Below are 72,089 nucleotides of genomic sequence, written 5' to 3' on the forward strand. Positions count from 1 at the left end.
GGGAAAGTGCTATAGCTATCTACATATCTATACCAAGCACAACTAAATTGTCAGAACTTACTGTTATATGTGTGATGGGGATTCATCAGTGGACAGAGCTGAACTAAATGTGCCTCTAAAATATTTTCATCACTACAGGCGGCAGCAAAAATCAATGAAAACACTAACATCTTGTACCCTCCAGCATTTCTCCCATGAAAATAGGGATGTCCCATTCCATAATAATTTTAGTATTTATACCTGACACATCTTACTGGGTCGCCCCAGCCACTCTGGGCAGCTTCTGACATATATATACAAACAAAATAAAACATTTAAAAACCCCCAAAAAACTTCCCTATACAGGATTGCCTTCAGACAGCTCAGGGATCAAATAATGCAATACCGGGGGTTGGACTCGATGGCCCTTGTGGTCTCTTCCAACTCTATGATTCTATGATTCTATTATTTCTCCAATGAAAATAGGGACGTCCTGGGATCAAATCAGAAACCGGGACGGCTTCTCAAAATCAGGGATGTCCCTGAAAAATAGTGACACTTAGAAGAGGTGTCATCTTAGAAATAGAGTAAGGTAAAGGCCCCCCTGACCGTTAGGTCCAGTTGCGGACAACTCTGGGGTTGCGGCGCTCAACTCGCTTTATTGGCCGAGGGAGCCGGCATACAGCTTCCAGGTCATGTGGCCAGCATGACTAAGCCGCTTCTGGGAAACCAGAGCAGTGCACAGAAACGCCGTTTACCTTCCCGCCGGAGCGGTACCTATTTATCTACTTGCACTTTGACATGATTTCGAACTGCTAGGTTGGCAGGAGCAGGGACCGAGCAATGGGAGCTCACCCTGTCATGGGGATTCGAGCCGCCGACCTTCTGATCTGCAAGTCCTAGGCTCTGTGGTTTAACCCACAGCGCCACCCACGTCCCCTAGAAATAGAGTAGCTGCTTCCTAAAATCGGACCAATTGGTGGCAGCTGGCTGGCTAGAAAAGAAGTAAGAAAGGCAGATGGTGGGGAAAGGGGCAATTGGGGCATTCAGTATTTTTTGTTTTATATTGTGATTATATGTTGTAACCGCCCTGAGTCCTGCAGTTATAGAGTAGTATACAAATTTAATAAATAAGCATAATACATAATAGCCAACTAATTTTTACTCAAAGTAGACCCACTGAAATTAATAGACCTAAGTTAGTCATGCCTATAATTTTGTATGGATCTAATCTGAATAGTTCCAACACTGGAATGCGACTCTTCCCCTTTTCAATGCCATAAAAGGCACATTGATAGCACTAGGCACAAGAAAGCATCATAACTGTTCGCAGTCCAATTAGCTGCTATGCATATTGGTTCCCACACCTCAAACAAGTGGTGAAAACATAACATTTGGGCAGTTGGGAACAATTTGTTATAGAACTTACAAAGGAATTTCTGTTCAAAGTCCTTGAAATGCACACCTCTTACGGGCCTCTGCAAATACCACCTCCGCCTTATCGCTTAGTTTTTGGTACACTGACACAGATACACTCGGGGAAAACCTTGCAGCGGCCAGCTATAGATTGAACTGGTTTTTTTTTTTTTTTGGTTTTTTAAATCATGCATACCCAACACACACGACACATTCCAACCAGTGCAGCTGGGCAACTTTGCTATTTCAAGTGATACTTTACAGCACTATTTTATACGGAGCAAATGAACTTGGGGCAAGTTTAACAAGTTTTGTGCAGCAAAATCCTATGCAAGTTTACACAGATGGCTCCCGCATGTAAAAATTGTGGGCAACTCTGCTTCCCCCCACCCATACCCCATACAATTCCATCTGAGGCCACCAGAACATCTTGAAGTCCCATAGTTCCAATGTGGATTCGCTTTGTTCTGTGAGCAAATGTGCGGAAGCAAAAATCATCTCTGTTAGCAGCTCAAGGCTTTGGGTGCAGAGTTTTTAAAGGAGTTTAAAAAGCAACAAAAACGAACAACTTTTTTTTAAAAAAATAATCATGTGGATTTTAAAGGATTTCCCTTTTTAAAATCCCCTCAGAAATACGCCAGGATACACTTAGCCCGCTTGCCATATAGTACACTGGAACAGAATGGACGCGGGTGGCGCTGTGGTCTAAACCACAGAGCCTAGGGCTTGCCGATCAGAAGGTCGGCGGTTCGAACCTCCGCGTTGGGGTGAGCTCCGGTTGCTCTGTCCCAGCTCCTACCAACCTAGCAGTTTGAAAGCACTCCATTGTAAGTAGATAAATAGGTACCCCTGCGGCGGGAAGGTAAACGGCGTTTCTGTGCACTCTGGCTTCCATCAAGGTGCCCCTTTGCACCAGAAGCGGTTTGTAATGCTGGCCACATGACCCAGAAAGCTGTCTGTGGACAAACGCCGGCTCCTTCGGCCTGAAAACGAGATGAGCGCCACAACCCCATAATCACCTTTGATTGGACTTAACTGACCAGGGGTTCTTTACCTTACATTACCTTTACAGAATGGACCTTAAGGGCTCTATCTATCCCTACCTTGAAAGTTAGTTAAGTGCAACAAAGACATCCCCGCATTTCACTAAAATATTCCCTTTCCCTTTATAACGTTCAAAAGCAATTTCTTTTCTCATTACTTGATGAGGAATGGTCAGGGGGGAAATGTGGAAGAAATCCCTAGCACAGTGCAAATTTAAATCCAGTGGCTAGTGAAATAAAAAATGTAAGGTCTTATATATATATAATAAATGTTCATAAATGTACCAACCAAGCATGTACATAGATATGTGGACCACATGTCTGGAGCAGCACAGGAAGACTGCCCTGAAACCATTTTGACTCCCAAACTGACCAAATGTTTTCTCTGCAAGGAGAGAGGAGGTGAGGGAACCTTCCCATTGTCTCAGGAATTGGGTAATCGCCATCTCAAAGCAAAGGCCAGACTACCAGGAAAGGCAATCAGATAAGGCATTATCAGATAACCTGGCAGACAGGAAAAACAACAACATTCGAATTTCTGTTGTAGACCACCTTTTCTGTGATGTAGATATGATGTTTGTGGGGGGAGGTCTTGGGTTACACACCTTCTGTGATGTATGTGTGATGTATGGAGGGGTGGTCTTGAGCTCCAGGGCAGGGAATTTAAAATGTCTATATAAGGGCAGGCACATCTGGGTTTGGGGTTCTCCTCCTTTCCTGCGTGTTGCAACAGATAAATAAAGATCAGGCTTACTGGCTGCTTTGCTTCTCAATATTCTCTGGTTGGCCTCTGTTATTTTCTCCTACCAATGGAGAACCTACAATGGACTGTATAAGGGCTCTTGTCTCCCCCATAAGGGAATAAGGGCAGATTTTGTTTATTACACTAGGCTCCACAGAAAAGAAATAGCCAGAACGTTGCTTGCTTTCCTCGCTGCAACAACTTCTGGCTACCTCAGATTCAAGCTGCTTTTTCGGTTTCATAGCGTCTGGTAGGGATGGGGGAGAAATTTGATTCCATTTGCATTGAAAGGCAATGCAATCGGCACTTACCAAAGCAATATGAGAACTAAAGCACAGTCACCCTCTGAAATGTGAATTTCTCCAGATTTTGCAGTGTGGTTCTCCAGCCAAGCCATGTGTACCAAAATGCGCACACTGGGTTAAAGTGTGCATGCAAATGCATATGTGTGTGGAAATGATAGAAAGTGCATGTATCTTGGGAAATTGCTCTGCAAAAATGTGTCAATTCATGGAAATAGCCTACACAAATGCATTATATTAGGCAAGTTTGGATAGAAATGCACATATTAAAATTCCACTAGAAGGCTGGCAAGGATTTAAAATAAACCAAACCAAACCAAACCAAACCAAACCAAACCACAACCTGATGTGGAAAAGTGGAGAATGGAACAGAAGATAGAACTTAAGAATGTCCTTACTGTAATATTTCTGTGGTGCATAGACTGTAGGATATAGATAAGATAACCAGAAATTTCCCCATTGTGAAATTGCTATTCCTGTAAGCTAGAGCGCTACTTGGAGTTCTTTGGAGAAAAGGTGGGAAAGGGACAGAAACACAACAAACAAATAAACAATGGTCTATTGAATCCCGCTATGTAATCATCCTCAGAGTGATTCATCTTATGATTCATCCTCAAAAGTACTATATTCCTGCAAAGCATTAATCTCGGCTAATTAATGTCACTCACGTCTATTTGGCATGTACATTTTGTACCTCTTCATTGGAGGCAAATTAGCATGCTTTAGCTGCAATGCTCCCTAGTGGGACTGACATGACAGGTAAGTTTGCATAGATGCATCCTTAAGACACGACACCATCCGAGGTCCTACAGTGGTAGGACTAGCACTTTCTGCTTCCCCATCTTCCCTACTGCCATCTGAGAAAGGGGGTCTTTCTTCAGAGCAAAGGATTCTGGATGAGGTAGCCCAGGATAATGCCTACACTGCCATCACTTTTCCACAACTGCTAGCAATTATTTAAATTTAGTTAACAAAGTAAGTTTTGGAATGGGACAGGCGTGCTTGTACGAGATGGGCAAGCAACAGATGGGTAGCCAGGCTAGGAAATGGTACCCAAGAGAGCACAATTTTTCTACTCCCTACTCCCTGAGGCAATTACCTCAATTTACCTAATGGAAGGGTTGGCCCTGGGGTTGAGCCAAAAGCTCCATTCAAGAAGTTCTTTGCTTTAAAGGATAGAGCGAAAATGTGACTAAAATATGGTACAAAAGTCCCTCAGACTTTCAGATGCTCTCTTACTCATGGAAGCAATTTGTTTTATTTATAAGCTCATTGTATGGGCAATCTATCCAGAAGATAAATTGTATTTCAAAGAGTTAGTGATCTGACATGGTTACCCTTCCTGCATCTATTCCTTAAGTTCTTTGATGGCATGAAGAACAGCCTTCAATGCCTTCAATCAGTTGGAAGGAAGTGATAGCGCTGGATACATTCTTTGATGTTGGACAATGTTTTGAGAAAGTGAGGCATTGGGAGGGGGTGGCTAATGAATAATCTGCACGTAGCCAGTAATGAATGATCTGCACATAGCCAGTCGGGCAAGCCACACAGACTAGCTAACTATAAATTGGATGGTTTTGAGCAGAGTTTTTTGGAGAAGCTCACGCAGGGACTGATCGGTTGTGGGGCCACACAAACTGAGGCTACCTGGGGAAGTTGCTTCGCCGCTTCTTGAGGGCTTCCAAGTGGCAGATTGAAGTGCTTGCTTGGTATGGATATATTGCTTGTTGTTTAGAATGAAATCTCTAATCTTCTCACTCACTTGTGTTTTGCATTACTTCTGAATCTCATTTTAAAAGAACCACCTTGCATTTGGCAAGACACTCATTCTCACCACTGCCATCATAGAGACCTTCCCAGTGGCATCTTCCATCCCTCAGAGTGGTCCAGCAACAATGCTAAGGCATGATGTAGCATCATTCCAAATGGCTTCTGGAGCAAGGAGAAGTTGGCAGCCACCCAGCTAGAAGCCACCATCTCCCTCCAGAAGCCAGTTTAGAATGTGGCACAATGTTTTGGTTGATGCTGGTGAGGAAATTGTGTCCAGGAACCTCTGAGCTCCATGATGGGCAGGAAGGAAGGAAGGAAGGCAGGAAGGAAGGAAGGGAAGGAGGGAGGGAGGGAGGAAGGAGAAAGCCCTGCCATCACCACTGCATTGGGAAGAGAGGGTCTGAAAACTGGAGGGAGGGGGGATTTTTGCAGACTCTCAGAGCTGACAGTCACCCATTTCCACCAAATATGAATGAAACAGCAAAAATGGAGGGTAGCATTTTGGCTCAGTGGTAATGGCCCGCATTATGTTTCTCCCAGCTATGCTGAAAAGCCGCAAAGAGAAATTGGAGACAACAAACTGGCTATACTTGGTGCCTTTCTGATTTTTTTTTGCAGGGGCATGGATGTGTGTGTATCAATACATTTCCAAAAAGCATGATACCGATGGTGTCTGTATACTTGCCAACATCTGCGAAGATAAGACACTGTAACAAATGCAATTATTTCATTACTTCAGCAAGAAAAACTCATTAGGGATAGATTTGGGAGTGCTGAAAATTGATGGCTTTGCCCATTAAGAGGGCCTCACGTCTTGTTGCGAAGCACAATGGTGACATGCCTAGCAGCTTTGAACCTGTTGCAGTCAAACAGGTGCAGAACCAGGTGAAGAGAGAAGGGAATACTTTGGAATTAAGCAGAAAAGGAGCAGCGATTCCCGTTCCAAATGTTTGAGCCCAAGTCCTAGGGGTGTATTAAAGCACACAACACACCCTCTGTTTCTTTACCATTGTCGTGCAACATGACCTTTAACAAACCTGTCCGCCTCACTCAGAGGCTTTGCCAAAGCTAATAGTCGTATAACATTTACTTCCTTTACCACCTTGCAGCATCACTTTCCCTGAGGCCCATGTAAACTCAAACAGAGCTTATATTTGAATGGAAGGGGAACTGGAGGCAGAGAAATGGGCTTCCCATGGAACTGCAGGCTGTGACAAGCTGCCTTGTTTTCTCATGATGAAATGTTCACATTCACACTTAAACACCCACCCGCCCCCCTACTAGGGAAGCTTCTGGGATTCGTTCTTTGCAAATTCTGACGCAAACCCCTTAACTAATGTGCAGATTGGATTGTACTCATTGTTTGGATTTCCCACTTCTCCAGATTATGCTCAGTACTCAGCTCAAAAAGGTACCAAAATGTGTATAAAATATGTGATTTAGGATACAATGTATTTATACATGCAAACCTGGAAAGAATTTTTAGAAATGCATATTTTGTGATAAAATAAAATACCAATTTATAGGTGTAACGTCAGTTTAAATATGCAATATTGCCCACCACTGGCCCACCCCACTGAGTCCTGGAAATCTGAAGTCTATTATGGGCAGAAAGGGCAGGTTTTCCAATACAGTGGTACCTTGGTTCTCAAACTCAATCCGTTCCGGGAGTCCATTCGACTCCCAAAACCGTTCGAAAACCAAGGCGCGGCCTCCAATTGGCTGCAGGAGCTTCCTGCACTCAATTGAAAGCTGCATCGGATGTTCGGCTGCTGAAAAACGTTTGCAAACCGGAACACTCACTTCCGGGTTTGCTGTGTTTGGGAGCCAATTTGTTTGGGAGCCAAGCTGTTTGAGTAACAAGGAAGTCACTTTTTCTTTTTTATAACTGTAAGTCACATTCAGCCCTACCACCAGCCCACCCAGGAGCACCTTACCGATGGAAGCAAGGGATATGCTGTCAGATCACACACACACACACACACACACACACATGTGGGGTAGAAGTGGGGAAGTGCCCAAACAATGCAGATATGTAATGTGAGATTTTATGCTGGATTCCCCCCTCCTATGGCTTTATCCGCAGATCAGGAATACTCAAATTAAATGGGGGGTGGGGGGGAGTATTTGCTACCACTTGGATGAGGATAACATCATCTGAATGATGTGGGTGGTGCTGTGGTCTAAACCAGAGCCTCTTGGGCTTGCCAATCAGAAGGTTGGCAGTTCAAATCCCCGCACATGACCTGGAAAGCTGTCTGTGGACAAATGCTGGCTCCCTCAGCCTGAAAGCGAGATGAGTGCCACAACCCCATAGTCACCTTTGACTGGACTTAACCGTCCAGGGATCCTTTACCTTTACCTTTACCTTTATGTCATGTGGACAATGTAAGAAACATGCAAACATGGGATGCATTAAACTGCTGCGTACACAGAGCCCATGCCCATACTTTCTTGAGAATGCATTCGGCTTTGTTAACTGGGTGTTTATACGACAATAATCATCCATCCTGATTTCCTTGTGGCATGTTTATCCATCCTGCTGTTAACCATTCAGCCGTCCCACACTGGCCAGTGCGTTCCCCCATCTCTTTCCTAACTTGCAGAAGGTCTAACTGCTTTTTTAAAAAGCAGTTTAAAAATTTGCAGTGCTAGGCAGTGGCTCACTTTCATCCTGCACAATCATGACAGCCTGGGAGCACCCTGAAGCACATGTGATGAATGCTCTTCCGGGCAGTGTGCCCATTTCATTTGCAGAAACACTGATCCCTAGAGAGTGACTGTTCCTGTGGGCAGCTTCCTCAAATCATGCAGGTGAAACCTTTGCCTGTTAGCTTCCCATGCAAAGGAGTAAGGAATATGGGCAATGCCAAAGGTGACCAAGCCCCCTCCCCCCCCCAAAACCGCAAGGAGCTCACCCCCTACTTGCCCCCAACATTGCTAGATTCCAGTTATTAACATATGCCAATTTTTCTTTCAGAGAACCTAACGTGTGGGGTACAACTCACCTCCCTAGAAATATACTTTGCCCCTTCTGTGCAACCACTGCAACCACTGGCTAAAAACCTGGGCTTCCCTTTCTTCCCACACCCGACCCTTTCCCAAGCTCCGTCTGACATCTGGATGATCTATTATTTCCTGGCTCCCTGGACCAAGTAAGCGAGTCAGCCGTCTGTGCCAGGTCAGCTAGCTAGCCAGCCTTTTTCTTGCTGATGATGGCGTTTATTCCTGCCACTTCCTGCCTTATATAGATAGACGTCACATTTCCACCCCGCGAGCTCGGGGTGGGGGTGGGGGTGGGAATGTCCCTTTGCTTTCCAGAGACCCGACGGCGCGCTCCTGCAACGCGCGCGCGGGGAAGCTTCGCCTCCGTCATTTCGAGCTCCGCTGCCTCGAGGTGCTTCATGGAAAGAAAGAGAGGGCGAGGAGGAGGGGAAGCCTGGGCTCTGCGGAGAAGCCAGCCGCCGGATTCCTGTCCTCCGGCTCCGCCCCGTCGTGTTTCCCCCGCCGCTAAGAGGCTTTCCAGGAAAGGCAGCAGCAGCAGCGAGCGGAGGAAGCGCGCGTCTCTCCACCCACCGCGGCCCCGCGCGATGCTTCCCGTAAGCGGACTCTTGCTGCTCCTCGCTCCGCTCACGTCAACGCTGCTCGTGACCTCGGGGAAACGAAGCCGCTGCTGTCTTGCGAAAGTGGGGGAATCCGTCTAGGATGGAGAGGGGTCAGGAGCCGAGCGTTTCGACGGCGCCCTCCAAGGACCACGCAGGGGAGGAGGCGTCATGAAAGCGGGTGGTGGGGCAATTTGCAGAGATAACATAACTTGGGGGTTGCCCACCCTCGAGGTTTTTATTCCCATCAAAGGTGCCAACATGAATAAAAAAAATGCGGACAGGGGAGGTCAGGCATGTGCACAGCCAGCATTTATGTTGTGGGGCGGGACAGAACCCCAGTTAATTAAGTGTATATATATTATATTATATATATATTGTTTTACAATTTTGAATATTCATTTAAACAACGTTAAAATATCAAAGACTTCCCCTCTTCTCTTTCCATGGTTCATTTCACATATCATAAACCCCTGCTTATTTTACATGAACTAAACCATTCAGCAATCCATTATTACATCCATCAAAACTTATTTACCCGGTTGAATTTGTCTTAATGCTGACAACGTTTTCAATTAAGTATTTTTTACTGATTTACTTTACTACGCCCATTGGATCAGATAATAATAATAATACCCCACCCATCTTGCTGTGTTTCCCCAGCCACTCTGGGTGGCTTACAGAACATATATAACAGTGAAACATCAAACATTAAAAAACCTCCCGATACAGGGCTGCTTTCAGTTGTTTTCAGATAGTTATTCATTTCTTTAACATCTGATGGGAGGGTGTTCTGCAGAGCAGGTGCCACCACCGAGAAGGCCCTCTGCCTGGTTCCCTGTAACTTCACTTCTTTCAGTGAGGGAACTGTCAGAAGGCCCTTGAAGCTGGACCTCAGTGTCCAGGCTGAACGGTGGGGGTGGAAATGCTTTTTCAGCTAAGCCCCGCCCCGCATAATCGCTCAAAAGACATGGTGCATGCACACCATTTGAATGGCAATGCCCTAGGGCGAAACTAGGCTTGCTTTCACCTGGGTCAAAGGTCACCCCCCCACGCATAGTTGCGCACACACACAGGTTGGGAGCCTTAATGGTTATCCCCCCTCCCTCTCGAGGCTTCACCCAGGACAAAAAACCTGGGTAGGCCACCCGTAGCTACAGCACTGGCAGCACCCATCAACTTGGGGGGGGGAAGGGGGCTGGCCTCAAATATTTCATTGGGGGAGTTCCTAAAGGGGCATAATGTGGATATGTCAGTTATGTGTCTACTGTGATTCCTCTTTTGGATTAAATACAGGGGACGCTCAGGTTGCGAATGTGATCCTTGCGGGAAGCACGTTCGCAACCCACAGCGTTCACAACCCACAGTGGCGCGTCTGCGCACGTGAGGGTCTGGATCCGGAGCTTCTGCGCATGCACAAAGCGCGATTTAGCACTTCTGTGCAAGTGCCCAAACCCGGAAGTAACCCGTGCCGGTACTTCCAGGTTTGGCGTGGTGCGCAACCCGAAATTGTGCATTCCGACGCATCTGTAACCCGAGGTATGACTGTATATAGATTAAATCTGAGGTGGGATTAGAAGGGATTGGTCAAGGGCAAGCACCACATCATGCAGTGTTTTTCACATATTTTAAACTCAGAATGGATGCTGTACTTTTGAGTAGATAACCCTTGCCCCCCCCCAATGAGTCAAGGCTGATTTCTAAAGAATGATACAAACATTAACAAATAGAACTTTTGTATAGCTTCCCATTTCGTTTAGTGGATTCTAGTGATTTGGCGCGGCTGTCAGTCAATGAACTGCTTGAAAAGATAACCTCCAGACACTCGTCTCATAGAATCACTTGGGTTTGTGGATGAAGTCCTTGGACAGTTTAGCGTCTATTACAGTGTTGATCTCATTGTCTTTGTATAGGTTAAATCCCCTTTCCTGAACTACTACTCCCTCTGTCAATATTGAAAGGGCAGTTAATATGAGCATTAAAAACAAAAGCTGGCTTGGCACATCGAGCTTGACCTCAAGTTACACCATGGTTGGTCAGGCTTGGCCTACAATAATAAGACATCCTGGAACAGATTTTGCAAAACAATGTGGAAGAGAGAACAAGGCACGTCAGCCAGGCCTCTGTTTGTTTGCACTGCGTGTATATCACTGACCTTGAGGCAAATGGCACAGAAAACACTCACTTAACTTTCCTGTCTCCATAGTAACAGAACGGCACTGCAGGTCAGCCCTATAGCTGGGCAAACCTTAGCTTCCTGGGGGCTGCTAAGAAATCAGAGAGTGCTTTCCTTTTTTAGCATGTGCATGCACCGGCTTGCCGGGGGCACGTGGGACAGAGAAAGGAGAATATCTGCTCCTTCTGGATTTCCCTACAGTAGTTGATCTCAGTTGGGAGAACAGCGGCAGAATCGTGAGAACATGACCTTCTGGTTCATACAAAAGGTCCATTCAAACAGTGGTCAAGAAGGTGGCCCTGGAAAACTCACACACAAGTTGTGATGGAGGACTGTAGTCCCGGTGGTCTCTGCTATTTGGTAATCAAATATTGTGGTTCCATTTTTAGCTGTATGGGCCCTCTAGAGCTTGTGGATGGCCTGTAGTGCGGTATAAAAATAAAAGTACTCGCCCTCCCCATTTTGTGGCATCAGATTGCCCTTAGCATCTGGACAGCAGCTAGAGCAGGCACGGAGGCTACCAGGTCGCTATAGTGAAATGTAATGGACTTCTATTTTAATAATAATAATAATAATAATAATAATAATAATAATAATAATAATAATTTATTTATACCCCACCCATCTGGCTGGGTTTCCCCAGCCACTCTGGGCGGCTTCCAACAGAATATTAAAATACAATAATCTCTTAAACATTAAAAGCTTCCCTAAACAGGGCTGCCTTCAGATGTCTTCTAAAAGTCTGGTAGTTGTTTTTCTCTTTCACATCTGGTGGGAGGGCGTTCCACAGGGCGGGTGCCACTACCGAGAAGGCCCTCTGCCTGGTTCCCTGTAACTTGGCTTCTCGCAGTGAGGGAACAGCCAGAAGGCCCTCAGCACTGGATCTCAGTGTCTGGGCAGAACAATGGGGGTGGAGACGCTCCTTCAACATTTCTTTCTAAATTGACACCTAGACATACAAATCACCATGTGCAAAACTTTATCCTATTTTGTCCTCTCTCTTTTTTGAGATGCATTTTCTCTGTTTTGGGGAGATGCTAAGAAGCCACCTGAGAAGTGGTCCTTGATATGGGATGTATCTCAGCAGGTTTCGGAGCCACTGTGGGCCCTACCTCCTAGTTTCTAGGAAACACTCTCCTCCCAAAGGAGGCCTCAGCTGAGGGGCAAGTGCCTACCCTGTGATGTCTCATGAGAGTGGACGGTGAGGTCCAAGTAGCTGTCCTGCATATAATAATAATAATAATTTATTATTTGTACCCCACCCATCTGGCTGGGTTTCCCCAGCCACTCTGGGCGGCTTCCATATGTCAGCAGACCCTCCAAGTGTCCTTATCTTCCCGGGATGTCCCTTAGAGAAGCTGTCCCAATTTCTGATTTGATCCTGGAATGTCCCACTTTTCCTTAGGACGTCCCTATTTTCACTGGAGAAATGTTGGAGGGTACGGTAGGATGTGTCAGTTTGCATTTCTTAGTGCAGAAAGTATTGATCTGATGTGTAGAGATCTTTCCTATTCTAATTAATTCAAGAGGGTTCGGGAAGCTTCTCTGTGTGAAAGAAACAAGCAGATGGTTCATGATGTTTGGGTTATACCTTCAGAGAATCTGAGTACAGCTGGCTTAAACTGGTCCTGTTATCTTTTTCTGTCAAAGTCATGCTGACTATAATAATAAGGCCAGAAGGAGCCTGGTTTCACTTTCTCTTTCTATCTCTTTTCCTTCTGGAGTGGTGTTCTGTACATAGTATGCTTAGTGTTAAAGTTTTAGACTTATTATAAGTTATTGTAAGTTTAAGTTAAGTCTGCTGCAACTGGATTTCTTATGGACAGTGCCAGTCTTGAATGAATTGGATCTGTGACCATTATGCTCATTTGCCTTCAGTAGCAATAAGGCTCTGCTGGATGAAATAAAATTGCTTCTGCCCTATTTTTTGGGAATCCTGTAACATGTTTAAGTTTTTACTCTGCTAATGATACATTGGATTTCTGCTCTGGATCAGTATTGAGTAGAATTCCATGTCAGGGTATCCCTGTTTTCATTGGAGAAATGTTGGAGGGTGTGGAGTTATCTGACCCCTGAGCTGTCTGGAGGGAAGTTTTTTAATGTTTAATATTTTCTTATTTTATATATATATATATATTTAAGTTGGAAATTGCGTCAAGGATTATCTCTTTATTCTCCATGGTAGCCTGTAGCAGTGTGCTCTGGATGAAGCCAAGTCCTGGTACACCTGTGGGAAAATCCAAAAACATACAAGTGCCATTTGAATACAGTGGTACCTCGGGTTAAGAACTTAATTCGTTCTGGAGGTCCATTCTTAACCTGAAACCTGAGGTACCTGAGGTAACCTGAGGTACCACTTTAGCTAATGGGGCCTCTTGCTGCCGCCACGCCACTACCGCATGATTTCTGTTCTCATCCTGAAGCAAAGTTCTTAACCTGAGGTACTCTTTCTGGGTTAGCGGAGTCTGTAACCTGAAGCATCTGTAACCTAAGGTACCACTGTATGTTTTTAATGTGATTGGAATTCAACTCTTGACGGAGTATATAAATGCTGAAGATATGTACTGTTTATACTGTTAGAGAAGTGCAGCTGGGATTGTGCCAATATTGATCTATATTTCAAAATCGATATAAAAATAATTATTTGCTGCAGGTATAGCATAGAGCCAAGGCAATTTTGAATATCCCAGTTGGTGAGTCAACCCCCCCCCCCAATACTTTAGAATAATGATGTGCATCTAAACACCTGAAGTGCTTTTAAAAAGAAAGAGAGTTTATTGGTGTAACCAGCACTCCAGTACATACCACACAGGGTTAAACAGCAATTTTGTTCTGGCAAGAGGTATTTTATTTTTCAGTAACTTCTGCCTTAAGAATTAACAGCCTTGGCTCCAGAAGAATTGACCCTAACAAATGGAGGTACATTAATCCAGCTGCAAACACCAAACCTTATGCATTGTGTTTCCCCTTTTTTATGAAATGAAAGTCAGAGAACATGCAATACTTTAATTATTATTAACTGTGACCAGATGTAAGACATTAGTTCTGTTTTTTTATTCAAACTTTCCAATATTAAACTGGCAGTTATGCAGGGTAGTAGGCACTCAAGCAAGACTACCAACTCAGAGAGGGCAAAAAATAGCCACTGGGCACTTGATAATTCACTCCAGTGCATGCAAAGATCTCGCATAGCAAAAAATAGAATCTGAGCATCCATTGGGAACTTGGCCAGTCCCAGCTTGCAATGTCTAAGGAATCTGAGAAACAAAGAAAATAAATAGGAATTCAGGAAGCTGTAAGGAAAAAAAAACAGGAAATGTAAGACAAGATGGAGATTTTTGAATGAATGAAAAATCAAATTGAATAGGGTCCATTCAGTGCACATGGCATGAATGTGATGCCATTCATGCCCACTGGTACCATTTAGGTATTGGGGGGAGTGTATCTGGTGAATGCCAAAACAGAAGTGGAAGGTGACACAGGGCACAGCCAAAAGCATTGCCATCCAAGGAGTCTGTAGGACCAGCATCCCCCAGCCAGAGGATATGGCACTGCCATCCTGTTAAGTATAATTGATTTAATTCGCACAGAAATGAAAAAAATCTATGTGTATTAATGAAGGTTTAAAATGGAAAATAGATAAATGTGGTGGTGATGGAGAACAGGATGTAAATGAATCCCTCCTGAAGGAGGAGTAAATGGCCTAAGGCTAATGGAGGTTGGACTGCAGGCATTGGGGGGAGAGAGAGACCTTTGCTTATAGGTCTGTTTGGATTATTTCATATTTTGTAAGATGCTGAGCTTGTGCTGGACAGTGCAATACATTGTATGGATATTTTGGTTGTATCTTTGTTCGCCCAGTAAAAGTTTGAATAATATTTTTATGGGCTTGGACAATGATTTCTTCCAAAAGGAGTCAATTCTCATGCTTCCAGTCACTTCAAACTGTGGAATATTAATATCTGCAACACATTCTCTGTCTTAGAAGTATCCATGGAGAACACATGGAATGTAACCAGAGACTGTCACAGCAAGAGACAAACACATAGCTTTCCTAACTTTTCATGTCGGTGATGCACTTTCTTAGACATGCATCATTTTGTGACACAGTAACTCAATTTTACTAACAAACCGGAAGTTAATCAAACCCCTTTCCAGCCCCAAGAGGAGAGTGGGGAGCATTCACACGATACACCAACACACTGCTGCTGACACGCTAATGTGCCGTGACATGCAGTTTGGAAAGCTCTGGAGTAATGGGACACTTTAAGCAAATCAACACAGCATATTCCACTACAGGCAGGGGTGCCAACTTGAATAAAAAATTGGGGAGACCTAGGTACGCTCCGCCCTGCATAATTGATCACATGATGTGGTATGCGCACACCATTTGAATGGCAGTGCCCATTAGCTTTGAGGGGCAGCCCCCTCAAATATTTTATGGGGGGGGGGCAAAGACTCCTTGGTCCCTAGTAGTTGGCTCTTATGACTACAGGTGGGAATCAGCGATGTTGCTACTATACAGGGTTGAGGCGGAAGCAATATTGCGAACTGTGTTTGAACAATGCAGCAATAGACCAAAATAAATGTTTTTAATGCTGATTTTCATGCCATAATGATCCCGAATTATGTACCAGGGTTCTGTGCCCCAAACAAAAACACCTTGTCTATCGGCTGTTCTTTCTCCTCCAGTCAGTTTTAGGCAAAGTTTGATGGAGTCACTTTACAGGATATAACTGTCTCTGCACTTCCTCTGGTCTTGCTATGCCATCAAGTTTGCTCCCAAAATACATCTGTTTAGTCAGCTAGGAAAAATAAAACTTGAACGTCTGGTTCGAGAGACTTATGAAAAAGCAATTCAATATTGCATTACACAACCCATCCCGTGGAGTTATATGAATTTTAATCAGCTTTTAAGAGAAAGTAGCACTAGATTTCCAAATGGTTGCTTATTTGGAGACATTTTTCACTGCAGCAATTTAGAAGAACTGTCATGAAGATGCTATTATGAAAATGCTTTTAAATAAGCCTCTAGGATTCCATGATGCACACAGAGACCTGAACCCTCTAAGCTGTATTGGTCTAAGTGGAAGCAAAACATTTTGGAAATTACTCTGTTTTGTGATGAGGAAGGGTCTCTTCCCTTCTTTGCACTTGATGACACACTGTGATTAGTTGAGACGATACCTGAACCCTCTGCTCCATCCTAAGTGACTGTGGGAATGTTGGTGGTAATTGGAACAAATCCGTTTGAACTCAAGACCTCAAAAGAGCAAAGTAAAGAATAATGAAAACCTTTAACTGTGTAAGTAAAGCTTAGAAAAAGCTATCTAACAGACAGTCGGCTCACTGGTGGATTCCCCATGGAATTTATATTGTTTCACCTAAAAGTCAGTTGGGGAGTGTAAATTAGAGGCCTACATGGGGTGTGTGTCTGTCACTTTTGGGTGATTTGAGAGAAATCATTTCCACAATGAATCCATGATGCTGTATAAAATTAGACAGATTACATGGACTTTGTACTTAGCAGTTAAAAATGTACTTTTTTATTGCTCTGTAATAAAACTGAAAGTGTCATGCTTTCTGTGTGCTGCTACATTCCACCAATAAAGGGACATCTAATTCATCAAATCCCCAGCCCATTTGCTGCTGTGGCTCTGTGAAGATAGGCAGGTCTGTGTCCCATGCCTTTTGTGGAGAGCAAGCATTTCCCAGGTAACATTGACTTGGAAGCTGGCCAGCCATGCCATTCCAGCGGCGGAAAAGATCCATAAATAATATCATTGCTATGCCATGATTGTGAGTCATTCTGCCGACAGGGAATCTGCCCTCAGTGTCTAGCTACACTCCTAACGCCACAAAAAGTAGGCTAAAGGCCAAACGTCTTGCCAAATCAAAGCCACACTCACCAAAACTATGAAGGTTGTGGAGCTTTGCAGCCTATAAATGAGGCTTGCTAGGCCCAACTAAAAAGAGCACCATTAGAATGAGAAAATGCTGCTCTTTTATGTAAGCTTCCCAGTAGCTGGTGTGTAAGCTCCATGGGAACAACCGGTAACCATTTCACCGAACGTTCTGTGGTACATATTACCACACTTTGCACCTGATGTGCTGCCAAAGCTTATCTTCCACCTGATCCATCCAGGCAAGCCACTCCCTCGGACAGTTTGGTCCTCTAGAGGACCGCTTTGTCCTCTGAGGCGAAGACGTTCTGATTTGAGAACTCTTATCTCAGCTGATACCGACCGACAGAACTGATTTTAAATATTGGCATGGTGATGCTTCTGTTTCCACTGATTGTATATGTTAATGTACTTGAGTTCTCAACTGTATCTTCTTTCCAGTGAGACACATGCAGAGTATATTTTATTAAAAGCATCTAGCCCTCAGCTGCAGCTGCCTTTATGGCATCTGTGTACCCAAGAGGATTTGCCTTTCTAGTGACAGCCCCTTCTGCTGTATTAGGTATCATGGAAGTTGGCTTGTTGTTTTTCTGAGTGGGAGAACAGAGCCTGTGGTGGGAAGGATGGCCTCAGAAGACCCAGAGAATGCTCTGAAGACCCTTGTTCTAGGTAACATGCGTGTAAATTGGGATGTTCTTTGCAATTCAATAAGGGTCTTTTAAATCCACAAAAGGCTAAGTCCAAAACATTTATTATTTATTCGATATTTCTGTGCCCCCTTTCAGTTTTCAAATTCCAACACGCTATACATATAGTCTAAGATAATTGAATGCCTCACCTCTTAGTATTGAATTCATTTGGGCTTACTTTCAAGTGAGTGGGGTTAGGATTGCAGCCTCAGTTATTAATATTAACAGTATTCATTTTTGACAGAACTTACTTTTCACAGTACTTCACAGGTAAGCTTAGGGGAAAGGCTAAGGGGTAAACCCTAAACAAATCCACAGTGGAATCCCTAAGATGGTTGGATAGCGTCTTATACTTCTCCTTCCAGCAAGTCCTGCAGCCAAGCTGGTGCCAAACATATTGCTCTGCTTTCGTTTGGACCACATCAGTGAGGCCGAGGGTGTGTGTGTGTTATGTCATCTAGGCAGCACAGGACCTCCATACAAGCTGCCCAGACTTGCATGTCAGAGAGGTCACTTTGGTGCTGCTTAGGCAGCAAAAGTGACATGGGATGCAGCAGTTATGAGTTACCAGTCTCTGCAGCCACAGCAGGCGCTGCGATTCTCCATTGTTTGACTTGACCACCAGAGGCAGACACCATTCTCTCTCGAGACAGAAGCCAGCAACAAGGTTCTTCCATGTCTTTAAGAGCTGTGTGACAAGCAGGACTTGTCAGTAACACATATTCCAGCATACAAGGGAAGGGAAAGCTTCACCTGTCGAATTTGTGCCTGATGTGCAGTTGTTAAAAGCACAATTAAAGACCTTGGCAAGTGTAAGTTCATGAAGCTGCTACCGTTTATGCAACCAGACATTAGGTATTTGCAAACAATTAACCAACACCATACTCTATTAGTGTCTCTAGCAAAAAAAGAAAAAAGAAAAAGAAAAAGTGGGGTCTATATATATATGAAATGAGTGAAACATTTGAAAACATGCCCCAGCATCTTCTCCTTAATAGCACTGTGTCCTGCTAAAATGAACTGGGCATGCTGAAGATGTCATTGTTGTATATCCCCCCCCTTCCTCTCAAACTTCAGGAATGTGGGAAGAGAAATGACATCCGCAGCTCAGAATGCAGAAATGTGCTGCTCTGGAGTACAGCTGTGTCATCAGAAGGCTGGAATGTACAGTATTGCTCAGCCCGTGAACATAGCTTTGGGCAGAGACATGTGTATAAGATCAACAGCACCTGCCTCCCAGTGGAATAGCTCAGCTGTTGTGATAGCTGATGATCTAAATTTAAGGTTCACACATGCTTGATTCTATTTAATACCCTGCAAATAACATTCAAAAGGGGAGGGGGGCAGAGACCATGACCACAGTTCCGAATTGACAAATGTTAGCCTGCCTTTTCTCTGGATATTTGTGCCTGAGCACATATGTCTAGAGCAGTGCTGTTAACCAGTGAAGCTGTTCGTTTCAGCCTCTCTTGGGTGTGGTGTGCAATGTACCTTCACCCCAGAAGGAAGACAAGATAAATTGGTCACAACTTTATTGAAATAACAAAAGGATCTGCAACAGGGAACTAAGCACCTGTGGGCTAAATTTGAGGAGGGAGCAAGAGAACGTCAAAAGCCTTGCCTTCAATGTTTGGGCAACACCAACCTGGCTTGAACCCAGGCCCTTTCTTGAGAGCAGGTGGAGGTTCTCCTTGGCACCCAAGCACAAAGGTGAACTGAGCGGGGACATGTCCCCATTGTCCAGCCTTCAGCAGGATTAGCCTGCAGGTCCCAAGTCCACCAAACCAAGCAAACACCTCACAAAACAAGGTGGCTGGTCATCCGGTCTTCCCCAAAGATGGCTCAGCTGTAAAGTGTGATTTCGTTGCAGGCGGCCCCTAATAATGATGATGATGATGATGATGATTTATTATACCCCGCCCATCTGGCTGGGCTTCCCCAGCCACTCTGGGCGGCTTCCAACAAAATATTAAAATACCGTAATGCATCAAACATTAAAAGCTTCCCTAAACAGGGCTGCCTTCAGATGTCTTCTCAAAGTCTGGTAGTTGTTGTTCTCTTTGACATCTGGTGGGAGGGCGTTCCACAGGGCGGGCGCCACTACCAAGAAGGCCCTCTGCCTGGTTTCCTGTAACTTGACTTCTTGCAGTGAGGGAACTGCCAGAAGGCCCTCAGCGTTGGACCTCAGTGTCTGGGTAGAACGATGGGGGTGGAGATGCTCCTTCAGATGCCAAGGTGTGACAAAGTTGCAGCCAATGAAGCCAAATTAACCATGCACACCTGATCAGAATAGCACAGAGCTGGCCCAAAAAAGACACCCCAAGGAGCCAGTCAGGGATGCCCCCCAAATTCAGTCGCTGATGGTGATTGGCTAATCATGCACTGAACAGAGAGGGGTTGGACAGGTTGCTGCCTGATGCTAACATGGAGGAGGCAAAGTTCCTTGTTCTGGGGGACAGTTGCTCGCCTCCCATTGGCCACCTAAGGTGGTGCATTGAGCAGCCAAGCCCCAACCCTACCATGCAGGGAAAGCCCCTCCACCTAAGTCTTCATCCTTGCAGAGGGCCTGGGGGGCAAACTCTCTCCCCTTGCAATAAGCTGCAGAAGAGCCTATTGTAATAAGTTATATAGGAATTGTACCTTTTCAAGGCAAGCCCAGGGAAACCACACAAACCACATGAGATGATTGCATGTTCCTTAGAATAACTGAGCCTTCTATTCTTCTCCTCCATTTCTCACTCCACCTCCATTCTAATGTCTACCATAGTTGGTTGTCTTTTCCATAGAATGCCATGCCCATGCTAAGTGCAGAGAGGGCATAAAAATACTGCATTTGTTCCTTTGGAGATATCCAAGTATGAGAGACATATGCTAAATGTGGTTTATTAATCATGATGGGAATTGAGATACTGTGGCATACTTTTGACATGAACACAAGCCAAAAAGCCTTCTTCAAATTCCTTTCCTGCTCTGGCAGGGAACAGCAAACCAGCCACAGCAGATATTCAAGTGTATTAGTGTAGCAGAGGAGTTTAAAATGCTTTAAAGGGGCAGGGAGGTAAATAGTTTAAGAAATTAGCAGCAAAATCTGATGCAGGTTTCTTCAGTCCCCATGGGTTGTAGGCGTGGTACTTAGAGTAGACCCATTTAAATTAATGCACATGACTAACTTATGTTTAGTAATTTTGATAGGTCTACTCTGAGTAGGACCAGCATTGGGTTCAACCCACTGTGTTTAATGGGGCTTACTCTGAGGTAAGTGTGTGTAGGAGAGTACTTCTGTGCATTCCCATGCAAACAGTGGTGCCTACTTCTGAGTAAACCTGCACAGGCTTGCATTGCCTAAGCTACTATCTGATGGTAGTAAACGTGCATAGGATTGCATTGTAAGTAGAATAAACCAATAAATGCTGACACCCACCCACCACCACTGGAAATGTAATTCCACACAAAGTGCCTCCAGTCTTAGTTTTAATCTCCAGTATGTTCATCTAAATTAGTCTTCATTTACAGCATGATAAGCTTTTCAAACAGTGTATTTCCCCATCTATTCTGACTGCCACTGTTCACTATATTTCTAAGGTAAACAAGGGGCACATGGGTGGCGCTGTGGTCTAAACCACTGAATTTTTGATGTTCTATAGGAAGCCGTCTAGAATGGCTAGATGATGATGATGATGATGATGATGATGATGATGATTAACTGCCATGTTTGAATTGGACTACCTCGAACTCCGCATGGTGAATAATCACTACTGAAGCATGTCACACTCCCTAGCACTCAAAGCATTGTTCCTCAAAATTGCCCTCTCTTTTTATTTTGCAGATCCATGTATTTGTGTACTCACAATTTCATTGGTGAATCCTTAAAAAAAGAGATGTAAACTAAGGCCTCAGCTAATTTATGCTCATCTCTAAAACATCCTAAGAACTCTGGGATGGTTTCACCCTGCTGGAGAGTGCACAAATAGCATTCACAGAAATACTGGAGTCTTTGCCAGCTATGCCCTAGTGCCCACAGGTGAGTATAAATGTGTGGCATTTCATATTTATGTATAACAGGACTATGTAGTTAGCTGAGATATTCTAGTCTCTGACCTTTCAATGCACATTCTATCCCCACCCCTCTCTGTCAGTCAGTCTGTCTGTCTGTCTAATGATAAGTAAATAAATGCATAAAATGGAATAGAATAAACTTTAAGAATCCATGGGCTGAGCAAAGCAGGATCCTGGTCCGACTGCACTGGCTACCAATTAGTTTCCAGGCCCAATTCAAAGTGCTGCTTTTGACCTATAAAGCCTTAAATGGCTCAGGACCGCAATACCTCAAGGACCGCCTCTTTCCATATGAACCTACTCAGACCCTGAGATCATCTTCTGAGGTCCTCCTTTGTGTGTCTCTTCATGAGAGGTCCGGAGGGTGACAACACAAGAACGGGGCCTTCTGTGCAGTGGCTCCCCATCTGTTGAATGCTCTCCCCAAGAAAGTTCGCCTGGAGCCTTCATTATACACTTTTAGTTACCAGGCAAAAACATCCCTTTTCAACCAGGCCTTTGGCTGATCTGATTTACATCCTGTGCCCTTTTAAAATGTGGGGGGTTTTTTGGAGGGGGGGGGATATTGGTCTGTTGTTTTATTGTCATTGGGGATCTTGTGGTTTGATATCTTGATTTTATTCTGTGAACCGCCCTGAGACCCTTGGGTATAGGGCAGTATATAAAGAAGAAGAAGAAGAAGAAGAAGAAGAAGAAGAAGAAGAAGAAGAAGAAGAAGAACAACAACAACAACAACAACAACAACAACAACAACAACTCTGGAATGCTGCTGTAATTGCATAACACATACTGTTATTTATTGTTTACTGAAAGGTTTTTGAAATTTTTATAACCAAATAACCCTCCTTCTAATTAAACAGCTTTACTGTATTTATATGTAATAGTAATAATTTATTATTACGGTCAAAGACCACTTCAAGAAGTACGATTGAGACTGCTATCACAAGAGTGAAATGGACATTTAAAACAATATACAATAACAGCTTATAGATTAAATTTGAAATAGTCGTGTGTACACAAAAAGACCTTAGGTTAAGCTAACATGCATAGATATATGTCCATATAGGGCCAACCCACATGTAAATGAACCACACATGTGATAACACTGAACGACAAGCCACCTCCTGAACTGCAGTTCCATGAGACAAGCTGTCTGGTGATACACAGCATTTATGTTCAAGCACCAGACATGCTTCTGGGAGTCACTCCATGTCTAAAAATGGCAACACAACACAGAGATGATAGAGCACCAGGACTAGGAAGGATGTCCATGTGAAATGTATATTTTGCCCTTTTCCAGCATACCTGGGCCTTCAGTAGCTAAAGGCGTCCGTGGAATTCTAACAACTTGCAAAGAAAGTTTGGCTATGTTTAAAGATACAGCTTCAGTTCAGAAAGCATTCATTTCAGAATCCTGTGCAAGAGTATGTGTTCATATAAGGAGAATCCGGTGCTTATGAGTCTCGGTGTCTGGCCAACCAATCACAGAATTATGGAATATTTTTGGCATAGTTCTCTGGATAATTACACTGGTGTTGGGAATCAAACCCTGAAGAAAGAGAAAGGAACATGTACCTGTTTTGCAACAGGCTGAATCTTGCTATTTCTCAGCACTTTGGTATTAAAAATAAACAAATACTGTGAAGAATGGCGCCAGGTTGCTTAGCTGAGGCACCAGAAAGCTATCTACCATATATCTACAGCATTGTAATGTCAGAGCCAGATTACATGATGTCTAATGTATTGGCTGAGATGCTTGTGGTGCTGAGCAAACGATTCTGGAAGCCAAACCTTTCTCTTGTCTACATTAATAATTCCCAAAGATCAAGTGCCAATTTGTGACTTGGTTGGGCTTGCTTCCAACATTTGAGTCTGGACAGGAAACAGGTAGTATTTATTTTAGGTGTTGAGCAATACATCATGATATTGCCACATCGACAACAGCTTGAAATCGTGACAGAGCCGAGGGAATCGTACACTTAGGTCCCATCTGCACTGTATGTTTAAAGTAGTGTTATATCACTTCAAACAGTCATGGCTTCAAACAAGGAATCCTGGAAACTGGTTTGTAAAGGGTGCAGAAAGATGTTACTGTTCTCCCAAAGCTTCAGTTCCCAGAGTGGTTTACAAATCAATCCTTTTCCCCATGGAACTCTGGAAATGGTAGTTCTGTGAAGGAAATAAGTAACTACATGGCCTTTAGAAGATATCTGAAGGCAGCCCTGTATAGAGAAGTTTTTCAATGTTTCATTATGTTTTTATGCATGTTGGAAGCTGCCCAGAATGGCTGAGGCAACCTAATCAGAATGGCGGGATATAAAACAACAACAACAACAACAACAACAACAACAACAACAACAACAACAACAGAATAGGATGCCCCCATTTTCACTGGAGAAATGTTGGAGGGTGTGCAAGTCTTAAAAAGTCTCAGCACCCTTACAAGCTACAGTTCCCAGGGTTCTTTGAGGAAAAACAAAAACTGTTCAAAGTGGTATAATACTGCTTTATAGTGCAGATGGGGCCATAATCTACCAAATCCATAAAGTCACACCACCCTCTTTCTTTGCCAGTATCAACCTATTTATAAGTATAAATTTCCATGCCAATGTATTCACAAATATAATCGTCATGCATTTTACATCATTCAGCTTTAACATAAAGTCTGCCTCCCCACCATAATATAAGCTTTTTCATCTGTGTTCAAGGCTCTACAGGTCTTAAGCCCCTCCTGTTATTATCGCATTTCCTGAGGGAGAAGGCTGGGTCATCTCCTACTGCTGTATAAAACAGAGAGACTCTGTGGAATGTCTGTCCTTTGTTTTATCCATAGATTAGACTTGCTTCTCTACTTCAGTGTAGAAGAGTTCTGTGTACATTGTTGGTGGGCAGAAATACCATGTTGTGCTGGTCCTGGGGGCTAACTGAGAGGTGAGGTCCGAATCCAGTCTGAGGTCGATGGTGCAGTCGGTATATAGGCTGTCCGTCAAAGCTGTAGCAGGGTCCAAGGCAGGGAGTCAGGTGGGGTCAGGAACTCTGGCAGGAGAGCAGGACAGGGTGCAGGCAGGAACAGGCTAGCAACAACATTGCTCCCGCAACCTGGGACTGGGTCTGGCTGGCTTTTATCTGCCCCGAGGCATAGGACGGCTCCGGTCCACAGGTGACTCGCCTCTTCTGGCCTGGAGGCGAGCACTCCTCCTGCAGGAACTTAGTTCCCTCCACCTCTCTGCCCTGAGCTTCTGCAGCTCAGGAGAGGCTGGAGGGTTACCGAACCCAGAGGCAACCTCACCTTCCCCTGACGGGGCTGAGAGTGGATCACCTGCAGGCAATGGGTCCTCCATCACCTCAGGGGCCAGAGCAAACTCAGCTGGTGCCTGCACCTGAGGATCCAGCACAGGTGAGGACCCTTCAGGCTCAGGCCCCAGCCCTGGCTCAGCTGGTTCTGGAGGCGGAGAATCCTGTGCAGGCTGGGATTCCTCAGGTTCAGCCTCTGAGTCTGAATCCCAGGCCATCACACATGGACTGAACAAAGGTGGAGGGTGGTCCATGTCCAAGCACATTCGCATATCCTCCAACATTTCTCCAATGAAAACAGGGATGTCCTAAGGAAAAGCTGGACATTCTGGGATCAAATAAAAAACAGGGACCATTTCTGTAAATGTGAGACTGGAAAATAGGGACTCGCAGAGGGTCTGTATCTGGTGTTGTGTCACTCCACAACCACTGGTATGAAGGTGGTTTCACGCCATATGGCATGATATCGACCCAAAAGTCACAGCTCTGTAACGCAAAAGATAATGCAGTGTAAAAGGAACAGCAGAAACTAGGACAGATGTGCTAGCATTAAAACCAGGAAAAGTAAAGAAATAATATCAATGTGTGGATGCACCCCTTGTCTGCTAAGTGCATCCTTAAACTATGCAATTTGCTCCAACAAGATGTTGTGATGGCAACTAACTTGAATGGATTTAAAATGAGTTTAGACATATTCATTGAGGCTCTCAGTGCCTACCAGAGGTAAGGTAAAGGATCCCAGGATGATTAAGTCCAGTCAAAGGCAATTATGGGGTTGCGGCGCTCATCTTGTTTTCAGGCCAAGATAGCTAGCCTTTGTCCAAGACAGCTTTCCAGGTCTCGTCGCCAGCATGATTAAACTGCTTCTGGCACAATGGAATACTGTGACGGAAACCAGAGCGCACAGAAACGCCATTTACCTTCCCACCGCAGCTGTACCTATTTATCTACTTGCACTGGTGTGCTTTCAAACTGCTAGGTTGGCAGGAGCTGGGACAGAGTAAGGGGAGCTCACCCCGTTGCGGGGATTCGAACTGCCGACCTTCGGGTTGGCAAGCCCAAGAGGCTCAGCAGTTTAGACCACAGCACCACCCATGTCCCCTACCAGAGTACAAACTCTCCAATGTTAGAGGCAGCATGCCCCTAGATATCAGCTGTAGGGCATCCCAAGTGAGGAAAATGCTATTCCATAGATGTCCTTTGCAGGCTTCCCACTGGCATCTCCTTGGCAACTGTAAGAATGGGATGCTGGACTACTTTGAAGATTGAAATAAATCCATCTTTGAAGGCTGTGATAGACAAGCAAACTGTGTGCTCCTCAAGGGACAACTCACACAACCAAATATATGTGGGCCATTTAATGCCCCCAATGAACATTAGAAAAGATAGCAGGGAGGAGAAGAAGAAGAAGAAGAAGAAGAAGAAGAAGAAGAAGAAGAAGAAGAAGAAGAGGAATGATAATAATTTATTATTGTACCCCGCCCATCTGGCTGGGCTTCCCCAGCCACTATGGGCGGCTTCCAACAAATATTAAGAATACATTAAAATGTCACACATTAAAAACTTCCCAGAACAGGGTTGCCTTCAGATGTCTTCTAAATGTCAGGTAGTTGTTTATCTCTTTGACATCTGATGGGAGGGTGTTCCGCAGGGCAGGCGCCACTACCGAGAAGGCCCTCTGCCTAGTTCCCTGTAGATGGATGGTCACATAAAAACATGGCTGAAGCAATGAGAATTGGTGAATGTATTGGGTTGCAAATGAGACTTGTGGCCTAGACATGCCTTAATGATGTATACTATTGTAATACAAAGGTATATATCAGATTGGGGATTTGGAGAAGAAGGTGAAAGGCAGAAAAGATTTATATATAATACTGTAACCAGACAATTATTCTGTGCACATTTAAGGTTTAAGGCTGTCAGTTTCCAAAAGTTATTTCAGTTTGTCTGCTGTTAAAAAAAGATGAAACCAGATTTAAGGCTACTGTTTTCTCCATTAAAGATTGAGATACTGTAAGCTTGCAGTAAAAACAGTGGTCAGTAACCGGAGCAGAGTGCTAATGAGACTTTTTCAGCGTAAGGTTATGAAACTATTTCAGGCAGTAAAAAAGGGACTATTGCTGTGATGTATATAATGAGCTGTCCACATTTAAACCTCAAGCATATTCAGACAAGCTAAATTATACTGCAAAAGGAGGGGAATATAATGCCATAGGATTAACTTCCCACTCAGGAGACAGATGCAACAATATGGAGAAAGCTGAGAAATTATTTTCTTGTAATAGCAGAGCTATGAAAGACTCCAAGCATTCTCTTTTGGAGTGAAATTTACAACACCTGTTTATTAGCTTGTTAGCTCAGAGGCCATGAGTGACAATAGACTAAAATAAGAAATGGCTATTATGAGAAGTGTTGTGGAATCTGCTCACAAAGAGGGGCTTCCCAACGCCCACATTACACTGGGCTGTAGATGATTCCTCAGAGTTTCCCCTCCATTGGTCTCCACGAGGAATAACTATTTCTCCAAGCGAGAGAGTTGCAAGGATTGCTGAGGAGGGGGTGTTCTCAAGGGCCACTGACCCTCAGTCTCCTGAGACGTGAGGTTTTCCTCCCCAGTTTTCCCTATTCACATATCAGTTGTAGAGTGTTTAGGTGCATGGAGGAGCAGACCTGAGCTCGCAATATCACCACAGTCTAGATTACTTAACCCAATAAAGCTATTTTACTGATAAAATACAGAGAAATTAAAACAATGAGGAAATAGCAGGCAGTTTAGGGGCAGGGGCAGGAAATGAAACTACATTTAAAGCTCTGGCTTTTGGTGGTGCCTCCAGGCTGTCAGCAAAACATACATAAGGATGCTTAGTTTGGTCAGAATCGAGCGTACACTTCCAGAGTTAACACTAAATACATTTGTTGTTGTTGTTTAGTCGTTCAGTCATGTCCGACTCTTCGTGACCCCATGGACTAGAGCACACCAGGCACTCCTGTCTTTCACTGCCTCCCGTAGTTTGGTCAAACTCATGCTGGTAGCTTCGAGAACACTGTCCATCCATCTCGTCCTCTGTTGTCCCCTTCTCCTTGTGCCCTCAATCTTTCCCAGCATCAGGGTCTTTTCCAGGAAGTCTTCTCTTCTCATGAGGTGGCCAAAGTAAGGAGGAAGTATTGGAGCCTCAGCTTCAGGATCTGTCCTTCCAGTGAGCACTCAGAGCTGATTGCCTTCAGAATGGATAGGTTTGGTCTTCTTGCAGTTCATGGGACTCTCAAGAGTCTCCTCCAGCACCAGAATTCAAAAGCATCAATTCTTTGGTGATCAGCCTTCTTTATGGCCCAGCTCTCACTTTCATACATCACTACTGGGAAAACCATAGCTTTAACTGTACAGACCTTTGTCAACAAGGTGATGTCTCTGCTTTTTAAGATGCTGTCTAGGTTTGTCATCACTTTTCTCCCAAGAAGCAGGCGTCTTTTAATTTCGTGACTGCTGTCACCATTTGCAGTGATCATGGAGCCCAAGAAATACATTACTTCTCGTAAATAAGCCACCATAGCCACTAGAGGGCCATTTATATTTGTGCCCCAGGCTGTTTAGACTCACAGGACTGCCATACATTTGAAATTTCCCAGACATAGCCTGGATGCGGTCCTCGCAAACTGCGTCTGGACAGAAGTCACTGAAATGTATGGACGTATGGCAGCCCATGTCGGAAGTGAAGATTTTGGCTCAAAGCTTCTTCTTTTTTTAGATTTGGCATTATTTTCAGCTGTCCTGGCTCACTAGTCAGGTAAAACTGTAGATGGTCACAGGATTGTGACAGAGAACCCCACCCTTACTTTGAAAAAGTAGGAGGTCAGGGGTGCTGCAGCCAGAATCTTGTATTATGCAAGTACAGCAGTACCTTGGTCCTCATACGGAATCTGTTTGACTTCCGAAAATGTTTGAAAACCAAGGCACGGCTTCCAATTGGCTGCAGGAGCTTGCTGCACTCAGTTGGAAGCCACATCGGACATTCAGCTTCCCCCCCAAAAGTTCACAAACCGGAACACTTACTTCTGGGTTTGCACCGTTTGGGAGCCAAAATGTTTGAGTCAAAAGGCGTTCGAGACCCAAGGTACAACTGTATATCCTTGCTGAGTGAATAGTTGATCCTGAGCACACCAGGTGCCCACACACAGCCATTATCCTCTCAGCAACGACATACTTGCATGGTGCTACCTGCAGCAGCTTTGTTGCTACCTCATAGGGGTGAAAGGCGAGGCAGGAATTCCCCTCCCCACTTTCATTGTCATACTGTAACTGGTGACAGTTTCACATACTACATTTCATACTATCATTTCACCAGCCACCACTGTTGTCTTAGCTTCAGAAATGTATGGATATTCTTCGGGCAGCTCACTGGACCTGAATGGTAGGAATATTGAGCTTGGTGAAACTATAGCTGCCTTAGGCCTTCACTAAAAATGGGTGTAGCGTCCTTTTAGTAGTCATGTCTCTGACATCAGTGGCTAGCGATGAGCTCTAGTTCTTCCTATTCTTTAGCCTTAGTAGAGGGGCCCATTCTGTTTCGCCACCTGAGGCAAAATGGGAATTGCCACCTCTGGCCCCCGGCCCCCAATACCTGAGGTACTTCCGCTGCCTGAGGTGAGGGCCTCATCCCACCTTGGGACTCTGGCCTTTAGGCGACATTTTCCAGCTGGAGAACCATATTCCCTCATGGGGTAGCTTCCAGCGTCCGCACAGCAGCAGTGGGTGGGGACAGAGACAACCGTGGGTGGAGGAACTAATGCCACTCCTTTGTGAAGTAGGATTTTTAAATTGGACTGGTCATGTTGTTCAGATGCCTGATTGTCATCTTCCAAAGCAACTACTCTATTCCCAACTTAAAAATGGAAAGCATAATGCTGGTGGTCAACAAGACAGGTTTAAAGACTCTAAGGCAAATCTTAAAAAATGTAGTAAAAACACTGACAACTGGCCTGCGAGTGCTCCAATTTAAGAACAGCCTTTACCAAAGGTGTCATGGACTTTGCAGATGCTCAAACTCAGGACAAAAGGGAGAAACGTGCCAAGAGGAAGGCACGCTTGGCAAACCCTCACCATGATCAACTCCCACCCAGAAACCTATGTCCCCACTGTGGAAGGACGTGTGGATTCAGAATTGGCCTCCACAGTCATTTACGGACTCACTGTTAAGACCATGTACATAGAAGACAATCTTACTTGGCTATGAGTGATCACCAAAGAAGAAGATTAAGTCAAACACACCTGTCCACACCGAGGCAAGAAAGAGGCACTATTACATTTCAAGGACACATTCCAATCTGGCAGAGGAGGAGGAGCAGAGGAATACTCAAGGGAGAATCACTAGGAGGCTACAGAGGCTACGCTACAGAGGCTTAGAGGACCTTATTTGACTCCTCAGCCTGAGGTTCTCCACTCCTGTTTTATTTTAATAATAATAATAAAATTCTCCACTTTGTGGCACGGTGATTTTAGAGTGGGCTACAACTACAGGTAATTCACAACTAGCCATATAAAACACCCACAATGACATGCTTCGATGACTCTTAGGCTGGAAAACATTGGCCACTTAGGACCATTCTACACAGTTGCTCTGACCACCTGGTGGTGATTTGGCTATTATTACCAGACTCGAGTCATTTACGAAGACTAAAGTCTTGTACTCGCTTGGAAAGAAGTTGCAAGCACATATGCTTAGGCATGAGATTGTAATACTCATAACCCCTGCTTCCTTTGATAAACTTCCATTAGCTCTCCTGTCCCTGTTTTCCGTCTCTCCTTACAGACCTCTTGAGGATTATGAAGGAAGATTGTGGAAGAAAACAAAGGAGATTGTAGCATGTAGGCTGTGCAGCATTTAAACAGAGAATGCCCTTTTTCACCCAGAAGAAAATCTTTCTTATCTTCATGTGCAGTCAAGGGTTCATTACAGGTTAAGGAAGGTTAAGACTGTATAAATATCAATTGCTGCAATGAGGAAGATTATGTTTATGTGGTACTGCTGCATTCACCAGGCATTTATGTTATGTTTCTACCTTGTTGGGTTATTCAGGACACATTGTTTAACTTCAGTGACGCTGAACATAACCTGATGTGCCCTCTTAAACTGCACTTGGAAGAAGGAAGCTCCATTGTGACCTCTTCAAAGAGCAACAGACTTTGAAATTCATTCATATCCTGTGTTTATATGTTCTGGTTCTGCCACAAGTAGCTTCTGTATTATTTACTATAGCATTCCTCTGGAAAAGTGATGGGAAGTGTATGGATCTCCAAATGTTTTCTGATTGCTACTCATATCTCTCCTGACCACTGGCCATGTTGTTGGGGCTGATGGGAGTCACAGTTAAACAAAATATGGAGGGGCACAGGTTAGCTGAGGTGAAGTCTCCTCTGCTGAGCTTTAGGTATAAACATGTATTTTTTTTTTTTTAATTTTGTATCCTGAACTTTCCATGAACGAATTGCTGCAGACTCTTTACCTTCACCTCCTGTGAACTAGTGATCATTTTCATTTGATGGAGTGGTGACAAAGGCCAAAGGAAAGTGTTTTCCTGACAGATGCGTCATGAGTTCTCAACTGACCTTGGATTGGGATTCCTGCCTCAGGCAACGTCTGTCATTCGGTCCACCCAATAAGCACACAATGTTATTATTTGTCGTCTAGGGGCTGTGTCCCTGCTTGCATCAGTCACCAACCCTGTCTAGCTTATGCTCCTCAGCCCTTCATAGTTCCCACATCCCCCTTCCCATCCTAAAACTCCTTTCTATACCCTCAATAGCTCAGCTGGTTTGAGTATGGTGCTGATGATGTCAAGGCTGCAGGTTCGATCCCTGTATGCGACAGCTGCATCTTCCTGCATTGCAGGGGGGTTGGACTAGATGATCCTTGGGGTCCCTTCCAACTCTACAATTCTATGAATTTTTGCACCTAGCCAAGCTCTCTGCCTCCCTTTGAATCTTGCCAATAAACCACCCCTCTCCCTTTGCACCTCACAAACCCCACCTCCCCCAACCCTCATGCTTCTACTAGTGGGGACCAGCAAACCTCTTTATTCCCCTCCACCTCACTCACAGCAGCAAGAGCTATTATCTATGACAGCTAAATGGAAATTCCATTTTCAGAGGCACTATTGCTCTCTGCTACACACTTGAGATAAAGAACAGACCAGACTGACAAGGTCTTCCAGCCTTTCTTGTCAGATTTTGGTTTGCTAATGCTGGAAGCAACGATAATATTCTCCATGCAATTTTGGCATGATCCGAAAGAGCTCTTTTGTTTGTAAGAATCCTGTTCCCATTCATCCTGACAAAAGCAAGGAGGAACACGCCATTTCCATCTTAAAGAAACTGAACTGTACTGAAAGATGGCCGCTTGCCCAAGGCAGCTTAATGAGCGTGTGCCGTAATGGCCGTCTCAAACAGAGGGTTTCCTGTGTCCACATCACCAGCCAATAGATCACATGACTCTGACAGATGAATGCTCGCTTCTTATTCTCAGGTTCAACATAACATTTCTGACGGACTTCCCTCTCCTATGTTCAAAGTGGGACATCATAATCTCACCACTTAAGCTCTCCTTTTTGTTGGGGATAATTCAGACGGAAATTCCCAGGTGTCAAAAAAGGTTATTTATGTATGCCACTACTGTGGTCCATGTTTTGTTAGCCCCAAAATGGAAAACAAGAGAGGTTCCCAACTAAAGAAGAATGGCAACTTAAGCTGACGGACTTGTGGACTTCACATATAGAATAAGAGAAGAAGAACATACATTTAGAGAAGATTGGGAAATGTTTATTGAATATATGGGGGGAGGAATTGTGTACACCTGAAAATGTTGGCAACACTGAGATAAATTCAACAGTGTAAATAAGTTCTGATGGATGTAATAATGGAATACTGAATGGTTTAGTTTGTGTAAAATATGAAGGGATTTGTGACTTGCAAAATGAACCATGGAAAGAGAAGGGAAGTCACTGATATTTTAAGGATGTTTAAATGAGTATTCTAAATTGTAAAAGAGAAAATTTAATAAAAATTATATATAAAAAAGGAAGAAAGTGTGACATCATAATCTCACCACTTTTCTTCATGTGTGTTGTATTCCTGTTGTCATGATCAGCTGGTACATGCATGAAACAGAAGAGACGATGGTCCAAAAGACCATGGGAAAGAGAATGCTGGTGGATCAATCATGGGAAAAGAAGATCAACCACAATTTTGGGAGTTCTGGATGCATATGCCAGAAATAATATCCAAGGGAAAGTAATGATATCACACACTGTTTCTGCTTTCGATCTCTCTGGGGATTAAATCTGCAGAAGGTAACAACCAGTGGTTCATTGCATTCCAGTAAGACCATACATGCACAGACCATATGCTATCTAATGCATTTTGCTGAAAGATTAGAACCTAAATGCTTATACGTCAATGCATATTGATTGATGTAAAGTAGAATAATGGGTGCAACCTTGATTTGCTTTGCAGTTAAGCAGTAAAATTCATCAAAGCGTGAATTCTGCTGCAATACAGCTTCTTCTGTTTGCATAAGGAAAATGGCTCAAGCAGCAGAGAAGCATCTAAAAATACATACAAGGCTCCAGAAATAATCAGGAAACAGAGAAAGCAGAAGCAGGTCTGATATGACCAGCCAAGACACGGCAAACCTAAGATATTTACAAGATTGAGTGAAATATACTGTTGTTTCCATTATTTTATGCCTGTTGTCTTTGTCCATGGAGTTTTCTTGGCAGGGATACTGGAGTGGCTTGCCGGTTCCAAGGACAGCCTATGTATATGTTGCAATAGTACTGGATGGAACTTTATATAGCCGATAGTTGTTATACTACCTTGATTCTTCATGCATCTCTAGTGGGTTGTAGGCTGATTCCAAGTGAGTCCTTGAACAAACATGCTGCAGTGGATTGCTCCCGTTCAGGGTGGCAGCCAGCCAGCTGTGCCCACTTCCTGATGATACTTTCCTTATGTACACAAGAATGCACACTCAGATCACATGGTCACTGTTGCTGTACAGGATACATGTACTGCAAGCCAAATAGATGGTGAAAAGAGCATGACAACAGAAGAATCATAGATCTGTCATTCCATGGGCTCTGCCGACATGTGAACTGCTCGGGTTCCATGCTGCTGCACTTCATTGTGTTGCTCAACTGAATGCACAGAAGTGACTCAGACAAAAGCAGATGAGGTCTGCCTAACTTTGCTTGAGCTGAGCTGCAAACAGCGGCAGCCGTGTGGCAGAGAATCAGTACAATCCCAAGTGCTCAGGACATATTTGAAGCACAAATATATTTTTTAAAAAACTGAATTTGGTGGGATGTGATTTATTGTTGTACATATTGTCCCTCCATGAGAATGAATTCTTGAAATGTTAGCCCCAGGAACTGCAAGGAATCTTTGGGAAGTCAGGCCACACAGTCTTCATCTGAGAGAAGGATGACTGAATTAATGCTGTAACTTCACCAAAAGTTATTTCCAACCTGTGGATAATCCAGCAGAAGGGAGAGCTTTAAGACCGTTCTGAATTTCCCAAATGGCAAACTATGACTAAACTGCCAGGCCATTGTTCTTTTTCCTCCGGAGATGTAAAACAAACCATAGCAACCACTCATGCTATATAAACAGTTATGATAAACCTGCATTTTCCTCACTGAACGCGGCACAAGGATTATGACAGCCGAACGCCTTCTTGATGCAGAGCTACTAAAAAAGCAAGGTTCTTTACATCACAGGAGAACGTAAGTGAAAGAAGAAGCTTCATCTTCTCGTCCCCTCCCCTTCCCCTGCTTCTGTTTGTCTTTTCCGATTCAGCAGTGAATGCTGAAAAGTCTCTGGGAAGGGAACTTCAGAAGAGACGCCAAGATGAAACTACCAAATTAGAACTTATCAAGAAGTTTGATTCTATTCCTCTGGGTCTGGATCACCGCAATATTTTCCTGTCCCACTTAGAGATGCAAAGGCTTGGAGGGGAAAGCAGGAAAAATTGTGGGGAAATCCCCAATTTTTCTGCTCCCCCATATACAGAATGAGTCCTTTAAAAGAGGCCCCATGGATACAGAGTACACATGTTCCATGGGGCCGCTTTTAAAAGACTCATGTTTAATAAAACATTAAACATTTTTTAAAAAAAAAATTCCCCAAGCACAACTGCCTTCCAATGTCTTCTAAAGGTTGTAATAAGGTAAAGGACCCCTGGAGAGTTAAGTCCAGTCAACGGCAACAATGGGGTTGTGGTGTTCATCTCACTTTTCAGGCAGAGGGAGCCGGCGTTTGTCTGCAGACAGCTTTCTGGGTCATGTGGCCAGCATGACTTAACCGCTCCTGGCACAACAGAACACTGTGACAGAAACCAGAGGGCGCGGAAATGGCATTTACCTTCCTGCCACTGTGGTATCTATATATCTACTTGCACTGGTGTGCTTTCAAACTGCTAGGTTGGCAGAAGCTGGGACAGAGCAACTGGAGCTCACCCTGTTGCGGGGATTCAAGCTGCTGACCTTCTGATTGGCAAGCCCAAGAGGCTCAGTGGTTTAGACTACAGCACCACCCGTGGCCCGAACAAACAAGCACACAATCACTGATAGGTCCACTTGCCATTGTGAGGCTCAAAGTGATGAAGATGATCCTCCCCAGCTATTGCCATTGGCTGTGACTTTCTTGTGATGTCACAAAAGCACTTGGTAACTGAGTGGATATAAAGGCAGGCCAAGGGGAAAGCCCTTTTTTATTTCCAGCAGGACACACCTGGCAATGGATGTGACAGTCAGCACTGCCCAGGTTTCTTCCACTTGGAGGAGGCAAACTGGTGAATGGAAGGAAGGAGGCAATCCTCTGGCAGTGGGATGCTAGGGAGCAATAATAAGGCAAATTTGTTTGCTTGAAGGCCGCTGGTATCCGTAGTTAGAAGCTGGCGGACGTGCCACCCGTGCCCCTTTTAAAAGCTCTTGTTAAGTTGTGGGGAACATATCAGACGACACAGCGATTCTTCCAAAGCAGCTCTTTATTTGTAAGCTGGAACAGAACTGAACTGAGGAGCTCAGTCAGCCTGCTTATATAGAGCTCCAGAACAAAGTAAATGTTGCAACTTTCTAAAGCTATCCAATCACTAAATGTCACTTTCGATCCTTCATTTGCATAACTATCTACAGTATCCCCCTGCTGGCCCAGGGTGATAACGTCAGTACATAACAGTTCTACTGTTACTTAGCTTCTTGGCGCTGGGGGGGGGGGCGGTCACATAACTCCATACCCTCCAACATTTCTCCAATGAAAATAGGGATTCTCTACCATACCCTCCAACATTTCCCTGATGAAATTAGTGATGTCCTGAGGGAAAAACAGGACATTCCAGGATCAAATCAGAAACAGGAATGGCTTCTGTAAATCTGGGACTATCCCTGGAAAATGGGGACACTTGGCAGGTCTGTTGTTGGAGTGTGGCATGTGAGAGCAAACAATTTGTAGGAGCAAAAGATTAGTCATAGGCTGAGGGGGGAATAAAAAATAACTACAGACTTATTGGTTATACTTCACAGGCCTTTCATATGTCAAGGAACCTGCCATCGGGCAGCCTGATTGATGCCTGGTGAGAACAATCATCTCAGTCTGAGTGAACAAGTAAGGTTGTAGATGATTTATAAACAAACAAAAACAAACAAACAAGGGGACAATAAAATACAACTCATATTTTAGCCAAACATATGTACATACACATATTCACATGCCAGCAGCCAGCACAGTAGACCAGCTTTCGCCAATGTGGTGCTTTCCAGATGTTTTGGACTACATTTCCCATCAGCCCTTAGCCAATTGTAAGGGATGATGGGGGTTGTAGTTCAAACTTGTTGGGGAAGCTGTGTCCAGTGACTTGAATCAAGGCACCAACAGCACAACATCACCTCCAATGTAATGTTGTCAATTTCTGGTCAGGCCAGTCACTTGGTAGAGTCACTGGAAGCCTCCTGACAGGAAGTAGACAAAGCCTGAATGTAGTCTCCTTGGGTTTGTTGAAGTAAAAGCTAGCAAATATGACAATTGTTACAGGATTGAACTCAAAAGCAGCCTCCTCTGCTCTCCAGTCAAATTCATGTAGACTTTCTCATTACATAATTTCCCAGACTTTCTTTCCCGCCCACTAGAGTTGCTTTTGGGTCTTTGAACTCCCTTGCCTCCTTATTTAACAGACACAAGAAGTGATATTATTCACATGAAGTGCCTCAGCTCTCATCATAATTTGGATAATTATGATAATCTGTTTCCCCCGCTTTCCCCTTGAAAAACAAAACATTGTCTTTTAGCCCCAAATGTCCCCAATCTCATGTACCTCTTCAATGAATGTGCAGCAAATATTCACAATCTTTGACATACACGCTTTAATGCTGCCAGATAACAAATTTTTTTCCTCCTTCCTCTCACTCAGTATCCTGTAATAATGTTTTGGTAGGTGGAACCTGCTGAACCAGCCATGAACAAGTCAGGAACCAAAAAGAGGCATCCAGAGTGGACCAGTTTCGTTAACTGGAGAAGAAATGGTTTTGCAGATGTCACCGAAGCTGGATATGGGTGAAAGGTAAGGAAAACTATTACTGTCTTCTTCTAATTAGCAGGTGAGGAACTTATTATTCTTTTATTTGTAGCTAACCATTTCCTTGAAGGACATATTGCATTAGTGTGAAATCTAAATAAAGAACCAAAGTACTGTTTATTTAAAATAGATAATCCTACCTTCCATCCTGCAAAAGCATATTGTGACTTGAGTGTGATTCATTACTTTGGGTTAGAGAAGGCATAGGCTTGGATTTGGGTTAGAGAAGGCATAGGCTTGGATTTGGCAGTGGCCTGGCATGGGGGGGGGTGCCACACGGGCAAGGTGCAAAAATGTTAGGGGGTGCAAAATTTCAACACCCGGTGCTGCCTCAATACAACTGTCCGCTTTTGTTGCTGGGCTCTGTTGAAAATGGCTTCTCTACGCAAACCAGGAAGTGACCTTTCCAGACAACAGAATGATTCTTCTTTTCTTATCTTTGTGGCTGCAATATCCTGGGCCACACAGATGCCATTAGGCAGCTGAATGTGCATGCATACTCCGTCCATTTTCCTCCTTCCCACCCAGCAGCCCTGGGCACTGGCAACCCACGCTACGCCACTGGGACAAGGGAAACGGTAGTCCTCCAGATGTTGATGGACTCTAGCTCCCAGAAACCCCAGTCAATATAGCTAATGGTTGGGGATGATGGGGGTTGTAGTTCAACATCTGGAGGGCCACAGATTATGCACGCAGAGTCTATGTTGTTGGTTGTGATCTATCTGTTTCACTTCACATATTATACATGTTATTATACATCTATCCCTGCCTTAGGGTCTATGCTGTTGGTTGTGAGCTGTCTGACCTATATTGTGAAGCACTGCACTACACCTAAAATATTATGTGAGCATCAACAGGAGCATTTTCAGTCACATACAACAAACATGCCAGGGAACTGAGAATGGTTGTGGGAATGCCACCACAAGCATCAGAGATACAGTTGGGGGGGGGGACACAGACCTGAGAGTGGGGCCCTTTTTCTTCTTGCATGTGTAAAGCCTTTGAAGGAAGAAACAGTATGAGTGGCAGCCACCTAGACAAAAATGCCAGCAGGCAGGTGGGGAATTCATAGAGATTTCTGCTGGGGAGGGAAAACTTAATCTCTCCCCCCCACCAAGCACTTTGTTGTTAATAACAATCCCCTTCACTTGCACCTGATATTTAATTTCTTTTTCCAAAAAGAAATAATGTGGTTATGAACCACAACATTAAAAATCATATGTTGTTGTGATCTGAGATGCTAAGTTATGTATTCCCCTTTGTGTAATCAGCACCAGATTTTGGGTGGTGTAGGCAGTTCCCATGCACAAGGTGCTGAGCTGAGAGGGTGCAAATCTATGACATAGCACACTTTTGAGCATGTGCAGAATGGAAGACCAGAGGCCTTGCGTCACCAAAGTCTGCCCCTGTGTGCAATTAACAATCCCATCAGATGATTAATTCTATGAAGAAGGAAGTGGGAGAGGGCCATGGGTTCTGTCCCTCCTTGCCTGCCCTCTTCATGCTGAGGGACACATCTTTGCTTTACAGTCATACCTTGGGATAAATGTGCTTCAAGTTAAGTATTTTCAGGTTGCGCTCCACAGTGACCTGGAAGTAACGGAGTGCATTAGTTCTGGGTTTCGCTGCGTGCATGCGCAGATGGTCAAAATGATGTTATGCACATGAGCGGAAGTGGCGAAACACGACCCGCGCACACGCAGACGCGCGGATGCGAGTTGCGTTCGCTTCAGGAGGTGAACGGGGCTCCGGAACAGATCCCATTTGCATCCCGAGGTACCACTGTATTTGCATAGGCTCCACCTTTGGTTCAGAACCAGAGGTGTAGTAGTCTGGGGTCACAAGGGGGTAAACAACCCAAGGTCCCAACAGCATCCCTGTCTCCCTAGTCTTAGCCACTGAGAAGAAGACCACTTACACTTTGGGCTGACTAGATTGAAAGGACATGGGACAGCCACTGAAGATTGGCTCCTCAAGTCACTCTGGAGAAGCCGCATTGGAAGAAAGTTGAGGAGGTGTTGTATATGCTCCAAAGCGAAGCATTTGGGAAAATGCCCGGACCCCTGTTCCCCTCAAAGAGCTACAGTTCTGAGAGTTCCTGGGAAGAGGAAACCACACTGGAAATGGAAGCCTTGTGATGGGATCTCTCAGCCCTCTTAACAAACTACAGTTTCCAAGACTATTTGGGAGAAGCCGTGACTGTTTGAAGTGTATAATACTGTTTTAAATGCATAGCGCAGATGGGGATTGAGGAACGGAGAACCCTGAATTTCCAGATGTTGTTGTACTCCAATTCCCATTGGCCAATGGTCAGGGATGATGGGAATCAATGTCTAACAACATCTAGAACAGGGGTCAGCAATGTGCAACCCATGGGCTGGATGCGGCCCACGAAGACCATTTCACCGGCCCACAAGCTGCCCCCAAACTGAGCCACCCACTTGGTGAGTCCCCCGCGTGTTGTGCTAAACCAGCGTGGCGCAGTGCAGCACAGGGACTCCCTGAGCGGCGCCGGAAACCGCATCTGCACTTGTCCAGAAACCGAAAATCACTTCTGCTCAGGTGTGATTTCCGGCTCTGGGCATGTGCAGGAGCCATTTCTGGCATCACGCTGCGCCAGTCTGGCCCACGGACGATCTCCATGGGAGTGATCTGGCCCATGGCCGCTAAACCTTGCCGACCCTTGATCTAGAAGGCCACATAAACCTGATTGCAGCCAGTTGCATGGCGAGTTCCCACCTCCCACCAGTAGAAATAAAGACACAAGACACCATTCTTTAGGTTAATGGGCTAAAATTGGCCACAACTTTATTGGTTACAGGTGATGAGCGGTATTGACTTAGGCATTGGTCCTAATTGACTATCCGGCTTCAGTCTGTCTGCCTGAAGCCCAGGAAGGGTTAACACCAGCAGGGGGAGCCCTGCTGATGCACAGCAACTAGGCACTCCCCCGGGGTCACCGCTTGTGGGCGTGCCTTGGGCCCTGGCCTCCATAATAATAATAATAATAATAATAATAATAATAATAATAATAATAATTTATTATTTGTACCCCGCCCATCTGGCTGGGTTTCCCCAACAAAGATGAAAAATACACTAAAATGTCACATATTAAAAACTTCCCTGAACAGGGCTGCCTTCAGATGTCTTCTGAATGTCAGGTAGTTGTTTATCGCTTTGACATCTGATGGGAGGGCATTCCACAGGGCAGGCGCCACTACCGAGAAGGCCCTCTGCCTGGTTCCCTGTAACTTGGCCTCTCGCAGTGAGGGAACCACCAGAAGGCCCTCGGTGCTGGACCTCAGTGTCCGGGCAGAACGATGGGGGAGGAGACGCTCCTTCAGACGCTTCGGACGGCGCCACGCACCCCGGAATCTTTTACTGGACTACCCTTCAGTAACAGGGGGAGGTGATGGCGCTCCTCCCCCCATCATCTACATAACAATACCCCAGCCAATGCCTAACCGCCACACGAGCAAAGCTCGCCGCCAGTACCCTCAGACCTGCAACCAATCCCTAATCCCTGCAGTTATGTCAACCAGCCAAACATCATTCCCCTCATTGGAAAGATGCACGCCATCCCTGCGGGAGAGGGTCGCCTTGCTGAATTGAATGTTGGGGTGGTCAATGACCCGTCCCCCCAGCGCTGCCACTCTACAAGCCACCGAGCGTTCTGGGATCATTCTGGACTTAATTATAGCAATAGGGCACCTTCAATCCCTCCATGTGCACCTCTCTAACAGTGACAACCAAATTATATGCACGGGGACTCGCCGAGCGGTGCCGGAAATCGCATCTGCGCATGTCCAGACACCGAAAACCACTTCTGCACAGGCGTGATTTCCGGCGTCTGAGCATGTGCAGAAGCCATTTCCGGCATCACACGGTGCCAGTCTGGCCCACAGACGATCTCCGTAGGAGTGACCCGGCCCATGGCCACTAAACCTTGCCGACCCCTGATCCAGAAGGCCACATGAACCTGATTGCAGCCAGTTCCAGCAAGCAAACCAAGGAAAAGACTTGGCTGTGTTGCATCAGACAGTTAAAGTGGAATAAATCCACAGTTAATTAGAAAGACTGCCCCCTTGCTTAATCAATCTGAGCAAAGCAGAAATCATAAACAAACACCCTGTTCTTAGCACATTTATTTTGAAGTTAACTCCCATTGATTTCAGTGCATCAAACTTCCAGGTTTGTCTGCTTAAGACTGCAGCTTAAGTACGAACTGTTCAAGGGTAATGACTTCCTTTTGGTTAAAAACTTTTTGCTGTTAATCTTTGGGTATTATTGTTGCTGTCAGAACTGATAGTTCTCTTTTTCCAGCTGTAACTTTACAATTTGATTAGGAACAAGGGGCAGTGTTGTCATATTGATTTGCTTATAGCAATAACAGCTTCTCCTCACAAGTTTTCTCTCTCTCTTCATCACAGGGTGTTCTGTGTCTTCCCAAGGTCACTGCACAGAAGCATCTCCACAGTTAAGCTGCAATTGCCAACATAAACAGCAGAACTGCCGGATTCAGATAGAATATTCTAGAATCATAATCAGTATTTTGTACTCCAGAATATGAACATCCACATTACGTTACAGAAACTTCAGGCTCTTTTGAGCAACAAAAGATAAGCTTGCATTTTGTAAGTGATATTCATACATTGCATTACATGTTTGGTTGAGTGTAGACTTTATTGAAAGAAAGGCAATGACGAATGGAAATCTTTCTTTTTTGTTTTAGCTACTTATTCTTGGTACAGTACTCTCACTCTTTAGCAAAGTTCTCAGTTCCTGACGGTATGTCTGTATTCTCGGTGTATGTCTCATTCATGCTGGAGTCTCGGTTCCTGAGAGTCTGGTTTTCATTATTTACAAAAGAAAGCTTTAGGTTTCATGGCTGTGTCTACCAGTTTTACAACATGCATGCATTCCAGAGGAGTAGCTGAGTCAGGCTGCCGTTGCAAAGCTAACAAACACCAACTGAATTAAGCTTTGGTTGCATGGATTCTCATGTATGGTACCAGCAACTGGGAGGAGTAGGTAAGACAAGAAACTGGCACAATGTATGCCACCAAAAGCATAAGGTTTTTTAAAAAAGGTAAAGGACCCGTGGACGGTTAAGTCCAGTCAAAGGCAACTATAGGCCTGCGGCGCTCATCTCGCTTTCAGGCCAAGGGAGCCGGCGTTTATCCACAGACAGCTTTTCAGATCATGTGGCCAGCATGACTAAACCGGTTCTGGCACAACGGAACACCGTGACAGAAACCAGAGTGCACAGAAACTCCATTTACCTTCCCATTGCAGCGGTACCTCTGTATCTACTTGCACTGGTGTGCTTTCAAACTGCTAGGTTGGCAGGAGCTGGGACAGAGCAACGGGAGCTCACACCATCACGAGGATTTGAACTGCCGACCTTCTGATTGGCAAGCCCAAGAGGTTCAGTGGTTTAGAACACAGTGCCACCCACGTTGTGGTCTAAAGCAGTGGTGTCCAAACTTTTTTCAAAGATAGCCAGATTTGATGAAGTGAAGGGCTGACCAAAATTTTTGACCTTTTTTTAGGACTGAAGTTGTTGAGGTTTATTGGGAATTTTACCCCAGGAAATAAACTGCCACAGGGGCTGGATTAAACCAACTGGCGGGCTGGATTACGCCCCCGAAACAGACTTTGGACATGCCTGGTCTAAAGCATTCCCTATTTTCCAGGGATAGTCCCGGAATTATGAAAGCTATCCCAGTTTCTCTATGGCCTCCTCCCTTGGTCAGCTTGTAGCCCGTAGTGGTGTGGTTTGGTTCATTTCCCTTACAGACTGGATTTGCTTTTTCTATTTCTTATGGGTTCAGCCCTTCTCCGTTTACAAGGGCTGACCTATTCATGGCAACAGAAGCAGCATATTGATGTTCACATTCTTTGCATGTGTAGATCTGCTCCTTCCATCTAAATGAATGAAGCCACTGCAATGGAGGGGGGAATTTCATGTGTGCATTGGAGCACACAGAGAGCTGTACAGTAGTAGATCAGGATGCATTTATAGTGTTCTTACAAGCCAATGTGATTTAACCTGATTTAACCCCCAGAATTGCAGCGTTTCCTTGGTTCTGAATATCTGTATCTGTTTATCTGCTTCCTTTGTGCACAGTACAACTTGATCCTGCAAGTTCATGCTAATTGCTAGTGCATTTATCAAAAATCCAAAATATAGTATAACCTAGTTATCAGGAAGGCAGGTGTCGCCATAAAAGTTCTCCAGAACAGATATATATATAAAAGTAGCTCTGCATCAAGGCTTGCAATATCTTCATTCTTCCCAGGTTGTAAGGAAGAGGAAGTAGTGGAGAATGGAAGCAATAATGAAAATAAGTTTTAACAACATGGGCTAAATTGAAGCCTAGCGTTTATTCAATTACAATGAGAGAGGGAAGGCAGGAGAAATGATTGCCAGAAAGTGTAATGTACTTTGCCAGCCCTTGCACAGTAGTGACTAAGTTTGTCATGATTGAGCATTCTGGCTCATGTATGAATGGCAAATTGAATTCACGCTGCTGTCATAATCATTCCTTTAGAGCTTCACAGGAAGGCAGGAGAGGGGAGTGATTCATTCAGAGACAGTACTGTATTCTGGGGGCTGTACAGGTAATTACACTGAACACAGAGACAGAATTTCTGAACTGCATTAAAAACCAATAATACAAAGACAACCCATAAAGAAAAAGAATAAAAGAGCCGGGCTTTGTACTGATCTGTTTGCAATAAGGGACTGAACACAGTGTTCTCAGGAACAATGGAACTTAATAGGTTTAGGGCACAGCAATGAAGCATCTTTGTGCATCTGTGCATATATTAGACATGAAGTTCAATGCTTTCTGGACAGGCTGGTAAAACCAACTGAGCCTTTGATCAGATTCAGTTAAATCCTTGGATTGTTTAAGGTATTCCTATGTGAATTTTGTTTGGGGGAAAGGAAGAGGAGGAACTGAATGTCATCATTCACAATTTAGCTCACATTTGCTTTCAGGGTTACAGATGGTTTGTAGGGGCCACAGTTCCCCACTTGTTGCGTTTCTAAAGGATTCATTAGGGAATTGTGTTATTAAGAACAAACAGGAAAAGAGCCCGAACATTTAAACCAATTCCTGTACTTTATAAGGGCCTTCTTGGTAGTGGCGCCCGCCCTGTGGAACACCCTCCCATCAGATGTCAAGGAAATAAGCAACTATCCTATTTTTAAAAGACATCTGAAGGCAGCCCTGTTTAGGGAAGTTTTTAATGTTTGATGCTGTATTGTTTTTAATACTTGATTGGGAGCCGCCCAGAGTGGCTGGGGAAACTCAGCCAGATGGGCGAGGTATAAATAATAAATTATTATTACTATTATTATTATTATTATTATTATTAATCAGTGTGATTTTTACATAAGCTATTTAAAAGGCATCAAGGTTTATGGCATCTGTAAGGCAAGCAGTCGCCATGTAAATTACCTACGCGCTCCTTTTAGTCTTGGCTGCGATGCAATAAGAGCTCAGGTCTGTAAGAGCACTTCCGTTTCACTGTACATGGATTATATGAAGTGCAGGCGAGATAATAGAGCATGTGCTTAGTGAACAACAACTTGAAACATCTGGCTTATTAACAATGTGAAAGACCATCTCTTTTCCCTCCCCCAATGGTTCATCAACATCCAGTTACCGCTGCTTCCTCTGTTCCTGAAAGTAGGCTAGTCACTGAGACTATCAGTATAAATAATGTTACTCATCTAAGAGAGCATCTCATATCACTGTGTGAAAGTGTCTATGCAGAATAATCTGTCAGGTGTTGTTACTGTGTGTTTACTACGGGCCTCGACGCAGAGTGGATGTTTCATTGAATGAATGACTGTGATAAGGATGGATTTAAATGTTAGCTTTGCACAATAGGAGAGTTTCAACAAGCACCTACACATTCTCCTCCGCGCAAACAAGCAAAAGGCACCATCAGAAGGACACATTTCAGCAGAGCAAAACCCTTTCAGGAAGAAGGAAAAGCAGAGCCAGTTAGAGGTTCAGCTTGGGGAGAGGGGGTGACATGGAGAGAGCCCTAAGGATTAGGTAGAGGGGCTTAAGGGCAGGATTTAGCATTGGGTCTGATGATGATGATGATTTATTTATACCCTGCCCATCTGGCTGGGTTTCCCCAGCCACTCTGGGCAGCTCCCAACAGAATATTAAAACACGATAAAACATCAAACATTAAAAACTTCCCTAAACAAGACTGCCTTCAGGTGTCTTCTAAAAGTCAGATAGTTGTTTATTTCCTTGACATCTGATGGGAGGGCGTTCCACAGGGCGGGCGCCACTACTGAGAAGGCCTTCTGCCTGAATTCCTGTAATTTCTCACGGTGAGGGAACTGCCAGAAGGCCCTCAGCACCGGACCTCAGTTTTTGGGGGTGGAGACACTCCTTCAGGTATACTGGGCCAAGGCCATTTAGGGCTTTAAAGGTCAGCACCAACACTTTGAATTGTGCTCGGAAACATGCTGGTTCCACACCCCTACGCAAAGAGCTATTGACTGAGATCATTCCCAAGAAGAGCATTGGAGTGCTCTTCCAATTCTAAGTACTATTATTCTGGGCTTCACAAAGACAAACAAATCACCAAATGAGCATGGTATCATCTATTGGTGCATACAAAAATAACATGCAACAATACAGTCATTTCAGGAGGTGAATGCTGGTTGGCTCTACAGCTCGTAAGGTACATGATGGTGCTGCTGTTTGGAGAATCTCCTAGCCTGCAGAGTTCACTGAATTCTTGCCTTCTCCACTGCAAACTAGGCATATGATGCTGAAGTCCCAAATCCACTGGGCAACTTTCCTAGCTGGTGAGTGTTGAGGGCCTGGAAAGGGCAGAGTGAAAATAACGAAAAGTCAACAGACTTGTCTTACTGTGAATCATTGCAGCTTTGCAGTTTTTCTGGTCTGACTAGACACAGGACGGAAAGGAAAGATAAGAAAGCAGCTTACATATAAGCTATCCCTTCCCATCCTAGTTTCAGAAGCCCGAAATGTTCTAAACAAGTGTCAGAAAGGCATTAAAGCTTTCAATGCTCCCTGAAATGAAGGTACGTGTTTGACCTGTGGGTGTGCCCGTCTGGCTTGTGGGTATGTAGTTCTCAGTGGTTTACCAAGTAATGACATTCCTTATGATTTCTCTTTCAATGAAATGCAGGAAAACAAGACACTACCAGAGTGCTGAGATATTTCTAAACTAGGGAAGAGGAATCAGTCAAATTCATTTTTTCTCATTTTCTCATTTTTTTTTTCAATCTTAGGTTCACTTCTCCACATTTTCCCCATCAGAGTTGCTTAAGAGAAAAAAGAAAAACCCAAAGCAACCCTCATGGAAATTCACGAGCATTTTTGCAATAATTTCTCCTCATAGACATGGTTGCATATGTAATTTTGTTCAATGGACACATTTTTTTTGCAGAAACAATTTCACCAAATATAGTTCAATTTTGTATATTACTTTCCAACAATGTATGCATTTCTATGCACACTTCACTCCAATAGATTCATTTCTATGCATGTCACTTTGCTGGAGAAGGGCACTGCAAAAAATGCAAAATTCATGTGTGAATCTTCACGCTCTCTGTAGAATATGCGAATTAGGTAAGTTCACCTTTAACTGTGAACTGAGTCAAATTTCTCTCCCACCTCTATTCTAAGTCAGTGATTCTTGGTTATTGAGGTCTTATTTTCTGAGCTATTTACCCCATTTATTGCTTTGTCTAGGGACTTGGTACTGTTATCTCGTCTGGTATTGTGATCCCTCAGGCAGGGGTGACAAATGGACGGCTCTGTCTTTGAACTCCTCCCCCTCAAGGCATGATGGTACTTAAATAGGTCAGTGCTGGTGGGACACAGAGAGACTGTCTCAGCTAAAACAGCCTGGAGCTGAATGGCTGGCCAGCTATTCTGCTTTCCCTTTCCTCCCCTCAGAGCAAGATGTCTCTTAAGAAGTTGAGAAATAACTGATGGAGGGAGACTTGATCAATGTTCCTGGATCTGAAGCCTGCCTGTTACTGCAGAAATAGGAATGTTACAGGACCCTGGTAGAACTGGTAGGCTTCATCTGGCTGGGTAGGCTGCATGGGCCTAGCGGGGGGGGGGGGCAGGGGGACAGCTGACCCTCCCCAAATCAAGGAAATAAATAAAAAATACTTAACAATGGGCCATGCTTACTGAGTGTGTAGAGAAAAACTGCATTGGGAAAAGGAGGGGTTTGAGAAGGAGGTGCTGAAAAAAGTTTTCAGCAAATCCAAACAAACAAACAAACAAACAAACAAACAAACAAACAAACACCCTTGCTTGCTTAATAATGATAATAATAATAATAATAATAATAATAATAATAATAATAATAATAATAATAATTTATTTATACCCCACCCATCTGGCTGGGTTTCCCCAGCCAATCTGGGTGGCTTCCAACAGAATATTAAAATACAATAATCTATTAAACATTAAAAGCTTCCCTAAACAGTGCTGCCTTCAGATGTCTTCTAAAAGTCTGATAGTTGTTTTTCTCTTTGACATCTGGTGGGAGGGCGTTCCACAGGGCGGGTGCCACTACCGAGAAGGCCCTCTGCCTGGTTCCCTGTAACCTCACTTTTCGGAGGGAGGGAACCGCCAGAAGGCCCTCGGCACTGGACCTCAGTGTCTGGGCAGAACGATGGGGTGGAGATGCTCCTTCAGGTATGCTTCAATTTAGAAAAATAAAATAAAAAGGCATGTTCTTTGTAATTTTGCAAAATACACCCATGAAAGGTACTCCCTGATATTAATTTGTTTATATAACTTCCTGGTTTTCAAAGGACTGAAGATTTTGACAGATTTTGCAGAGCACTTGGGGTCAAATGAAAGTATTTTAAAACAAGTGGTGTTAGGACATTTCATTCTGAATCTGCTAAACCGAGCCAGACAGAGGATGATGACAGGTGGGTATCTTGCCCACCCCCATTATAAATCCTGGCCACACTCACAGTGGGCTGCAAATTTTGCTGGCTTGATCTGCTAGTGTACAATGTGATTGTACAAGCTGAGAGCCTGTCCTAGTTTTGAATACTTTACTGTTTTGAGATATCTTGATTTCGAATTAGCTGTGGTGACCATATGAACTTTCTGAACAGTGGAATTATTATTTTGTCTACTTCATGATATATTTTAGATCTACCATTTCTATTGGCAGAGCAGTTTTTTTCTTTATTTCTCTGACACAAAGACCCCCTCCCCCCGATCAAACATGCAGTAATTTGGAAATCATAGCTGATTGTCAGAAAGGACTCCCCAACGCCTAGAATTGAAGATCATGATAACAGTGAATTTAAAAAGTAACATGTACACACTCCAGCCACAAACTTCACTCAAGCATGGCTAAAAGTCCAAATCTTAGAAATAATTGATTTGAATCCTATAGCTCATCAAACCAAAACCAGCATGGGCTGTAAACAGTCATATCAATGATAGCAAAGCAATCCCTGATGTTAAATAACTCCAGTAAAAGGATTGTATAAAAAGGAAATGATGCATTCTAAGAAAGTCCTTCTGACTTAATGAGTCAAATAAAAGTTTTAAATTCCATTAGAAGGAGCAAATCCTGCAATAGCAAACTCAATGCATTAGTAAACTCAATACATTCAGAGAGATGCCAAGGCTAGCAGAAGAATCTTTTAGGGGGAACCCTAAGGAGACAACCCCCCCAAATATTTTGATGAGGTTGGAAGATGCTCTGTGGGCTTGGAATAGTGACTGGCTGTTGGAAGGGAAAACCAAACATGGGGAAAGTAATGGAGTATCCTAGGAAAGGGCATGGCTGCCTTACTGGGGACCCTGAATAGGAACACTCCAAACTCTCCATTTTGTTGCAGGTCCCACTCCTGCTGTCTAACATCAAATATACACCCGATATTAAATACTGCTAAATATATGGTGACACATTACTTGTTAGCAGACGTCAAAGTGACGTTGAATGCTGGACACTGCATTTAAGCAAACAGTCATCCCGTAATCTGCAGGGGGTGATTCCAAGGGGGATTTATCGTGGAAAAATTCGTTTCAACCCTTGTCCAGATGTCATCAGCTCTCCGAAGTGAACTCATTAAAGATATATAGCTGGTTCTGAAAGAAAAGCTTACGATTAGAAAAAAAGGTCACTGCTTTGAAACCATACTATGAAAGAATGCCTTCATTTCTTCAGCACCCAGGAGATGTATCATGCAGTTATGCTATTCAGACAACAGGCCCTGTCATGGGCTATTAATATTACACCGTCCTGCTACAAATCGCAGTTGATGAAAATTTTGCTGCGTCGTGCACACTATTAAAAATAACCTGACACATCTCAGCATTGTCTTTTTTAAGAAATCCGGGTTGCTTGCCAAAGTCATGCACAAAAGGAGAAACCTAGATAGCATGCCAAAGAATAGAGGCACAGCTGAAATACTCTTTAAAATGTGCGTGGGGCAGGGAGAGCCCATAAGTGCACACAACAAGACGCACAGAAAGTCTTTGTCAAATCCTCCCTGCCGGCAGAAGGCAAGCATCTCAGGGAGAAAGGGACTAGTCCAGTCTTCTTGTGCAGGGATGCATTTTTGTGTGCCGGCTTTTACACATAGCTGTCAAGTGGCCCTTATTTGAAGGGACAGTCCCTTATTCCAGCGCCATGTCCCGCTGCTGTCCCTTATTGATGGATGTCCCTTAAATGTCCCTTAAATGATGTCCCTTAAATTTCAAAGGAAGCAGCTCCTCTCCCTCCCTCCCTGCTGGCCACGGAGGAGGGAAGCTCCAACTGTGTTGCTTGGCTGTGTTGCTCACCCAATAAGAAGCCTAAGAACGACTGGGGGGGTGGAGCTTGCATGCATTGTGTGTGGCTAGTTAATGCAAGCTGAGGAGTTTTTTGAATTCTGGATGCCATTTTGTTGCACGTGCTGCTGCAAACTTTGCAGTGCAAAGCCAGGCCGGGGAGCCATCTTAAGTTGAGACTGCATAGGCCTTGTGGTGCATGTGATTCAGATTCTATTCAGTTGAAGCTCTGGTTACAAATTTGGTTGGACAGTGTTCTCGAAGCTACCAGCATGAGTTTGACCAGACTGCAGGAGGACAGGAAGACTGGAGTGCCTGGAACAGGTGAGGCTGCAGGTCCCTTATTTTGGCTGCTGATCCCTTATTTTCAAGGCTGCTGGTCCTTTATTTTCAAATCTGTAAGTTGACAGCTATGCTTTTACATGTGGAAGAATCCAGAGCATGAGGTCCCCATCACAGTCCCAAATGGTACGGTCCAAGGAGGACAGCATCCAAACAGCTGATCCTAAAATAACATCACCCCTACCTCCAAGTAGAGCTGTCTTAACTCAAGCCTTTTGGAATGTTAAGCAGTTGGCTTGAAGAGTTTTGAAGTACATTATGAGTCCAAACCTTTTCTGGAGATTAAATACTCTCCAGACTCTTACATTAGGTCAGATTGCAAGCTTACCTAAGTGGTTAATGTTCTGAAGCTGAAAATTAGTTCTTCATTTGTGCTGTTGGAGGATATATATCTGATGTTTCAAGTACCTTTATCTAACAGAGAGGGAGGGAGATAAATATTAATTTATACATTAATATTAAATGCAACAAGTTGAAAGATATGGTCTCATATACCTGTTAAGAAAGATACATGTTTGTTTTTTATTATTACTATCCTCATAGGAGAAATTTGATAGGTATCAGATCACCAACAAACACCAAAGAACACATTGCATATCCAATGTTTTGTGCTGTTTCATATAATATGTATTTATTGTGCCCTAGTATTGAATAACATCTCTTGGCAAAATCAGATCATGTCCTACTGAGAAATGGAGATATAAATCTGTTTCTTGGGAGGAAAATACAACAGACAGTATAATATGTAATGGTGGTAAGGATTTTCAGTTCAGAGGATGCCATTTGGAATCAGAGAGCAGTAAGAGCCTGAAGGAAAATAATGTTAAATCTTGGAGATGAATATTCTAATCATGCTGGTCAAATTACATGGGAACGTACTGCAAGAATTGACAGATAAACATTGGCTGCAAACACACTCATACATTTAAAGCAAAGCACACACCCCTATTATTATTATTATTATTATTATTATTATTATTATTATTATTACTTTCCAAATGCCTTCCCTTTGAGGGGGTGGAGGGGGATACCTGGGGTTGTTAGCAATGCCAGGGCCCAGAACAGATGCAGGTGAACACTAACATTTTTTATTGTAATCCCCTTGGCAGGTTATTAAACTGATAGACCGCCATCTTCCCCTAAATACTTCATATGCAGAAGTGAAACACTATCAATCTTGGTGTAGATTGGGACTTTTGTTTGCCTCCACAGATTGCTGTTGCTATGAAATGTGTCAATATGCACATATTATTTCTTCCAAATTTTCCCTTGAGCTCAGTTTATACCATCTGAACTCCAGTTTCTGTGATTAAGAGATTATTGCATTTGAATCTAAATTGTTGCGCTGTCTGTGGGCTTCCCAAGGAAATAAGTATCTGTGTAGGAACTAATAATACACCCCCAACGTGTCTGTAAAATTATTTCAGTTGTGCATCTGAGTCCAAGTAGGCAGTGAAAAAATATGTCTTAACTACTGATGGGTTATTAGATTAAGTGAGTAAGAAACCAATTTCCCTAAAATTTATAGCAGGATGAAGCTGTTGACAAAAGAATAGGCATTGATTGCCTTGGCTTCCCAACAGTTTGTAACAAGGAAAGATTGTGGGTAGGTATTAGCTTTACTTTTTTCTGGATTGTGTCTAGCTGCCCCCAAGATAGTTTGTCTTTTAATGTCAGTGTTGAATCACAGTTATAGAACCCCTAAATCTAATTGGTTGAGCTGCTGTGATGGCATGGAATGTTCATGGAGCGGGGGAAGGGCATGGATCCCAGAGGAAAGGTGGCTGGAGTTAGAGAATGGACAATAGATTGAGGGAGAAAAATCTGGATAGGTGATGGAGATGGAGGATTTTAAGATAAGGGGAGAGAGTAATGAAATTCCCTCTATACAAGATTGGATCCAAAAGCTGACAGAATATGCTGAATTAGACGGTCTATCAGAAAAAACAAAGAATAAATCGAAACAGGAATTTGTCTCAAAATGGGAGGTTTTCAAAGAATATTTAAAATATAAATATAGTAGTTTAAACTCTGTTGCAGCATTCGAGGAACTTCAGTAATAGTTGCAAGGTAGATATAAGAATTAAGATATATTAAGAAAAAGTGTAATTATGATAAAAGTGTGTATTGGCAATAAGCAATATGAAATCGAAATATGGAATATTGGGTCTTTAGTCTTAAGACCAATTTATGTTTTATCATTTGTTAAGAAAATTATGTGTCCATGGTTAGTCCTGCATGTAATTTGTTACTTGTGTTTTCTCTTCTTTTCTTGCTGTATCAATAATAATTAAAAAAGATACATACAGAACCAAGGTGACAGGGTCTAAAAATAGGGAGCAGAGGCGCTAAGATTGTGGGGTCCCAGTATGCATCATGTGTGTGCGACAGAGGCATAGGCACTCTGGAGGAGCCGGTCACTCGACCTGTGACATCACACACGCACAATATGCGCAGGACTGACGCAAGATAGAGAGGCCCCACCCGCCTTAAAACAAATATTGAGGGGGCCAAGGTACCTTCGACCTCCTCCCCGAGTTAGCACACCAGAAAGAGAGGGTTTAGAATAAAAGTTCACAGTCCCTGACATCAGCAAGGTTTGTAAGCCAAAGGGGGAGGGGAAGAAAAGTTCTAGGAAAGTTGACTAAAAAAAGTGGGACAAAGTAGGTAAAGGGAAGAAAAACAAATGGTTTTACTGATTGGTTCAAGACAAAGGGGCCATGGAAGCGTGGGGACGATTGTGGAATATGGATATAAAATTTACAGCATGTTATGGTTTAAGAGAAAATGATTTGAAAATGATATATTATTGGTATCTAACACCGAGTAAACTGGCAAAAATGTATAAATCTAAATCAAACAAGTTTTGGGAATGTAAAGAGAAAGAAGGTTCTTCTTATCATATGTGGTGGTCTTGTAGTAAGGTTAAGGCTTACTGGGAAATGATATACAATGAATGGAAAAGGATGTTCAAAATAACTTTTGTAAAAAAACACCCCAGAAGCTTTTCTTTTGGGAATTATAGGGACAGAACTACCTATATTGTACAGAAATTTATTCATATATGCTACTACAGCAGCAAGAATGCTACTTGCCCCAAAGTGGAAAGAAGCAGAAGTCCCAGCAAAGGAAGAATGGAAACAAAAACTTACAGAATATGCAGAAATGGTGAAACCTACCGGAAGAATAAGAAATCAAGATAACAAACTTTTTTGTAAAAGAACAGAAATGGTTTATTGAATATTTACAGATAAATTTTAAAGAGATAAAAACATTAGCAGGATTATTGTAATAACCTGCAGTTTCATAAGAGTGTATATTTAAAGTAGACAATTAAATGAGCAAATTAAATGAATTTGCATATGCAGAAGATATTAAAAAATAAATTTAAGGGACTGTAGAAAGTGGGGGAAGAAAGTCAAACTTTGAAATGTTAAATTGATTGTAAAACTAATGAAATGCATAAACTTGAAAAGCATAAATAAAAACTTAAAAAACAAAACAAAAACAACAAAAAGAGGCCACTTATTTGGCTGCAGATTCTTGGCACTGAATACTCTGGATGGGAGTACTCTATGTGTTCCTAGAGCTATAATATTTAAAGTCGATTTTTCTAGAGCCGAAAGTGCTGCGGTGCTGTCCAGGGTCTACCTGATGCTATGTCGCATTGACTGATGATATATCATAGGAACCTCGCTACATAATAAATCTGAATGAAAAAGAAGAGCATGCAGCTATGTAGGGCTGGGGGGGACTAAGGATGCTTTTTAAATGGACTGTCAAGGAAAATCGTGCTTTCAACAGAAAGCGGTGATTTCTCACCATACTTCTACAGTCTCAGCAAATCAATTATCAGCCCCAAACAACCAACCCCTGTGATGTCAACTGCTGTCACCTCCTTTGTGTCTATGCCCAGCATCTACGGTTTCAAGGAGGCAAAACATCTTAATTAAGGCATTATCCAAACAGCCTAGGCCTAGCCATGCATTCCAAGCCGTGCAGTGTGTGTTTGACATCTGCTAGAATCCATTTAAGTTATTATTGCCCATATGGTGCGGCCCTGAAAAGATGACACGTTAGTGACGGGAGAGCTTCTAATAGCTGCCTTTGACTGCAAACCGCACTGAGTCTGAATGCCCAAGATGGGCGATTATTCAGAATCATGTTACCGAGAACAAATCCCTTCGGCGAGCATAAGCGTAATTAATTTTCCAGTGTATTAATTATGCCGTTTTACATGTGATGCTCCATTGTCATTTGGGGGCAGGCATGTATACGACAGTGCAAGGTGCAGAAAAATTGGCAGGGAAGCCAAACAAAGGCAGCTAGGGGCTCACACTACAGTCACATGGACATCAAGCAGTCAACTAGCTAAATCCTGTATGCTAATAATGAACTCAGTCTCTGAGTGCCAGACTTGGTGTAGCAAAAACTGAGCCAACAAGAGGGAGGTATTTGCATGTTTGCTGCAGAAGTGCAAAAAGTTTGAGAGAAACAGAAATAAGAGGGGGGGGGTTGTGTATGTGACCCAAACAGCCCAACAAGGATGGATCTAATGTCATCACTTGTAATTCTCCAAAAAAGTGGACACAAGTTTGCAGCAAATGCCCATATGTGGAGATGCAAATATAGAAATAATAACCACCAATTAAATAGAAATGCAGTCCATCTTGCCATAATTAGGGAAGACTGATGTCCAGGAGCTAACCAACAGTGCCAGGCAACTTCTAGGTCCCTACTTTCTTTTCTTAGGGTCCTTATCTTGAAACCAACCTTCCAAATAGAGGACTGTCCTCTGTAAAGTAGGAAGTGTGACCAGCCTAAAAGGAGAATGCTCCATGACCACAGAACATTGACTATATGTGGTGGGTGATGGAATGGAGTATCAGGGAGAGGGCATAATTGTCTGGCTGGAACCTGATCAGCAGTGTTCTATGCTGCAACATTTCCTTGCAGGTCTCACTTGTAAAAGACTGCTCAGCTGTAAGAATTCAAATGCTCACCATCATCATCATCAACATCAACAACAACAATAATTTATTACTCATACCCTGCCCATCTGCCAAGGCCTCCCCAGCCACTCTGGGTGGCACCCAAAAGATATTAAAAACACGATAAAACATCAAAAAACTTCCCTAAACAGGGCTGCCTTCAGATGCTTTCTAAAAGTCAGGTAGTTGTTTATTTCCTTGACATCTGATGGGAGGGCGTTCCACAGGGCGAGTGCCACTACCGAATAGGCCTTCTTCCTGGTTCCCTGTAACCTCACTTCTCGCAGTGAGGGAACTGCTAGAAGGCCCTTGGAGATGGACCTCAGTGGGGGTGGAGACGCTCCTTCAGGTTTGCTGAACCGAGGCCATTTAGGGCTTTAAAGGTCAGTACCAACACTTTGAATTGTGCTCGGAAACGTACTGAGAGCCGATGAAGATCTTTCAGGTGTTATATGGTCTTGGCGGCCACTCCCAGTCACCAGTCTAACTCCTCATTCTGGATTAGTTGTAGCTTCCAGGTCACCTTCAAAGGTAGCTCCACATAGAGTGCGTTGCAGTAGTCCAAGCAGGATATAACTAGACCACTCTGGCAAGACAGTGTGCAGGCAGGTAGGGCCTCAGCCTGCTTACCAGATGGAGCTGGTAGACAGCTGCCCTGGACACAGAATTGACCTGCGCCTCCATGGACAGCTGTGAGTCCAAAATGACTCCCAGGCTGCGCACCTGGTCCTTCAGGGGCACAGTTACCCCATTCAGGACCAAGGAGTCCTCCAAACCTGCCCGCCCCCTGTCCCCCCAAAACAGTACTTGTTAGGATTCAACCTCAATTAATCATTACAAAAGAAATAATGAACGAGGAAGGAAGAAGAAAAGAAGCAAATTCAGGTATCAGTTCTTTTTTTTAAAAAAAATAATTTTTATTAATTTTCATAAAACCAAAAAACACACAAATAAACAACACATGACTTCCCCACGCCTCCCCTTCACTGCACCCCTGTTTCAGAAATTTTTAGCAATCCTTCATTCCTTTTCAATATTTCGTTTCCCTCAAAATTTTCTTAACTTAACTATTTACAGCTATAGTTCTTTATTTCTTGACCCTTAACATTTTATCAGTCCGAAATTTTGCAACAGTTCTTAAGATATAGTTTAAATTTTTTCCAGTCTTCTTCCACCGTCTCTCTCCTTTGATCACGGATTCTGCCGGTCATCTCTGCCAGTCCCATAAATTCAGTCACCTTCGTCTGCCATTCTTCCAGAGTAGGTAATTCTTGCATCTTCCAATACTTTGCCAGGAGAATTCTTGCTGCTGTGGTTGCGTACATAAAAAAGGTTTTATCTTTCTTTGGTACCAATTGGCCGACCATGCCCAAGAGAAAAGCCTCCGGTTTCAGGTATCAGTTCTTACACAATTGTTATAATGACTAAATGGAATGGTGAGATAGATAGATGGAGAGTTCTTAGAGGAGGAATCCAAATGGTAGTTGGTAGTCGGCCCCAGGCAGGTCAGAAGTATGGGCCTCTCTGTGTTGCTTCTCCATCAGATGGAACCAGGTGGAATGGCGGCTGATGGAGACAATTCTAGGAGAGGACAAACTCAAATGACAGCTGGTCTCTGCCATGTGGAACAAGCCTCTTCTGACCGAACTACTTCAGAAGACAGATGGGAAGTCGCAAGTTGGAATGCTTTCCCAGACATATTAATACTGTCTGAACGCACAAAAATAAGCATATCAAGGAGAAACCTAAACCAGAATTTTTCTTGGTCGCATCCTAGTTTTCAGTGGCTGAGGAGGTATTTAATCCTGTACACATAAAGACTTGCCACCATTGTTATTCTGAGGACCCTGCTACATGCATTTTCTGAAGATGTAGATTGGCTCGTGATTATTTACCAGCTAGAAGCATTGTTTGACTGCTTGTTTAATTTGTGCGTTGCTTTTCACACACAAAGTCTTGAAGCAACTGGCAGCAGTAATAAATACAGAAAAGTCCAATGCATGACAAGTCAACTTCAAAAACAATATATGGCCACTGTCATCCAGGTTTGTGATAAGCAAGTTCCCACTATGATATTGCCTCAATGGCAGAGCACATGTATTGTATGCAAAATGTGTTGTTGTTGTTGTTGTTGTTGTTGTTGTTGTTGTTGTTGTTATTTAATATACTGTTAATATGTCAAAGTGGCTTCTAAACTGTTTAAAACTACAAAATCAAACCATAATGACAATACAGCGGACGCTCGGGCTGTGAACGTGATCCGTGCAGGAGGCGCGTTCGCAACCCGCAGTGCCGTGTCGGCGCACGAGCAGGTTGCGATTCGGTGCTTCTGCACATGCGCAAAGAGCGATTTAGTGCTTCTGCGCATGCGCGAGTGCCGAAACCCGGAAATATCCCGTTTCGGTACTTCCAGGTTTGATGCGGTGCACAACCCGAAAACACACAACCTGAAGCATCTGTAACCCGAGGTATGACAACCCAGTCAGATGGACGGGGTATAAATAACAAAGTTGTTGTTGTTGTTGTTGTTGACTATTTTCACTAGACAGATTTTGGAGGGCACGTTCTCCATGTTACCGCACCTCTTTCAAAACTAAATTGAACAGGTAACCATTCTTCCCCAGGCCTCCAATGTGCCATTCTGATGGACATCTTAGATGGAAAATGGCGTCCCCAAAAAACAAAAACAAAATGGCGGCTGGATCTCTGGATAGGCAACAGCAGTACCTAACATTTAATATCCCTTCCTGTTTATGTCTCTCAAACACCTTATCTTGTGAAACAGCACATTATGGGTCATGTAGCTGCCCAGAACATGATGTCCTTAAAAATGTGACAGACAACTAATTCCACAACTACCTACTGAACTCCCTCACCCTATTGCTGGGACATGGTGTCCTTGCAGAAGACACATTGCTGACATCAACAATAACAACCCAAAACAAAGCCACTTAAGGAAGACACTGTGGCTTGGAAGGGAAGCTCAAACTGCTCTTGCCATTTCAAAGAGCAATTATTAATATAATGACAGGCCACTTAATAACAGCGTGCTCTCTGGGATGAATTCTGTTACATTTGTTTACAGCCCTACACGCTTTGTTGGAAGAGCCAGTTAAGTAGCTAGGATTAGTTTGAAAGGAGCACTTCCAGGCAGTGTGTCTAGCTGCCACTGCCGCACAATTTCTTTTCTCATCCTGAAGCAAAGTTCTTAACCCAAGGTACTATTTCTGGGTTAGCGGAGTCTGTAACCTGAAGTGTCTGTAACCCGAGGTACCACTGTAGAAGATGAAAAACAAATAAAATAAAACCAACATACAGCAACAATGTTTTGTGTTGTGTAGGCTCCTATGATGTAATAATGGGCCCTGCCTGCTAGCCTGCTCCCTAAAATATCACTGGTTTGCTTGTTTCTATATATAGGGTGCCTACATTCTGCATGGACTGGTCGCATGGCAACATGTGCAAATGGCTTTAGATACCTATTAGGTCCATAAATTGCCATATAGCATATATTCAACACAAAAAACAGCAACAATTTGTTGTTGACCACGGACAGCTGGACATATAAAGGGCCCCATTACCTTCAGCAGCTTAGGGCCTCATCAAACCTAAATCCGACCCTGCAGAACAAGATCGGGAAAAGTAACTTAGAACCTGCAAGGCTTTCATTTCTATTAATTTATTTCTCTTTCATTGCTGGTTCCTTCCCAGTCTCCTACAGCTCTAGCAAAAAAAATTGCCCTCATGTTTCAGTTTATGCTGTCTGTCACTTTCCTCTAGCAAATTCCGAAAGCCTTTCTGGGTTGTTAGTTATCCGTCTGATGCTGAATATGCCCAATGGTGATTTGGCATTGAGTGAGTACAGTACTTGTGCAGTGAACATGCAGCCATGCAAAAGGCAAAAGAGGTCCAAGAGTGGCCCTTACAAATGCATGCATCCTCATTTGTAACATCGTCATTTGAAAATGATAGGAAGATGCTTGACTGTGATGGAAATGGCAGAAATGATGGGCAGAATATGAGATCAGGGAGAAGAGTTGTTGGGAGAAGATTGGAAGAAATTTAAAACTTATTTACAAAAACATTGTAAAATTTTTGAATGTTGATGACATTGAAATGAAATGAATGGGTTCCAGTAAAAAAGGTAAAATATAAATATGAAAGAAGGGATAGATATTAGATGAAAATTAGGAACAAACAATATGAGAAGAAAGATAATTAAGGATAAAATTAATAAGAAGGAATTTGCTAATTAATTTCAAATTGGAATACAAGAAAGGGGGCGCGAGGAAGTCAAGAAAATAGGTTTATGAATGGTAAGAAATTAAAGAGAGGGATTTTCTTTTTTTTAATTTTTTGAATACTCTTTTAGTGTGTTTTTTTAATTGTTTTATTTTCTTATGTGTTAACTGTTTGTTTTATTGTATTCTGATGTTTTTTGTATGTTTATATACTTTGTGTTTTTCTTTATGTAATCTTTTTCTTTGATAAAACTTAATAAAGTATTATTTAAAAAAAGGAAGATGCTTGACTGCGAAGGTCCCAAGGAAGACACTCTGATGTGAAACAACCTTAGAGTCTTACATGCCAAACATTTATAGCACCCCTACCACCAAAAAGAATCCTGGGAACTGTAGTTTGTTAAGGGGTTTGGGAATTGTACTCAATGATGGGTAGACTCATGGACTGCCTCTTTCCATATGAACCTCCCTGGACCCCAAGATCATCTTCTGAGGCCCTTCTTTGTGTGCCTCCTCCTCAAGAGATGCGGAGGGTGGCAGCATGAGAACAGGGCCTTCTCTGCAGTGGCTCCTTGTCTGTGGAATGCTCTCCCCAGGGAAGTTCCTGGCACCTTCATTATACACCTTTAGGCACCAGGCAAAAATGTTCCTTTTTAACCAGGCCTTTGGTTGACCTGATCAAGATCCTATACCCTTTTAAAATGCAGCTCTTTTGGTAGCAGAGTATTATTGGGTTGGGATGCAGGTGGTGCTGTGGTGTAAACCACTGAGCCTTGGGCTTGCCGATCAGAAGGTCAGCAGTTCGAATCCCCATGACAGGGTAAGCTCCCATTGCTCTGTCCCAGCTCTTGCCAACCTAGCAGTTCGAAAGCACGTCAAAGTGCAAGTAGATAAACAGGTACCATTCTGGCGGTTGCCAGAAGCGGCTTAGTCATGCTGGTCACATGACCCGGAAAAACTGTCTGCGGACAAACGTTGGCTCCCTCAACCGGTAAAGTGAAATGAGCGCTGCAACCCCAGAGTCATTCGTGACTGGACTTAACTGTCAGGAGTCGTTTACCTTTACCTTATTATTGGGTTATTGTTTTCATTCTCATTTTATATATTGTGATCTTTTTTTGTGAACCACCCTGAGACCTCCAGGTATAGGGCAGTATATAAATTATAAAAATAAAAATAAAAATAAAAATAGACTGCAGTTCCCATGAATCTTTTTTTTGGGGGGGGGGGGTGCTTCAATCTTGGAGTTGAAATTTTTTACCAATTTTTTGTTGTTGTTAATTGAAATGTAGAATTCTTCAGGAGAGGCCCTGCTCCTGGTTCCACCTGTAGTTGCAGTCTGCAGTGTGACAGCAGAGTAAGGGGTTCTCTGTTGTGGTACCCTCGATGTGGAATTGAATTCCTTCCTCGGGAAGATATGGTTGTCCTCTATGCTTAGCTGCTTTTGTTTTTTTCAGGCATATGTCGATGGCTGAGTTAAGAGGTAGTTTGCTCCTGGATTTTCTGTGTGATGTTGATCTTTGAATTCTCTGCATTGCATTTTTATTTCGAAGGGCATTGGCTGGCATGTGATGGGTGACCCACAGCCACTGTACCCCTCTTGCTTTTGGGGCCTTCTCAGTCCTTCAGCTTGACCTGTGCTGCCTTGCGCTCAGCCTTCCAGGACTGACAGAAAGGATTTGTCGCTGACTGCCCAAGAAAGTCTGCCTAATTTCGGCGGGATTTATTTCCTAGTGCGGCTGCACAGCCAGATTCTGCACTGCTCATTTCTCCGATTGTCTAATGACTAATGTCTAATTGAAGGCACAGTGGGAAATAATGCATTAAAATTAAGTTAGGGGTTGTCTGCGTCAGCTGCAGCAAAGATTCCTTCGACTCCCACTGAGAGCAAAGTCGCCTGGGTGGGAAGCGAACAAACCTCATCTCCTTACGCAGGAGAAGTGTGGGAAGGGCCTTTGCTGATATTGTTTCAGTGGCATCACACCTCCCATGTTGATAAAACAATTGTCCATTTGTGACGCGAAGATTATTATTTTTTGTGGCAGGGGGAACAGCAGTGATCCTGATATTCTGTGATGTTTTAAGGGCTGACATGAATGAAAGACTAATATGATTGGCCCTAATCATCTGTACTCTTTCATGTATTCCCATGTGTATGGGAATCTAAAGTAGATCAAACACTGAAGGATGCATATTCAAAGTATCACAGCTATTGCAGGTTCTTCTTGCAAACACAGCACTCCATGAAGAATGATTTTCAGGGGAAATCACATGCTCATAATTTCCACTATCAGCCTGACTGAATTTTCACATATAGGAAGAACCCAACTTAGCTCTAATGGTTTATTACAGGCATAGGCAAACTCAGCCCACCAGATATTTGGGACTACAACTCCCATCATCCCTGACCTCTGGTCCTATTAGCTAGGGATGATGGGAGTTGTAGTCCCAAAACATCTGGAGGGCTGAGTTTGCCTATGCCTGGTCTATTATTATATAGAAGAGGGGACACGGAGTAAATTAATGTGATTTGTTTCACACTAGCACCAACTGCAGCTGTTTCTACAATCTGATCAATGTGTTTATGCAGACTCTCCAAGCGTCCCTATTTTCCAGGGACATCCCTGATTTAGAGAAGCCATCCCTGGTTTCTGATTTGATCCCAGAATGTCCCACTTTTCCTTAGGATGTCCCTATTTTCATCGGAGAAATGTTGGAGGGGTGTGGAGTTATCCCACCCCCGAACCATCTAAAGGCAATCCCATAAAGGATAAATTGAAATAATTATAAAAGCATCAAATTGCCTTTTGACTTAGCACTGGCAAAGTCAGGGGTGGACATCAGGGCAAAATAAGAGTTATATGATTGCATTTTGCTAATGTTTTGCTTTTAGAGATCGGGTGTTTCCCCCTTCTCCATGAAAAGTTGTAGATGGGGTTAAAAACAGAACCATGGAATCCAGCCAATAGGAAGTTCTGAATGACAAACCCACATCAAACAGTTTGGGAACTTCTGTCAGTTAGTTATGTGGGCCTGTATTCTAATCCTTGAATTCCTGAATGAAAATAGAGCTGAGTGTGAAGTAACACGTGGTACAAAAATCGTTGCTAGCCGGAGAACTGACTTCTGCTCCTACTCAGGGAAGGTTCAGTTGATTGTTCATTGGAATTAATGCTCTTGCGCAGTGACAGCTGGCGCTCCGAGTCATGCATCGAGACTGCTTCACTGGCTTACAATAATCACCTCGAGAGAGGTTTGCACATCAGACTGTCTCAAGGGGGGCAGTGGAAGAAAGAAAAAGAGCCCTGTGTCCTCCATGGATCGTGCATTGTTCAATGATAAATCCATTAGAAAGAGAGAAAGTGAGATCCAGAGGATACAATATTGGAAATTCAAATTTCTGAGTAGCCGTGTGCCAATTTGGGTGGCCTTTATGCCTCAGTTATCTGCTTGTAAAATGTAAAAAAAAAAAGGGCTTCCTTGGATTTACTGTGCAGGAAAGCAAGAGAGATATGACTGAACCACCTATCATGTTGCAAACCGCTGTATTGTTGAAATACAGAAAACAATCAAATCCACCCGACGTCAGGGGAACATATTGAACTGTTGTTTGTTGCAGAGTCAGACCATTGATAGGTGATGGCTGTCGGCATTCTCAGACTCCTGATGCCCTGAGTCCCTCTATGCAATAGCAATGTGATCCTAACCATGTCTACTCAGAAGTAAGTCCTACTGAAATCAATGGGGCTTATCCATGCAACGGTCATCTCCAGGCTTGACTACTGTAATTCGCTCTATGCGGGGCTGCCCTTGAAACTGTCCCAGAAACTCCAGCGGGTGCAGGATGCTGCAGCGAGACTCCTCACGGGGTCTCTGCCATGGGAGCATATTCACCCAGTGCTTTTCAAGCTGCACTGGCTCCTGGTGGAGTACAGGATCAGATTTAAGGTGCTGCTTTTGACCTTTAAAGCCCTTCACGGCCTAGGACCCTCATACCTACGGGACCGCCTCTCTCGGTATGCCCCACGGAGAGCCTCAAGGTCCATAAATAGCAACACCCTAGTGGTCCCGGGCCCTAAGGAAGTCAGATTGGCTTCAACCAGAGCCAGGGCCTTTTCAACTCTGGCTCCGGTCTGGTGGAACGCTCTGCTTCATGAGACCAGGGCCCTGCAGGAACTGATTTCTTTCCGCAGGGCCTGTAAGATAGAGTTGTTCCGCCTGGCCTTTGGCTTGGAGCCAATTTGATTCCCTCCCTCTCTTTCTTTTTTCTTTTCCTTCTCCTTCTGCGATGAGGCTACATTTTAATATTTTAATGTTTCAGTATTTTAATGTTGTATTTTTTAATTTTGTTTTTAAGTTGTAATCATTTAAGTTGTTTTTATTATTGCTTGTAAGCCGCTCTGAGCCCAGCCTTGGCTGGGGAGGGCGGGGTATAAATAAAAAAATATTATTATTATTATTATTATTATTATTATTATTATTATTCACAGGTAAGTGGGGCCAGGATTGCACCCTAACGCAACATTTTAGAAATATGCCAAATGAGGTTGAAGAGGGTAGAAAGCCAAGGAGAAAAGAAGTCCTAACTCACTTACCTGGGAGTAAGCTCCACTGAATTCTTTGGGACTTACCTCCGAATAGTCATGGTTCGGATTATTCATGTAAATCATGTGCGCTGCCATGGAGCCCCTGTCTGGATGGAAAAATAAAATCTAGCACATAACCACCCCAGCCTGTTTCCCCCACTATCATGATTTAACCTCTTTCCTGCTTTGCGTGACCTATTAGATAACCATGCCCTTATTTCAATGTGACCTTTAAAATTGGTTCGAAAATACCTGCTGTATCAGCGCATAATGGCCTGTAGCATCTATTATATGTTGGTCTTTCTAATCAATAAGCCCTGGAGACAGGAGCCTTGTTTGGAGGTTGCCACTGACAGCAGGCAACTGTTTTCTCTTTAATCACGAAGCTGCCCTGCAATTTCTCTGTTTCTAATAATAGGTGCAATTCTTTACAAAATAAAAAGCGCAACTGATAACATGACATTCCAAGAATCCTTTTAGTCCACCCACTTCTTTAATGCCTCAATATATACACAAACTATTCAAGCAAGCGCTCTCCACACACACACACACACACACACACACACACACACACACACACACACACTGTCCATGTATGGAAGGAAATATCTGTGAATTTCAGTTCTCTTGGATTCTAACTGAAATTTCCCCACATTTCTGGGTTTTTGTTTTGTTTTTTAAAGCCTCACGAAAAATCACCAGCATTTTAGTGCAAAATTTCCCTTTCTGTATACAGTTTTGACAAATGCAACCATTTTTGCAACCCATTTCCCCTAATAGAATGCACTTTGCATGTTATTTTCACTAATATATTCATTTCGATGCACACTTTTCTCCAATAAATGCGTCCTCATTTACTGGGAGAACGGCATTGCAACATGTGGATTAGAGCACATTTCAATGGATGGTTGTGTCGTGCCTCTCATGTTGTTCCAGAAAGCATGAATTTCACAGGTGAATGCAAAAAGTGAGTTTACAGGGAACCAGGCACAGGGCCTTCTCGGTAGTGGCACTCCCCCTGTGGAACATCCTCCCATCAGATGTCAAAGAGATAAACAACTATATGACTTTTAGAGGACATCTGAAGGCTGCCCTGCATAGGGAAGTTTTCAATGTTTATGTTTTACTGTCATTTTATAATTTATTGGAAGCCACCCAGAGTGGCTGGGGAAGCCCAGTCAGATTGGTGGCTTCTTCTTGTTGTTGTTGTTGTACAGTTCAATGGGATTGGGTCTTTTTAATATAGGAGTTTAGTTGGAAGATTGCTTGTTGCTGTAGTTTTGGTAACCTGCATTTCACTTGATATGAATCATATCACTCAAGCGCTGAAGAAGCCAATTCCCAAAGATAAATAAAAGGCCTTTCTAGAAAGACTGTTGTAGTTCTCCTTGAACGTTAGCCTATTTATTTTTCAGATTATTGTCACTCAGGATATTATGAACATTTACAAATTTCTTCCCCCCTCCAGGAACCAATGAGCACAACCAGGCCAAAGCTAAACAATATTAGCAAAACTATTGGGGATATTCCAGCGTCTCTTTTACGTAGCAATGAAGGGTGTTTAAAAGTGATACCGTATATCATTGCTGAATTGTGTTCATTATCTTTTGCCTTGTTACCCTATTGCAAAGATGTGATTTTGGAATTGCAGTTGGTCAACTGGGAAGTGAGAAATGCTCATTTTACAAAATAATAATAATAATAATTGAGGCTATCTCCTGGAAATAGTGTGGCTCATTTTACTCACTGGCCCATTCTCTGAGGAGATCAGTTTATAGGATGAAGATGCAAACACCAATCATTGTAGCAGCTTGTCCAGTAGTGTGTCGGTGTTACAAAGTGTTACCCAAGACACTGTAATAGAACAAAATAACAGGGTTATTCTATCGTGGCACACTGACATTGTGTATAGATACTCTATGTACATTAACAGGTTGAGAGGAGGTGTTCACCGGAGAATTTCAGCAATGTATTTCAGTTGTCCTTAGAAGCAGCTGCGCAACTTTTCAGGATCCGGTCACCCATTAGAAAGCAACCTTCTCCCAGTGGCATTTAAAAAGCTGGTCCTTGCCAAAATTTAATGTTCCATGCAGTTAGACTTCTGTGTTAACAAAAGAGGTTACGTGGTCTCAGCTAGGTCGTATTATTTCTTGTAAATGAAAAGGAATGCATTCAAAGAATTACAGAACACCACAGCTCATGTTTGGACTGTATCAATAAACTCAATTAATAGGCTCCCCACTGACGGATTTCCATATGATTTGCTTTTGACATAGGCACAACTGTTTTGGAATTGTACAATGAAGTGATGCACCTTTCAAACTGCATCCCTAATTAGAATTCAAAATGTATTCATTCATTAGATATTTGCCAACCAGAAAAGTAAACTTGCAGGACTACCTGATCTTTATTTGTTGCCACAGAGCACTTTGAAGTGTACACAATTGATTGTGAACAATCTAGTCAGATGGAAATTGCAAAAGACTGGGGATTTAGGAAGTATTATTATTATTATTATTATTATTATTTCAATATATATACCACCCTCTCTGCAGGGTGGGAGTACAACATTAAGAACATACTTTATGCAGCATAATAATAAAAACGTAATACAGAGCATAATAATAAAATAATCAGAATAGCAGAAATGGTAAATTGTAAACTCCTGGGAAGGATCTCCTGTGGATCTCCCTCTCCAAGGGCAGAGAGAAAAAGAGAGATCCGTCACCAGTAGTGCCCTGAAGCAGTGGCAGATAGATTGCAGTTAGGGCTGGAGATGTTCCCTTCTCTGAAATGCTGGCAAGCTACAGTGGTGCCCCGCAAGACGAATGCCTCGCAAGACGGAAAACTCGCTAGACGAAAGAGTTTTCCATTTTGGAGGTGCTTCGCAAAACAAATTTCCTATGGGCTTGCTTCGCAAGACGAAAATGTCTTGCGAGTTCCTGCGGGTTTTCCCCCCCTTTCCCCCCCTTTTTCTAAGGCGCTAAACCGCTAATCCACTAATCCGCTAATCCGCTAAAAGCCGCTAAACCGCTAATAGCACTAATCCGCTAAGCCATCAATGGGCTTGCTTCGCAAGATGAAAAAAACCACTAGACGAAGAGACTCGCGGAACGGATTCTTTTCGTCTTGCGAGGCACCACTGTACTGCCATTCAATGTGGACAATATGGAACTTAGATGGACCAGTGGTCCAAGATGGTACAAGTCACCTTCCTATGTCTTCTGCCACTGCCAATGTTTCACTGGCATTCCAGAGGCAAAGGGGGCACATCGAGGTAAAACTATTACGCTCACGTCCTTCCCAGTGGCATTTGTATAGACAACAGGGTGCTGGGCTAGACATGACTTTGGTCTGATTCAGCAGGGCTATTTCTTGCGCTCTTATGTTCTTAGGCTCGGTGCACATGCACACACATTCATGTAGCTTGCTGTGCTGGCAACCACAACTCTCCTCTCTTTCCTTCACATGCGTAGGCAGCCTGACACCAAGAGGCCGCAGCAGCTGCTCTCCATTTACAGATCGACTCTCTGGCCCCATCTACCGGCTTTTCAGATGCACCGAAAAATATATTCACATCAAGCAGCAGGCAGTTAGCAAGTGGGACATACTATGGTTAACTTGAAAATTGTAGGCTTCAAATATAGATTTTAACCTCTGGGAAAAACTCTGGAAAAGTGACTTGAAGGTCACAGCATGTTATTCTTTGAAGGAGAACTACTTGAAAAATGATCCATAATGAATTGGGGAAAAAAATGTTTAAAAGTACTTCTCCCCCAAAACCAGAACCCCTTCTGTTAGGGATAATTCAGACTGAAATTCCCAGGTGTCAATAAAGGTTATTTATGTATGTCACTACTGTGGCCCATGTTCATTTTGTGTAACATAAGTTCCTGCATATTTTATATAAACTAAACCATTCGGTATTCCATTATTACATCCATTAAAACTTATTGTTGAATTTATCTTAATTCTGCCAACATTTTCAAATGTACACAATCCCCCCCCCATATATTCAATAAACGTTTTCCAATCTTCTTTAAATGTACATTCTTCTTGTACTCATATTCCATCAGTTTAAGCTGGCTGTACCTTGCTCGTTTTCCATTTTGGGGCTGACAAAATACGGGCCACAGTAGTGGCATATATAAATAACCTTTTGTGACACTTGGGAATTTCCTTCTGAATTATCCCCAACAAAGGACTCTTTTTTGGGGGGGGGAGTTTTCTCAATACTCTTTTACCCTTTTACAGGTCCACCACATATGAAAGAACATACCCACGACCTCATTGCACCTCCAGCACTTATCTGATTCAGTCTTATACATCTTAGCAAGCCTACTCAGAGTTAAATACCATTTGTAAATAATTTTCAAGTAGTTCTCCTTCAGGGAATAACATGCTGTTAACTTCAGATCGCTCTTCCAGAGTTTTTCCCAGAGATTAAAATCTATATTAAGTTCCATATCTATTGCCCAGTGTGCACAATGAGCCTCCTCAATCTTGAGTGCAAGTCTGCACCTCTGCTCTCCTGTATGTTGAAATAGGGCCTGTGTAAGGAAACTTTAGAGGGACGCAGGTGGCACTGTGGGTTAAAACACAGAGCCTAGGACTGGCCGATCAGAAGGTAGGCAGTTCGAATCCCTGCAATGGGGTGAGCTCCCATTGCTCGGTCCCTGCTCCTGCCAACCTAGCAGTTCGAAAGCACATCAAAGTGCAGCGGGAAGGTAAACGGCGTTTCCGTGCACTGCTTTGGTTCGCTAGAAGCAGCTTAGTCATGCTGGTCACATGACCCAGAAGCTGTACACTGGCTCCCTCAGCCAATAAAGCGAGATGAGTGCCCCAACCCCAGAGTCAGTCACGACTGGACCTAATGGTCAGGGGTCCTTTTACCTTTTAAGGAAGCTTTAGTCTCCCTGGTGTTGCTGAACCGCAACTCCCATCATCCCAGGTGATTGGCCACGCTTGCTGTGGCTGAGTTGTAGCTCAGCAACAACTGGAGGGCCAGCTCTTCTGCACCCCTGAGATAGAGTACTTGGTAAGTCATCATATGGGTTGGCTAGGCCTGCAGAACACATACATTGGTACCTTGGTTCTCAAACTTAATCCATTCCGGAAGTCCATTCCAAAACAAAGTGTTCCAAAACCAAGGCGCGCTTTCCCATAGAAAGTAATGCAAAAGGGATTAATCCGTTCCAGACTTTTAAAAACAACCCCCGAAACAGGAATTTAACCTCAATTTTACTACCTAACGGGACCATTGATCCATAAAATGAAAGCAATAAACAATGTACCGTAGTCACACAATCAATCAATCAATCAATCAGTAGCTGAACTGGGTTCCACACCATCACAAAAACAAAAACAAAAGAGCCGCAAAAACAAAAATGCAAAATAGATAGCAAAAACAGACAAACCTCAGCATAACACTCAAAATGGAACTGTGCCACTCAAAATGGAAGTGTAACACTCAAAAAACAGAAGTGTGGCACTCAAATTGGAAGCGCTAACACTCAAAACGGAGCACACTTGGCTTCCCAAAATGTTCACGGTCCGGAACACTTACTTTGCATGTTTGGGTTCCAAGTTGTTTGAGTACCCAGGCATTTAAGAACCGCTGTATCTGCAAAGAGCAAAAATCCACGTTATCCAAAACATGGCCATAGGTGGTGTGTGTTTCTCCCCCCCGCCCCCGCCATGTATTCTGATGATATTTACTTAAAGTGGGCACGTGTCTCAACATCATTGTGCATAGGCTTCCCTCCTCAACCCCCACCTGCTGGGGGTAGGGAAATTCTGCGGCGTAGTGACTTCGTGTCAGATTTAAACTGAATATTGCAAGCTTGTAATGGTTGCATGTTCAAAGTCATAGGCATGTTGACCCTTCAGCCATCTGCTTAAGCCTCAGTTTAGGATTGCTGGAGCTTGCTACATGGCACATGTGGGGATGTTTTTGGGCTTCTGGCCTACACTGCAAGTTCATAAACTGCCTTCATGTGGAGATGCCATTTTGCATGGGCCCATCCTTTCCTGAAGTGACAGGGGGGAAGGCTGGCAATGGGGGCTGGAACAGAACAGTGAGATGCGAGTTCAAATGCAGTCTTTCTAGATGTTGAACCATGCTCACAGAAGGCAGCAGTAGTGCTTCAGACCACAGTTTCAGAAGTGAAACTTTCTAATAGCTGTCCTCTGGGTAAGCTAGTGGCGTGAAAATGCTGTCAGTGGGATTCTCCTGCCACCCAGTGTTCAGTCCCATATATAACAGACCTGGCAATCTGGTAAATGATAGCTGAAGTATAGGAAACAGAGCTGGTGGCATCAGTTTCAAATTACCTTTTATAACAGTCTGCTGAATCAGTTGTTTTCTGCATGTGCTGAATTACTCTCTAATTCAGGGGTCAGCAAACTTTTCCAGCAGAGGGCCAGTCCACTGTCTCTCAGACTTTGTGGGGGGCCGGACTATATTTTGAAGGAAAAGAAGAATGCAGTGGTACCTCGGGTTACATACGCTTCAGGTTACAGACTCTGCTAACCCAGAAATAGTACCTCGGGTTAGGAACTTTGCTTCAGGATGAGAACAGAAATCGTGCAGCAGTGGCGCAACAGGAAGCCCCATTAGCTAAAGTGATGCTCCAGGTTAAGAACAGTTTCAGGTTAAGAACGGACCTCTGGAACGAATTAAGTACTTAACCCGAGGTACCACTGTAACGAATTCCTATGCCCCACAAATAACCAAGAGATGCATTTTAAATAAAAGCACACATTCTACTCATGTGAAAACACGCTGTTTCCTGGACTGTCCACAGGCCTGATTGAGAAGGGGATTGGGCCGCATCCGGCCCCCGGGCCTTAGTTTGACTACCCATGCTCTAATTCATGTACACAAAGGAAGGAAGGAAAAAATGCCGCCTCATGACAAAATACAACAAAATACAATAAAGAGTTTCGCAGCACCTCAAAGTCCAACAAAAATGCAGTGAATGTCTGTTTAACTATTTACTGATGTTTCGAGAGTTGGTTTTATTTTACACTATTACATTCTAACGGATTATTGAATATTACCTTATTTGATATAAGTCGTTCCATTTTAAAGTTATGTCATATTATGACTTTTTGCATTGGATCAAATTATTATATGGCGTTCTTTGCTGTATATTTGGATGCTCGAAACCGCCTTGTGTATAGTAATATGGAAAGGTGGTGTACAAAAATCTAAAGTGAAATGAAATGAAATATCATGGCATAAGCTTTTGGGGGCTCAGTCCCATTTTCTTGGATGCAAGGTGGGAGTTGAAAGACAATGAGATACAGAAAGTTGTGGAAACCAAATGCAGTGGGCCAGAAGTCACTGGGATAAATGGTGATTTTGGCTTATATGTTTTACTGGAGTTTTTAAACAATTTTCACCACCTCCCATTTTGTGCTTTCAGTTCTCCTGAGCTGGCAGCTACCATTCCCTGACAGTCCCATGGAATGATGATGATAATGATGATGATGATGATTT

At 43.5% G+C, this 72,089-nt stretch overlaps 1 long non-coding RNA gene across 2 annotated transcripts; it reads left to right on the forward strand.

Moving 5' to 3' along the window:
* The first annotated feature begins 36,580 nt into the window (after positions 1-36,580).
* On the forward strand, positions 36,581-54,091 carry LOC309352230. 2 transcript variants are annotated; one of them, XR_014161171.1, is made up of 4 exons: positions 36,581-36,620; positions 37,455-37,617; positions 42,026-42,229; positions 53,844-54,091. It is a non-coding gene; the product is annotated as an uncharacterized lncRNA (long non-coding RNA). The 2 variants fall into 2 exon arrangements; XR_014161172.1 differs by lacking the exon at positions 53,844-54,091 and having other exon boundaries at positions 42,026-42,308.
* Positions 54,092-72,089: the final 17,998 nt, after the last annotated feature.

This window comes from Podarcis erhardii (assembly GCF_964252035.2).
Source record: "Podarcis erhardii genome assembly, chromosome: 11".
Classification (NCBI taxonomy): Eukaryota; Metazoa; Chordata; class Lepidosauria; order Squamata; family Lacertidae; genus Podarcis; species Podarcis erhardii.